The sequence below is a fragment of the Pipistrellus kuhlii genome, unplaced genomic scaffold (assembly GCF_014108245.1).
Source record: "Pipistrellus kuhlii isolate mPipKuh1 unplaced genomic scaffold, mPipKuh1.p scaffold_m20_p_3, whole genome shotgun sequence".
Lineage (NCBI taxonomy): Eukaryota > Metazoa > Chordata > Mammalia > Chiroptera > Vespertilionidae > Pipistrellus > Pipistrellus kuhlii.
The window spans coordinates 57,387,297-57,459,385 of NW_023425529.1; the positions used below are offsets into that span (position 1 = coordinate 57,387,297).

Below are 72,089 nucleotides of genomic sequence, written 5' to 3' on the forward strand. Positions count from 1 at the left end.
TTAATTCCCAAATGAATCAGAGAACTGAATCACAGTAGGACTCAAGTTTAACACTAGAGAGTAGGCAGCGTGGGACTATTTCGAGTAAGACCTAGATTTGATTTACCAGCTATGAGATCTTTTAGCTGTCCAGTCATTTAATCTAAGAGTGTTTTCCCATTTGTAAAATGATGTCTTTTATGTTTAAATCTCATATCATCCCTAAGCAATTTATCATGTTCTTTATCCTTAATTTTCAAAATTATCTTGTAGGTGTTCTTAAGAGTTCAGATTCCCAAAGAGATGCAGAGATGAAAGCAAAAATGAACATGCAGTTTCCATATGCACATATGTGCATTTTTGTCCTAGTTCTCAACCAGGGACACATGGGAATCTCAGCATCTAGGGTGAAGGTCGGGGGATGGAAAAGCAAGGGTGGTAGGTGTGTCCATTTTGGAAAAACTTCCATTGTGATTCTGATGTTCTCTCTCCAGTCCAGTTTATGAAGTATCAATTTTGACAAAAATTATTATCACCACTTTATAATACTGGTTTGGGTTTATATATAGGGAGGGATGAAATTAACTGCTAAAGGAAATGAGGAAACTTTTAGAATACTGTAAATGTAATGTTTCTTGTGTTGATTTCAGATGTATACATTCTTTCCAAACTCAAGCTGTAATTTTTTTTAAATGATTGAAGTTTATTATACATGAAAGAATATCTTAATAAAATGTTAAAACATTGAGTTAGCAATCTTAGCTCCTAAATACCATCAAATCTCATGAACCATTTCTCTAGTAAACTACTTACCCAATTCAAATGCAGGTCCTTTGAATTGATCTTTTAGTTCGAGTGATGGAACAATACTGATCCCTCAACATTGCCCTGAGCCACTCAGTAGTGCTTTGGAGAGGTGGTCAGCAGTACAAGAATGGAGTAAAGACCTCATGAGAATCATACCCTAACCCACCCAACACTCGATAGATCAAGTTCATGTGGATTTATTCCAGTGTGTGAACCCAGACTTTACCATCTATAGCTTAGGTAAGATAGACTGAGCTATGCAGTTCTCTGCAAGATAGCTGTAATTCCTTTCTTTACTGTAAATCAGTGGTCAGCCATTGAAAACTCTGTCCTAGCCAACTAACCATCTCTCAATTCCAAATTTACTTTGCAAATAATATGCCTCAGTAGACCTTTATACAGAATCCAAGATGATTTGTGTTCAAAAATCCACTTATACACTAATTTTTAACTTTTATTTCCATATTTAGTGCCTTTGTAACTTTTTTTTTTATCAACAAACTTATTTTACAAGGCCAGTGAAATGTAAGCAAATAATTGTACGTCCCAGTTCTTTATAACCCCACTAGAGTTCCAGTGCACAAAATTTGTGCATTGGGGGGGGTCCTTCAGCCCAGCCTGCACCCTCTCAGATTGCGCCTAAACCGGCAGTCAGACATCCTTTTCATAATCCAGGACCACCAGCTCCTAACTGCTCACCTGCCTGCCTGCCTGATGCTCTCAACTGCTCCCCTGCTGGCCTGATCACCCCTAACTGCTCTCCCCTGCAGGCCTGATCCCCCTAACTGCTCTCCCCTGCCAGCCTTATCACCCACCCCTAACTGCCTCTGCCTCAGCCCCGCCACTGTGGCTTTGTCTTGAAGGATGGCCAAAACATGTCCGGCCTAATTAGAATATTATCTTTTTTTTTATTAGTATATGACAGTTTATGACTGTTCAGTAAACCATTCGGCCCGCAATTTAGGCTGGATTTTAGATTTTGGCCCCTTCTCTGATTGAGTTCGACACCCCTAGTATAGATGATAATACTCAGATCTTTGACAAACTTACTGTAAATTGATGATTTTTGTATAAGCACTTTTGACCAAAGAAAGCAATTTAGAACAGATTATTTGTTTTCTAACCAATAAGCACAAATAATCGTTTATTTTATCTTCAATACATTTTATGTACTATTATAAAACTTTTACTGTTATAAAAACTCTATTTTAAGAAAATTACATTTATCATGATTTGCAAAGTAAAGACAGAACATGTCCTATGAGTGAAGAAGTATAGTCAAAAAGTTTGTGTTAAATTTTTTAAAAATTATTCTGCCTTGGAAATTCTATATTTTTCTACATTTATACAAAAATATCATGGACTTGGTTTCATTGCATTTGGATTGCTGCAAAAGCACTATTACATTTGACTAACCTTTTATGAGTAAAATGTTCCTAAAATATAACTATTTCTTCCATATACTAATATTTTGGAGAATTATTATGTTAATAATAAACAGGAAATTGAAATACTTGATTTTTATTTTGAAATATCTACAAAGTTTTAGTTTTCCATTATACAAATAATTTTTCAAAATTCAGACATTATTCAAATATAAGCTAGTACTTATACAAATAGAACACACACAAAGATAAAAAATATACATATTTTCTCAGCAAACTTTGTTACATAAATAAGAAAAATATATACAGCTAGTATTTTAAATCTAAAATAAAGTATCTTAACATTATAACCACATACGAAAGTTACTAAAAAATAAACACTACAGAAAAATAAGAGCAAAACATTAATTTTATGACATCTACAATTATAAAGATAATAGAAGCAATATTAGAGAAATATATTCTTCACACTGGGATCTCAATTTTTACTTAACTTAGAATATTTTCTGGATAGGTAAAATTCACAATTCTACCAGCTATCCATAACACTAAAACAAAAGTTAAGACACATGAAGAACTTTATAATCTATATCTTTATAATTTGGAATAAATGTAAAAAGAATTTTTTAAAAGTTAAATTTGTATAAACCTGTGTCAAAATTTCCCAAGTAAATTGAATTGGCTATTGAAAATCAAATAATTCTTCTTAAGTAGGAATTGTTAGGGAAAAATCCAAGTACTTAAAAAGTCTTAACAGAATGGAGCAATAAAGAAAAATTGTGCCAATAGTTCCCTAGATAAAAGCAACTCAAATAGGTGTGTTTAATTATAATTTGCCCCAGAAATTCTCCTTCCTTTTCCGAGCTCGTGCCAGAGTTTGAAAAGCCCGGAGACTAGAAGCTGCAGAGCGAGCAGAAATCTCAGATAATCTGTCTTCATCTGCAATGAAAGAATGATAGTCAGTGCAAAAAATACCTTATAAAATATTGTTTACAACAATAACAGAAAAGAAAAAGCATTAAGCTTTGTAACATCAATATTGACTGATAGAAAAAAGTACTCTATTGAAATATAAGATACTAATATTTTCAGTACAGTTCATAGTAAATTTACCAAGTTTACTATATTCAGAATGAAACATTTAAATGTTAAATGAGCATTCTGTCTCCTTCCTGAAATCCCACAATGTCATCACCTCAACACACAGCTTATGCTTTCAGTATTACCTGGAAACAATTCATCATCAGACTGTTCTGTCCTACTTTAAAAAGTACAGCTATTCTGAGTGAAAAGCTTTTTAAAACTTCTTAAAAACAAAATGCCATCGCTTAGCATGGTATTTACATCACATTGAAAATAATCTTACTTAATGTAGAAATATTATTTGACTTTAATATGCTACCTTTCATTATTACTGAAATTCCTCACTCTGAGTAAGCAAATCTATTATACGATTATTTGTAAATGTTGTTCTTCCATTAAAAAGAAAACAGAACTGGATTCAAATTGTCCAGATATTTGCATTTGAAAACATAATAACTTAATTTCCAGCTCACTAAATTCTGAAAAAAACGTTCCAAACTTGCTAAGGGGAAAAACAACCTTTAATGTACATGAACTTAAAATACATAAAGTATTAATTTAAATTTACTTTCAAACCCAAAATTTACAAATTCAGTAATTTCATATTTCTAAGGATAAATTAAAATTGTCATTTCAGTTGTTCATATCAAGAATTCAAAATTTCTCCTGCCCCTATTAGAAGCAAATGAATTTGTCATTATGAAAACTACACCCAAAAAAAACCTCATATTTCAAAATTATATATTTTTGGAATTAAAAATTGATAAAAATATATCGCATTTGAAAAAATAATGGATATAATGCTAGGCCAAATTCCACCTACATGGGGGAAAACAGAGGGTATGGACTTCAGTGTGGTGTGAGGCTCAATCTTTTGTCACCTGTTTGCTTTAGAAACTATTTACCGGGGCTCTAGGTCTCCGTTTACTCATTTGTAAAACAGAGATAGCTTCACCTCCCTCATAAGATTTCAAGGATCCAATGAAGTAACACCTGGTGGAAGTACTGTGTAAAGTATACAGTGCTGATCAATTGTAAGATGATTATATTATTATCAACTAAATGCCATATAATAAGCTTCATACTTTTATCTTGTGTTATTGACTATGGAAATACCTTCATCAAAGGCATCATGCTGCGGTAACTGGAAATCGTTCTGCCTTGCTTTTCCCACTTAAAAAAAAAATAAGAGGCACAAGAAATTATCTTTCAAAGCTACCCAACAGTATATCTTATTTATAGCAAACCCTTAGTGAAAGTTAGCTATCAAAAATTTTATTAGCCCTAACCAGTTTAGCTCAGTGGATAGAGCATCAGCCTGGTGACTGAAGGATCCCAGGTTCAATTCTGGTCAAGGGCATATGCCTGAGTTGCAGGCTCAATCCCCAGTAGGGGGCATACAGATGCAGCTGATCAATGGTTCTCTCTCATCATTGATGTTTCTATCTCTCTCTCCCCCTTCCTCTCTGAAATCAATAAAAATACATTCTTAAGATATAAGTGGAGGGAAACCATGAAGCAACCATTTTGTTCTCCTAATGGCTTAGCATTTGGGAGTACTGAGTAGCACTGAAAGTTGAAGTGAGAATAGGACTGAACCAGGAGACTGGTTGGATACTAGAAATATTGGGGGAAACCCTGTGTAAAGTGTATGATTGTCTAACCACTATACTGTACACCTGAAACCAATACAAAATATTAAAAATAACTACTTGTAATTAAAAAATAAAAACTTAAAAAAAGACTGCCAGATCCTTCCTTAAATTTGCCCCGGTGGGCAGCTACTCACTCCTCTTTCAAACGAGAAATGGAGGTTTCGTCTCTAAAGGCTTATCAAAGCTACTCTGAGAACATATATATTATTTATCTTATGAAAGAGATAAAACATGTGATCCATAAAATAAAAACAGGATGCTGTATTTAAAAAACGCAGTGTTAAAAAAATTCTTAAAAGTTAAAAATAGAGCCAATTAAAATGTGTAACCCTTTCAAATTAAAATAAAAAGACAGAGATGGCAAATAAGAGAGGTAAGGTAAGAAAATAAGATTATGGTTACTTGGTCAACACCTGAATAATAGGAGTATCAGAAAAAAAGAAAACAGAAAATGGAAGGGAAGAAATTACTTACTAAACAACTCACGAAAATGTCCCAGAAGTGAGGAACTGAAAAGGCCTACTGAGTATCAGCAATATGAATGAAAAAAAGAACTATTGTAAAATTTCATATTAGGTATAAAGAAATGATCGAAAAAAAGCTTCCAGGAATAAAAAGACCCATAGAAAAGATGAAAAATAAAGAGAGCAACAGACTTCTCAATGGTAATGGTATAAACTAAAAGAGAGCAGAGCAATGCCCAATAAACCTAAAGGAAAATAATTCACTGAATTCTATACGTAGGCAACATTTGGCAATGTATGAAGACATTTTTGGTTGTCACACTGAGGAAAGGATGCTATTGGCATCTCGTGTACTGCCTGCATGTGTATGGGAAAGAACTTGAGAGACACCTCATGATTATACAAAAGTAAACTTGGGTACAGTACTATGAACTGTTCCAAAGATTAAACTCCTATTTAAATAAAATACACTAATTAAAAAACTAAGTAACATAATTTATTAATGTTTAGTAGATACTTACAGGCTTTGTACCTATATGTATAAGACTTTCATTTTAAATGAAAAAAATTGAAACCAAAATAATTACCATTATGCTGAAATTCTGAATCTCTCAGAGAGCCATTAATTCGATGAGAGGGATGCCAGTAGGATGAAGGTGGAGAAGGAGACTGCCCAGACCTGTTTGTTAGATATTCTGGAATTTTTGAAACTGGAAGAGTGGATTCTGAAAATTTGGAGATATTGATTTCAGAATCTTCTCTTAAAGGCAAGGGATCAACTGTTTTTATACCAGCAGCTGGAGAAGTCAGGAGGGTTACCACATGACCTTCTTTCTAAATGTTCAAAAAAAAAACACAAAAAAACACACGTGTGTATGTTTGCATATGTGTGTGTATAGTGCACATATATTCACATATATATACGTGTGTGAGTATATATATAAAACATTTAAATACACACAAAAATGTCCTAATAAAAGAGTAATATGCAAATTAACCATCACTCTGCTACACCCACAAGCCACACCCACCAGCCAATCAGGAATGAGTATGAAAATTAACCCAACCAAGATGGCTGTGGCCACAGAGAGAGCAGGAGGCTTGGGTTTCCCTGGCAATGGAGGAAGCCAAGGTTTTCACACACCCTGGCTGCCCCAGGACTCCACTCAAGGCTGCAAAGTTTCAATTATAGAAAATAAATAAATCCCAACAAACATGGCAGCAGTCACAGAGCTGGAGAGAGCAGGAGGCTTGAGTTGCCCCTGGCAATGGAGGAAGCCAAGCTTCTGCAGACATGGCCTGCCTTGGCCTCTGCTAAAGGCTACAAAGTTTCAATTATTGAAGATAAATAAATCCCAGATACTAGGACCTCCGCTTCAGTCACCGGGGGCATAGCCGGCCTGCTAACCACCACAGGCCCCTCGCTCAGGCCACCCCGTGCCCCAAGGGAACCCCCACCCTGATCCAGGACACCCTTCAGAGCAAACCAGCTAGCACCCACCCGTGCACCAGGCCTCCATTCTATCTAATAAAAGAGTAATATGCAAATTGACCATCACTCCAACACACAAGATGGCTGCCCCTATGTGGTCAAAGATCCTGCCCCCATATGGACACTAGATGGCCACCACAAGATGGCCAGCAGGGAAGGGCAGTTGGGAGGGACCAGGCCTGCAAGGGAGGGCAGTTGGGGGTGCTCACGCCAGCAGGGGGACAACTGGGAGGGACTGGGCCAGCAGAGGAGGGAAGTTGGGGGCAACTAGGCAGGGGAAAGCAGTTGGGGGGGATTATAGGGGAAGGAAATTAGGGGCAATCAGGCTGGCAGGGGAGTGGTTAGGGTGTGATCAGGCTGGAAGGCAGAAGCGGTTAGGGCCATCAGGAAGGCAGGCAGGCAAGCAGTTGGGAGCCAACAGACCTGGATTGTGAGAGAAATGTCCTACTAAATGGGCAGTTTAGTAATTTTAAATGAAAATGATTGGAGAGGGTGCAGGCTGCGCTGAAGGGCAATCCCCAGTGCACAAATTTTGTGCACCAGACTTCCAGTCTATAATAATCCTATCTAATAAAAGAGAAGCATGCAAATTGACAGTATCTTCCCTACGCCCCCAAGCCACGCCCACCAGCCAATCAGGGTGAGTATGCAAATTAACCTAACCAAGATGGAAATTACTTTGCATATCCAGGCACAGAGCAAGACTGAAGACAGTGTAGAATGAAGCCAAGCACTGCAGAAGGGAGTGAATCTGCCGAGAAGCAAGCAAGCGGGGCAGTGGAGAAGGGAGGGAAGCAGGTGGGGCTGGGGAGGAGGAAGGGAAGCAGGAGAAGGGAAGGAAGCAGGTGGGGTGGCAGAGACCGCAGCAGGAAGCCCTATTACTGGAATTTTCCTGCAATGGGCCTCAGTAAAATCATAATATGCTAATTAGATCAAATGCCCTTTCTGGATGAAGCCAAGACTGTGAGGGAAGCCCAGGTCCCAGGTGCCTGCCAGCATCCAGAGGAAAACCTGCATCCTGGGTGCCAGAGGAAAGCAGATGCTGGCAGCTGGGAGAATGAAAACCTACACTTGCATGAATTTTGTGCACCAGCCTCTAGGATTATTATAAAAGCAGGAGAAAATATAGGGGAACTTTATGTAATGTCCATATGCAGAAGATTTTATAAGCCTAACAACCAATATAAGCATATTTAGCTATAGAAAAAAAATATATATAAACATTAAAAAAGAAAAGAAAAATCAAATTTGAGGAAAATATGTATTAAACAATTGATGAATTACTATAATTGCTACATAACTGTTTCTTTACATATAGTAAGAAGAGATAAACCTAATTAAAAAGTAGAAAAAGGATATGTATAAGCAATTCATATACAAACAAAATATAAATGTCAAACATATTCACTTCACTTATAATAAAGTATTTCAAAATAAAATCATTGAAGTACTAATTTTTTACCTCCAAAATTACAAAGATTACTTTTTTGAAAAAACAAACTATAGATATAATACCCAGAACTGCCAGTGTTGTTGGAAGCACAATCTTTTGGGGAATTTGGCAAAACATAGCTAAAATCTTAAAATTTTGAATCCTTTCACCACTTAGAAATTTACACAAAAGACAACAGAAATTTAGCTAAAGGATGTATTTCATCCTATTTTTTTCAAAATAGAGAAATTAAGAAATAACAATAGGCATTCACTTTTAAAAATAGATTTCAACAATAAGCATGTGGTTAAAACAATGACTGTATAATACAGACTATATATCATGTTATTAAAAATTATATAGAAATTATATTTAATTACATGGAAATATGTTCATAATACATTACTAAGTGATAAAAAATAGACTATAAAGCCTTATCTACAGTATAATAAAAATATACTATTCCGAAATAATTCAAAATTTTAAAAGTGAATATCCCTGAACAGTAAGTGTACATAATTTATTTGCTTTTTTATTTTGACACAATATTTTTATTTTCTAAAATGATAATATATCATTATCCCAAAAGTCTCTGGGTAGTTTCACTTTTTTAAGAGAATGTAAACCAGTAAAATCAAATACAGCTCTAAACTTTCCTGATTAATCCTTTTAATTGTTGCCTTTAGTTATTTAACTTTGAGTTTATCAATGCAATATTCAAAACAATGCTTTCTGATCTTAGGTATCATTTTCTGCAATTAAAGAGCTTATTGCTTTAAAGTGGACATGGCCTAGGATTATCCAACAAACACATATTTTTTAATCAAGATTAAGATAAAAACCACAAATCTTCTTGCTTCCCTTTTTTAACTAGAAGTATCACTTAGGAAAACTATTCCTTGATATTTTTCATTTCTACACATATAAACAGAATTTGAGGTCTCTGTGAAAATGATTTTGCTGCTGTTAAAAAGACCTGACTGTTTTAAACACGGAGGGTCCCAGTTTAACGACTTTGTGATCCATTTCTGAGCTTAGAGCCTCCTTCTGGCCTCACTGCTTCCACTCTCCCCCAGCACAGTCCACTCTCCACTGAGCAGTGGATGATGCCATTTACCATGCAAACCAGAGATTTATATTTTCTTTGTTGCTTCTAATCCTCCAATGGCTTCCCAGTGGCAGCAGAACAACATTCCCATTCCTTATCCAGCCTCCCTTTTCCAAACTTACTCCCAACTCTCTTCTTCCTTCTCCAGGATCCAATCACACTGGCTTTTTCATTCCTTAAAAACTCTGTTATACACTTGCACTTGCTGCTCTTTCTACCTGGAAAACAATATGTGCCCCAGATCTCTGATTGGGCGCCTCCCCTCATTGGTCGGGTCTTAGATAAAACACCACCTCCTCAGAGATGCCTCGCTTGATGGCCCAAAGTAAAACAGCCTCATCCACACCTTGGAAGTCATTTTTCATTTTATTTCATTCATAGCACTTACTACTACCTTAAATTGTCTTTATAAAATTTGTCTTGTTTCTCCCAATAAAAATGCAGGGCAAGGATTTTGTTCTAAATATCAATTAACCCCCAGGTCCTAGCACAGTGCCTGGCATATATAAGAGCACATTAAATACTGAATCGAGTGAATAAAAATGAAATTCTCAATATTCCCCTCTAAAAGTGGTTCCTGTCCAGAGTTCTCTTCCTCAGTGCACAGTACCCTCCATCAATCCTTTTGGGCAAGCCAGAAAGCCTGATCACCCCCAACTGCACCACCACGCCCCTGCTGGCCTGCTCACTCCAAACTGCCCCTGTCATCCCATCCTGGCCTGATCAATACCCACCCCCGACCCTCCCACTCCCCCATCCCCCTCCCGGCAATCCAAGGTCCCAGTCCCTCCTTTTTCCTTTTTTTTCTTTTTTCTTTTTCTTTTTTTCAGCGCCTCTTTGAGCAGAGGCCAGGGCCAGCTGTAAGCAATTATCTAGGGTTTATTTACCTTCTATAATTGAAACTTTGTAGCCTTGAGCAGAGGCCAGGGCTGGCTAGGATGGGTGGGAAGCTTGGCCTCCTCCATTGCTGGGGCAACCCAAGCCTCCTGCTTGCTCCAGCTCCATGGCCAACCGGCCATCTTCTTGATTAGGTTAATTTGCATACTCACTCCTGATCGGCTGGCGGGCATGGCTTGGCATAGCAGAGTGATAATTAATTTGCATGTTTCTTTTTTATTAGTGTAGCCACTAAAGGCCTGGTGCAAGAAATTCATGCACTGATAGGGTTCCCAAGCCTGCCCAGTGATCAGCACCAATCTGTGGAGCGACTGGCAGGGTGATCAGGGAACCCCCGCTGGCATCTGCGTTGGCCTGCTGAGTGCTGCCCACTCACCAGCCTCACCCTCAGCCACTGCTGCCGCCGCTAGTTACCTCCTTCTGCAGGGCAACTGGCAGGGTGATTTGGGGGTGGGGGCCTGTGGGACTGGAGGCAGCTCCTGTGTTGAGCATCTGCCCCTGGTGGTCAGTGCGTATCTTAGTGACTGATCATTCCAACAGTCATTCAGCTGTTCAGTCAATTTGCATATTAGGCTTTTATTATATAAGATTCTCCCTAATTTCTATAGAAAAAAAATGTAGAATGATATCAATTAATTTATTTATTGAAAAATTAATACATTTTTAAATATTATTAATAATTAGCTTTTCTAAGAAAATAAAGGGGGGAAAATGATTGATGCCTCCCAGCAATCAAGGGGGTAGTGAATGGGAAATAACCAAATCTAGCTCCTGGTACAACCCCTGGTAGAGCTGATGGCAGAAAATTCACATAGAGGGAGTTCTTATAAAGTTAATAAGAAGCCTGCTTATTTTAGAGGAGTTTATAATTAAAATGTTACAACTGTGCTATATAGACGATAAAGAAGATATTAGCATTAAAATGTTAAAGGCCAATATTACTCTATTTGAATTAATTTTATTTTGTTATTCAAAAACTTAATTCCATAATAAATAAAAATAATATATATAAATCCAGCTGCAAATATGGATTAGGGTCACTCGTTTTAGCTGAAGGTAGTCAGCCCTGTGGGCAAAACTAACTAGAAGCTCACACCTTCCACATGACAATCTGGATTCCTGAGGAAGGAGCAGGACAGTCCATGGAGATCAAAGATTCCGAAATCAGATTCCAATCAATACCCCAAATTCCTATTGTCACACTTCCTTTAATAAGCCAGCAGGGTTCTTATTAACCACTTGATAAGAATTCCCTCTATGTGAATTTTCTGTCACCAGCATTACCAGGGGCTGTATCAGGAGCTAGATATGGTTATTTCTCATTATCTATCCCCTTGATTGCTAAGAGGGAGCAATCTTTTTTCTCCTTTGTTTTCTTAAAAAAGCTAATTATCAATAATGTGTGTGATATGTAACAGGGTAAATAACAGGATATAGTTTAGACATTGTCATTCCAGTCATACTCCTTCAACTCAATTTAATGGGTACCAGCTATGAGCAGGTTTGGGGGACTGCTCTGACCCATTCTCTCGCCTCTCCCCAATACCTAATAACTTTCTACTGTGCCCTCTGGAATTTATGAATAGCTTCCAGCAAAATCCCCTAAAGAAATTCACCAATAACCTCCAGGTTGCTAAATCCAATAATCAGTTGTCATACCTTACCTCAGTAGCATTATTAACACTCCCTCCTCCTTCACACCTCCAGGAGGCCACAGTCTTCTGTTTCCCAACACCTCATGGCTGTTTCTCTTCAGTCTCTTTGCTGGTTACTCCTCAACTTCCCTTCTTTGAATGTTCTCTATTTTACTTTAGCCACTTACTCCCATGATCATATGTTAAGCCTTGTCATTACTAGTAACGGCAACCTCTTTATAATCTCAACTTCTGACCACAACCTCCGAACTTTAAAAACTAATTCCCATGGGTACCCGAAGCCAAACAAGTCCTACACATACCTTAACTCCCTTTCTCACTTGGTCTCACTCCCTTGATAAAACACGAACCCCAGTTAAATCCATCTCTGCAGCCAAAAATGCCTGGACAAAAAAACATCTTGACTGGTCTTACACCAAAATGGTGACCACTGACCAAAAATGGTTCCTAACACTGCCCTGCAATATTTTACTTTCCCTGGCCCATCCACTCTCCCGCTATCTGGAAAAAAACAAAACAAAACAAAAAACCTATTTCATGACTTATTCTCTTTCCTCAAACCTCTAAAATTTTCTTCCTCTGCCTCATTTCCATCAAGATCTTGCTTTATATCCCATCAAACACAAAACAGACTTTCCCAAAGCTCCCACATTTTCCTGTATTTCATCAGCAGTGCCCATAAAATTTGTTCTGCCTTCCCTTTTTTAACAATAAAGGAACTGTCACAGTGCCTAAGGCTAACCATTTCACATCTCTGCCAGGTCCTATGTCCTTTCTCCTACTCAAGAACATCTTTCCAACAATTTTACTCTTTCCTGCATCATCTTTCCTCTCTCTTTAAAACAGACACCACAGGGATGAGGGCATCAGTGTGTGTGTGTTTGGAGCGGGGGGGGGGGGGGGGGGGGGGGGGGAATGGGGGGATAAGGACACATATCTAATACCTTAATCAATAAAGAAAAAATATTCAAAACAAAAAACAACTGCTGTTATCAACATACAAATGTGCTCTTATCTCCTCTTTCTTGATCTCACTTCTAACTCCCACTCCCTGACTCTGCTCCCTTTTCATGGGAAGAACTCTTAAAAGAATTGTCTGTGATGCTGTCTCCAATTCCTCTCCTCTCCATTCTCTTGAATTCACATGCATTTTGGCTTTTGTCCCACACTACTACCAAAACTGCCCTCTGTCAAGGTCACCAATAACCTCCAGGTTGCTAAATCCAATAATCAGTTTTCATACCTTACTGACCCATCAGTAGCATTAACACTCCCTCCTCCTTCACACCTCCAGGAGGCCACAGTCTTCTGTTTCCCAACACCTCATGGCTGTTTCTCTTCAGTCTCTTTGCTGGTTACTCCTCAACTTCCCAATATTAAAAGCCTGGGGCTCAGACTTATATATACCTACTCTTCTCTAATATCCACTTCCGAGATGACCTTCACCAGTCTCCAGACCTTACATACCTGTACCACCTATGATAAAGAGCCTTCAAATCCTTCTGCAGCCCAGCCTCTCCTCTACACTTCAATCAACTCCCTACCCAACATGTCTACTTGTATGACGAATAAGCTTCTCAACTTTAACATGTCCAAAACAGAACTCTTGGTCTTCCCTGACAAATCTTTTCCTCATACTGTCATCCCCATCTCAGTTAAAAAGCAATTCCATCTTTATTGCTCAGGTAAAAATCCTGAGTCATCTTTGATTTTTCTATTATTCCCATCCCATATCTTATACATCAGCTAATCTTATCAGCTATACTTTCTATGAATATCCAGAATCAGACTTTATCATATGACCTCCATTACAATCCAAACTACCATCATTCTTGCCTGAATATTTTAACTGACTCCTATCACTCTTCTGCCTCTCCAAAGGCTTCCCATTTCATTCAGAATAAAATTGAAAGTCTTTGCTATGACTTATGAGGCCCATTATGCCTCTGAACTCATCGCCCATACTGCTCTCCTTCTCGTGCTCTCTGTTCCAGTCCACTGACTTCCTTTCTGCCCCTGAAGAAATGAGCTACCTTCTCACCCGCAGGCCTTAGCACTTGCTGTTCTTTTGCCTAGAATGCCTTCCTAAATATGCAACTGGGTCAGTCCTTCAACAGCTTCAGCTTCTGCACCAATGCTACCCTCTCAGTGAGACCTTCCCTGGCCACTTCGTATTCATTTGCCCTGTTTTATTTTTCTTCTTAGTACTTATCACCATCTACCATACTACATATTTTACCTAGTTATCCTGTTTATTGTCTCCTCCACTAGAATGTAAGTTCAATAAGGTTATATCTTTGATGCTAAAATATAGCTGGAACATAATTGCTATACATTAGATATTCAATAAACAGAAGTGTTTTTCTCCTCTTCCTGCTGAGTCATTACTGACAAGATTTGAAAGTATGTAGCAGAAATATAATGTCAAACACCAGGAAAAAAAAAAATATAATTCAATGCCTCTGCCTTACTTAATATAGTTAATAAATTATCTCCATATATGATACAGAAAATTTTCCAAAGTCTGAAATTAGTATTTATTATATGTGATTAGCAAAATCACTTCCTGAAGAGATGTTTTCCCCCAAAATAGAAATAGTTACCTTTCTAAAGTCACTCTTTGAAGTTTCTAAGCCATCCTGCAGAGACATTCTTTTTCTCTGTTCTGGGCCTGGAGGCTTCACTTTAGATGGAGACACTAAAACAGCACCACCTGGAAAAATGCAGATGATGATAAGTTTCAATTAAACTACATTTTCATGTATAATAGATAAGGCAGGTGAAATAAGAGCTGCAAAGTGTTTGCCTATTACCAACAGCTGGAGTGGTAAGATCATGATGAGTCCTTTGAATTCCACCAAGTTCTCTCAGCTTTGGAGTAGGAAGCCTGCCTCCTTTTCCTGAGGATACAGAAGAAGAATCTGACCTACAAATTAAAATAATCTATTATGAAGCATTTCCTCCAGGAAATTTGCTATCATTATGCAATAATAAAATATGAAACTTTTAAGATCATTTTGTTTCTGAAAAAATAAATAAATCCACAGGCAGGCAAGAGTGGCTGAATACTGGAAAAGAGAGAAGATCATTGAAAGTCAGCAGAGAATTCTTTCATTAAATCAGACCCTAAGTCTCATTTTTAACTGCAAAACTCATGAAAAGAACAATAGGGAGCTCAGCCAGCATGGCTCAGAGGTTGCGACTCAACCTATGAACCAGGAGGTCATGGTTCGATTCTGGGTCAGGGAACATATCTGGGTTGTGGCTTTGATCCCTGGTGGGGGACGTGCAGGAGGCAGCTGATCAATGATTCTCTCTCATCACTGATGTTTTTACCTTTCTCTCCCTCTCCCTTCCTCTCTGAAATATATATATATTAAAAGAAATATATATATATATATATATATATATATATATACACACACATATATATATATGTGTGTATATATATATATATATATATATATTTTTTTTTTTTTTTAAAGAATGATGAGTTTTGAACTATAGACAAAAAGCACCAGTACAATGGTAAAGAATCACTTCTCAAAAAAATCTGAATATAAATCAACAGGAATTACCTATCTGCCCAAATCACTTGTTTTAACTTATAAAACACTAGAGGCCCAGTGCACAACATTCGTGCACTGGGGAGGGGGACCCTCAGCTCAGCCTGTGCCCTCTCACAGTCCAGGACCCCTCGGGGGATGTCAGACTGCCAGCTTAGGCTTCTCCTGCTGCACTCGCCAGCCGTGAGCCCAGCTTCTGGCTCAGTGGCACTTTCCCTGTGGGAGCACACTCACTTCACTGAATGTCTGCCCCATGGTGGTCAGTGTGTCATAGCAACTAGTTGTTCTACCATTCAGTCGATTTACATATTAGCCTTTTACTATATAGGATTATCTTTCATTCTTTTTTGGTATAACTATCTGATATTTAAGAATAACCTTTTACAATAACTAGAATTTGGAAACAGCCTAGATGCCCATCAGCAGATGATTGGATCAAAAAACTATGGTACATCCACACAATGGAATACTATGCTGCCGTAAAAAAGAAGGAATTTGCCAAAACCGGTTTGGCTCAGTGGATAGAGCGTCAGTCTGTCTGTGGGCTGAAAAGTCCCAGGTTCGATTCCGGTCAAGGGCATGTACATTGGTTGTGGGCACATCCCCGGTGGGGGGTGTGCAGGAGGCAGCTGGTCGATGTTTCTCTATCATCAATGTTTCTAGCTTTCTATCCCTCTCCCTTCCTCTCTGTAAAAAATCAATAAAAAATATTTTTTAAAAAAAAGAAGGAATTCTTATCATTTGCAGCAACCTGGATGGAATTGGAGAACATCATGCTGAGTGAAATAAGCCAGACAATGAAAGAGAAACACTACATGACCTCACTCATTTATGAATAATAAAGAACATTATAAACTGATGAACAAAAAGATAGATACAAAGACAGTAAAGCAACAAATAGACTGTCAAATTACAGCGGGGAGGATAGGGAGATATGGGGGAGATAAGAGATCAACCGAAGGACTTGTATGCATGCATATAAGCAAAACCAATGGACGAAAAAGTCTGGGGGGGGGAGGGGGGAGACATGTATGGAAGCGGGGGGGGGGGGCGCAATGGAAAGATATGTACACATATAATACCTTAATTTTAAAAAAAGGGGGAAAAAAGAATAACCTTAAATCTAACAGAAAGTCATTCTTCCAGACATATTTACAAATCTGACAAATCATAATTAGCAGGACATAAATGAAAATAACATTCACTACTTCCTCCCCAAATAGCTCAGTATTCAAAGTGTTCAATTACTAAGTTCAGATGACTCAAATAACTGATCAAATAAAATTAAAAGCCATACAGAATGCCTACTTCCTGAGATTAAAATAAAATCTTTATTAATCATAAAACTAAAAGCCCAGTATACTTAATTAGTAACAAAATACATATTAACTCTGTACAATGCTGCTATATATTAATTTAAAACTCTCACCCTTCTTTTATCTTGTCTGCCTTAGATTTTTCATGTACTTCCAACTCTCCCATATAAACCTGCTTGTCCCTTCCTCTGTCCCCTGCACCTTTCTGCATGTCTTCATTGGTGATCTCTGCATCATCCCAGGCTAGGCGCCTTCTGACAGGTACAGTGGAAGCATCTGACACACCCAATTTCTCCGTGGTATTTTTCTGGGGCTGTTCTTCCAAGATAGGCCTTTTTCCTTCTCGTTTTGTAGAATATTTCTTCAAAGTCTTATGGCTTGTAGGATCTCTGCATAACAAAATAAGCTTTATTTTAAACTTGAATAGTTTGAGTTTTCTAGTTATACCAATTTTAATGACACCATCATTCCCTCCCACTATTCACAACTATATATTTCCCACAGATATTAAAGAAGGAAGCCTAATGCCAAAGCCGGTTTGGCTCAGTGGTAGAGCGTCGGTCTGTGGACTGAAAGGTACCGGGTTAGATTCCGGTCAAGGGCATGTACATTGGTTGCGGGCACATCCCCGGTGGGGGGTGTGCAGGAGGCAGCTGGTCGATGTTTCTCTCTCATCAACTTTTCTAGCTCTCTATCTCTCTCCCTTCCTCTCTGCAAAAAAATCAATAAAATATTTTTTTTTTAAAAAGAAGGAAACCTAAGAATTAAAGTTATGATCTATAATTAAATACTCCAAAATAAAATATATTTATCTTCTCTTCTCCTGTCTTCACATATACATGCCTGCACCACTACTGACAAAATCCATGCATATCCCCTAAATTGGCATTATACACATAAACTAGGACCGACCCCGCATGTTCTAACTTGCTCAATTAGAGTTTGTGCACAAACTCGAATATAATTGTGGATCTGGTAAGCTGATTCAAATTTTATACTTTAGATAGATTAATCTTTTCCAGACATTACTAAAGAACAGGTTTTATGAACTTAAAATCAGATGTCACATAATTAGAATTTATAGTTCAATTTGCTATGTGTGACTATATTAATACACTGTCACAACTAAAAACTATTTTATTTGCTACATATCAATGTGTTATTTTTCTTATAAAAAGTTAGATCATTTCACTTTAAAGCCCAACACAGCAGAGAATTCTCCCATAGAAGTAGGACCTACATTCCATAATAACCATAGAAATTTATTAATAAATGATAATGGGTATGTACTAATAGCTTACTTTTAAAGTTCTTTTACATCTGCTATATAATCATCCCTACTATATTTTTAATTATTAAAAAGGAACATTATAAAATCCAGTCTTTCAGATTTACATTATGTATTATTTATACACAAGTGTTTAAAGTGAGTATGTAGAAAGTAAACTAAAAATAATAAAATATAATATATGGCTGACATATCTCCATTTAAGTAGAAATGGATTTTGAGTAGTATGTCATTTACCTATTTAATTCCATGATCTACATAAGCTACAGCATACTTTTTCACTACAAACAAAAAACATCTCACCCAGCAAGATCTAGTGCTCTAATGTTACTGCTAACGGTTCCTTCTGAGCTCGTGGTCGAGGAGACATCCCACCAACTGTTGTTATCAGACAGAACCTGATTCAGATGGTCCCGAGAAAAATGTGTGCCCAGAACGCGTTTCCTATAAAACTCAGCCTTCTCTCGAAGTTCTTTAACCTACACAGGAGAATTAAGACATCATACATTATTGTAAATGCTCCTTTGCAAACACCACCAAGTAGCATATCAAAGACATTGCGCACATACAACCAGAGACCAAAGAGAAAGGAAGGCAGAAATAGCCACATATGTTTATCAAATTATGTGAATTTTTAAGCAGAAATTAAAACAGACAAGCTAAAGCACAATGCAGTTATTTCAAGCCAGCACATAGGGAGAAATCTGTAGCAGCTAAGAAAAATATTGACACCTACTTCTTATTTCAACTGAAATTACACAAGTACTCTAGGCATTATTAGTTTTTTAAAAACTCAAAAGCAACGAACCTCTGCATACCACATGGCATTTAGAGAACCCTAGAGGAGAAATACAGAAACATACTTAATGACAGGTTAATACCATAAATGAATAGTCATGGGAATCAATAAAATACCTATTATTCTTCCTTCTAAATATATATACCAAAATTGTCAACCAAATTTTTTGGTATTTTAGTAATATTTAATTCAGTAACCACCAAGATATGTTAATATAACTTCAAAAACCAACCACATTATTGCATAGCTCAGATGCTGTCTATGACAGGTAACCTAATTAATATTCCTATTTCCTTACTCTGGGACAAATTACTATAATGCCTCAACCCCCTAAGCCTTGTTTTTAATTTTCTAGTTTTATAAATAGTTATTTTCAGTATAGAAGCCCCCAAAGTAGTAATTGTAATATTTTCAACAAAGTGGCAGAATACAAAAAATATTTTGATGAACTATACAGTGATTTGAATTCTCTAATATACAAATATCATATTTGTATATGAAATGGACTCTTACCCTCCTTTGAAACTCTTTCATTGTATATATCATACTGCCACCTACTGGCTTCCATAAATACAAGTCCATAATGTAAAAACATAAATTATTTTAAATCCTATTTAAATTCATCTGTTAAATGTTATAAACAATGTTACCTCAACAAAAATTAAAGTAAAATAAAAAAAATATTTATTCTCAAAATGACCTAATTTTTTTCTATCATAAAGATGAAATGTAAGCATTCCGTCTGGATACTGTCTGATTAAACTGCTTTGCTTTTACTTAAATACAAAAAAAGCAAATACTAAAACTTAGCATAGGAGAAACATATCCTCAACTCCTTACCAAGATACTACAGAATTCAAAGAAAAAATATTACATCTCTAATGAATTAGCCAAAGTCAAAGGACAACATCTGCCTTTACCATTACTAAACCTGAAACATCACTAAAGGATAATTCAAAATGTTGTTTTCTTCACTGCCCAAAAAATTGAGCCATGTTCATTTCTGTCAATGCCTATACTTTGAAGAATGTTACAAGTTTAACAGATCCTTAATTTGGTTTAGTTCAATATTGTTTCATTATACATTGATCAGACGCCACAGGAGTGAAACTCTTTGGTTTATATAATTAGCATACGGTAAAACTGGCTTCATTATATGTAGTTTTGCTTAAAGTCACAGAATCCATCAATGATATTAAGTGAGGACTTTCTGTAGAGGTTTTTGCATTTAACACATGAGTTAAGTCTATTGAATTATTAACCAAGGCATTCTGAATGCACTAAAACCTTGTTATAATGTACCATGATATAATCCAGATTTTATTTCTAATACATACCCCATGTCTCAAATGTTTCATGGCTACTCCTAATTACTCCTATTTCTCTGCCCCTGGATGACTACTAAAATGTCCCAACCCCCTAAGCCCAAGTTTTAATTTAGTTTTATATATAGTTACTATCAGTATAAGCCCCCAATGAGAGTCACAAGGCTTCCCTCTCAAATTCCTCAGAATTCCTTGGAATCAGCAGAACCTCAACTTTTTAAAAATATACTAGTTTTTTAACCCCACAAAATAGTAACTATAATCTGAAATAATAAAAGCTTAATATGCTAAGTTAGGCTTAACCTCATCCATTCAACCAATCAATGTGTAATATGCTAATAATATGCTAAGGATGCTCAACCAGTCACTATGACGTGCACTGACCACCACAAGGCACAGTCGACCAGTTGACCAGTCACTCCAACAGGTAAGTTAGTTTGCTGCTGGTTTCCAGCCGATCATGAGTGAGCGAGACATGCTGCACACACCTTGGAGCCCTTCTGTGGTCCTTCCCCAGCTGTTCAACCTCTCACATCCCTCCCCAGCCCTGATCGTGCACCAGTGGGGTCCGTCTGCCTGGCCTGTGCCCTCTCACAACTCAGGACCCCCTTGGGGGATGTTGAGACCCCGTTTGACCTGATGGAACCAGTTGCTATGACAGCAGAACTGATTGCTATGATGCGCACTGACCACCAGGGAGCAGATGCTCAAAGTAGGAGCTGTCACCTGTGGTCAGTGCACTCCCACAAGGGGAGCACAGCTCAGCCAGGAGCCGGGCGAGCACAGTGGCGGTGCCGAGAGCCTCTCCCACCCCCGCAGCAGCACTAAGGATGTCTGACTGACAGCTTAGGCCTGCTCCCCATGGGAGTCGAACATCCCCCAAGGGCTTCTGGACTACAAGAGGGAGTAGGCCAGGCTGAGGGACCCCTTCTACAAGTGCACAAATTTCATGCGCCAGGCCTCTAGAATGTGATAAAATCTGCTGGCCTTACATTGATTCCTCCTCTGTGTTGTTAAAGCCTTTGGTGCAAATCCCTATTAGTACTTATTTTATCCTACAGGAATTAATTGCTAGTGTCATTCTCTCCCATTAACCTATGAACTCCTTGAGGTAAGGAAGAATGTAGCATTTAAACATTGTTTCCACAGCCTGTCCTGAGTGCGGACTATGTGCTCCATCTTAGCTTAAAAGGCTGGGAGCCAAAGATAAGCAAGCAAGTCCCTGTATTCAATGTGTTCAGTTTGGTAGAGGAGTAAACCTTCTCCTCTATGATAATTTATTATCATAATATTAGTATGGTTTATGCCATAATAACCAAATGAGATATAAGTTGAAAGAGTGGATCAAAAGGGAGAATGTAACTCCTATGTGTGTGTAGGGTGGAGTGGAAAGGTACAGCGAAAAAAGCTGCATCTATTCACACGGGAGGACCTTACTGTTTGATAAATGAGAGGATGGATGAATATGCTCTCCAGGTACACAGTGATCCAGTTTTATTTGACATCAATCTTTTTTAAAAAGGGAGAAGAGATACAGAAATACTGTAAAACTTTGGTTTACTGTTCTATTTGTTACTGACATTCAAAACAATATTTCAAATTTACTTTATCAGCAATCTTTATTAATAATTTAATGTTATGTTTTACAAATACATAATTTTAAACTTCTATAATCCTAAACTAAGATAAAAATTAGGAGATTGAGCCCTGGCCAATGCAGTTCAGCAGTTAGAAGGTTGGCCCCCAACAGCACCTCAATTGCAGGCTCGATCCCCAGCCCAAGATTGGGGCATATGCCGGACGCAACAAATGGATATCTTAACATTGATATTTCTGTATGTGTGTGTGTGTGTGTGTTCCCCTCCCTTCCACTCTCTCTAAAAATCAATGGAAAAATGAACAACAACAATAAAAATTAGGAGGTTTATATCTCCTTAGGCGTTCTACTAGAGTTTGGTGTGTACAAAATATTAAGAACAATCCTTACAGCCAAGAACCCGAAGCACTACAAAGGATATAAGTAAACCATTCCAAACTCAACTGAAACAACACACATATCTTTTTCCAAGTAATGCAATCAGATTACATGATATAATAAACACTATGAGTAGAATGTTTTCATTTCTGAATTTATTTTCCCCAACTAAGAACTTAACTAAATCACTTAAAATCTATATACAGAAAATTCAAACTTAGAAAACTGGGGAGAAAATATAAAAACTCTCTTTTTCCAAAAATCACCTCCCAAAAGTGAGGAGGCATCATCTTTATATGTAGTAGTCCTTACAATGTCTGTCAAATTATAGAATGTGGAACTTTATCTTAAATAAAGTCCTATCTGTGAAAGACATATTAAAAAAAAATTTACCCAGAGAACAAATTGAAGGTCAGGAAATGAGAAGGGGTTGGGTGAAAAAGATGAAAGTGATTAATTGCCAATTATAAAAAGTCACAGGGAAATAAAGTATAGCATTTGGAATATAGTCAGTAATCTATATATATAAAAACCTAAGCAACCATTTGTTTGTTCGACCAGTAGCTATGATGTGTATTGACACTCAACACACAGACATGGAAACAAGGAACAGACTGATGAATCTCAGAGGGAAATGGGGAGGGGAGATGGTGGGAAGAGATTAACCAAAGATCTTATATGCATACTGGAGGCCCAGTGCACCAATTCTTGTACCAGTGGGGTTCCTCTAGTACTATAATAACTACTAGCGACCTGGTGCATGAAAATTCATGTACTGGGGGGGGAGGGTCCCTCAGCCCAGCCTGCCCCCTCTCACAATCCAAGAGCCCTCAGGGGCAGGAAACAACCCGGCGATCACAACTCTGCTGCTGCCCCTGCCAGCAGTGCAAGCCCCTGCCGTCCCTGGTTACCTGAGCCTCAGGCGGCCCCGGGCAGCTGGACAGATGACATCAGAGGCTTATCTGCTCCTTGGACCAGCCCTGGGCAGCTAGGCAGCCACCATCCGAGGCTTACCTGTGCCTCGGCTGGTCCTAGGTGCCTGGCGGGGTGAGGGGACTGAGCGCCACCATCTTTGAGGGCAGTCAATTGGCATATTCCCTCCTATTGGCTGTGGGAGCTGCCATCTTTGTGAGGGAGTGGCAGTCAATTAGCATATTCTCCCTTTATTAGATAGTATGTAGGATCATTTCATAAGGTACTCAAATGTCTCATCATTATGTTGTACACCTGAAACTAATACTGTATGTCAACTGTAAGTATTTAAAATTTTTAAATTATCTTAATGTAATTTGAATTATTAGATTATCTAACAATCAAGAAAAAAGGAAATTTAACATGGATTCAATAGCTATTCTGAGGAAAGGCGCTAACAATTACGATTGCTATTTATTATTAAAGATAATCCTTTAAGTGAGCATTTTACAAAAACAATACTTACATTATGGAGATAAAAAATAAAAATTACACTGGACCAATAAAACCAACTGTACCTTAATGTTATATGACTAGATACTTGGGACTTAGAATACAATATCCAGTGACTAGACTATAAATAGATTTTAAAAGTAATATCTCAAACAACATAGAAGAAAATGAAGATGATATATGGTCTAGAAAATTGTAATATGATTCAAAAAAATAAGTTTACATTCTAAGATAATAAAGTCATTGACGTTAAGTGCATTGATGAGTATCAATAAATTCCTTCATTAAATGTTAGGAGTGGAAAAATAAAGGAGTACTTTATGTTTAGACCCTTACCATTCAGTAAATGCTTTCCAGTAGGAAAAAAAAACAAAACTAAAACTTAAAAAGAGACCGTCGCCACATTAAAGTCTACGGCCTGGTTACAGACTTTTATCACCATTAGTGATCACTGACCTCTTTACTGAAAATTCTTATTCTTTTCTAACTCAATTTACTTTTTTAATTATTTTGCTAATAAAGGTCAAGGCAAACTATACCACTAATTTAAATTGAATTTATCACCATTAATGGCAATTAATGAAACAAACTCCCCTCAAAAGTCACACCAACGTATCATATTAGGAAACCTTGAAAAGACAGTTCTTAAATTAACAACAAAAATATTCTCGTCTATCAGGGCAGCATAAGGACCATCAGACATAAGGATCCCCTTAGTCCATTAAGATCTGATGTTGGTACTAAACTAGCACTTAATAATACCAATTCATCTTCGTAGTTTAAAGAAGTCTCAGAGACTAAGATAATTTTTCCAATACAAGGACTTTCTCATGAACCAACCTGGTGAAACACCTAAAAAACAGGACAGGTGGGCCCTCACTGGTTTGGTTCAGTGCAGAGAGTGTTGGCCTGCGGACGGAAAGGTCCCAGGTTTGATTCCAGTCAAGGGCACATGCCTGGGTTATGGTTTCCATTCCCAGTAGGGGGCATGCAGGAGGCAACTGATCAGTGATTCTCTCTCATCACTGATATTTCTCTCTCTCCCTGGAATGACTGACACCACACAGTCCTCTATGGCCACATTCTGTGTATAATTGTCAGCCATGGTTTTAAGTATGGAATTAAATAAAAGATTCATTCCCCATCCAAATTACTCCTCTCTTTACAATGATAGGGGGAGGAAGTATTTGCTGGTGTATAACCTAAACTAATATGTTTTAATTTAGCTAATTCACACAGAAAAGGAAGAAAACCCTCAAGATGTGGTTTAATAGATGCTAACTATATAACAACCAAAAAAGCTCCAATGTTTATCCTTTGACTATAAGAAGTTAGTACTAAACTAGCACTTACTAATTCAAGGATTACTCTTTCCCTTATACTTCCTTTTAGGATTCTCAACATTTCCCCCGTATGTCAGGGTATCCTGACATCATAACTCAAACCTCTATCAGGCCATTCCTTCCCTGTACTTACAGACTGTAATAGTACATAATGATAGGGCCTACCACTGTCAGACAAACTAATCTAGAAAATTAATTAATCTTCAGTTGCAAAGGCAGGAGTCTGTATGTTATAAAATAATAAAATATATCATACCACAATTCTATAAACTGAATATTGTCTGTAAAAAATATTTTTAACTTTAAAGACTTTATAATAATCAGTTATTATTATCTAAGGAGCTAGTTGGTGTTTTTAAAAAGTAAACATACTGATAAATTATAGCTTACTATGTACAACTTTAAGTTCCTGATACTTTTATTGCTATTATTGTATCATACATCTTTATATTGTCTCTATTACTAAATCTATTACTAATAAAGGCTAAAAGAAAATGTAGGCTTACTGAGCTTATGTAGACTCACCTGATTTGGTATATTTTCCTTCACTTGTGTCCATGCCCCAGCTTTATATAAATACTGGGCTGGGCTCAGAAATTTTGCTCTATATTCAGAATTCACCTTCCTAATAGCAAAGAAATAAGAGTAAATATTTCATCGTCATGCCAATCATCTAAATACTATGGTATTTATCTTATAAAATACATACCCAAGCCTTTGATGTTTCCAAGGAGTGAGCTTCTTTTTAAGCTGGTTTAAGTCTTTTGATTCCATTTCTGCTTCTAATTTTAAAGAATCGTCTGTTTTATTACACTAAAATGAAAAAATTTAAAAGCATAAACATTATAAAGTTTACTTGAATACTGTATTACAATTTTGTTTTTAGAAAAAAAGCTTTAACTACTAAAGATAACATAGAAATCACAAGAAATCAACAAAGAAGTTTTGAAACTAGTATATCTGGTTATTTTTTTGAAGGATAGCTCAGGATATAATTTCACTTTTTAAGAATTAAAATTTTAGCTCCTTCACTAGAAAAAAAAATTTGAATTAACAATAAATACCAAAGTAAATAAACTTTTCATTACTACCTTTTGAGCAGTGATCTAACATTTGCCCTTGATACTCTAAATTTTTAATTAATTATATTATAGTAATCAAATATAAGACCCCAATAATAAGTTACCACATTGTTTTACTTCAAAACTTAATCTCTCTTTTTTTCTCTCCAAGAACAACATAGGCCCCAAAAGTTTTACTTTTAGTCATAAAATTTCTATTTTTAGAATCCAAAAAGCATCAGATATAATATAGGACTTATACCCCATCTATAATAATAAAAGCACAATATGCTAATTAGACCAGACATCCTTCTGGACAACCTTCCTGATGAAGCTGGGGCTGTGAGAGAAGCCCAGGTGCCTGCTGGCAGCTGGAAGGAAACCCGGTTCGAGGAGAGCCAGTGCCAGCAGCCAGGGGAAGGAAGGTTTACTCTTGCACAAATTTCTTGCATTGGGCCTCTAGTTTACTTATAATTTACAATAATTTCAACCTGATACTGCAACTTAAATAGCTATAAATTCACAAAGAAGCAGGTAGTTGTATATCCTGAGGTAAAGTATGTGAATTACACTGACTATAATTTGGCATGCTAGAATTTTGATACATATGTTGAGCCGAAACCAGTTTGGCTCAGTGGCAGAGCATCGGTCTGCGGACTGAAAGGTCCCAGGTTCGATTCCGGTCAAGGGCATGTACATTGGTTTCAGGCACATCCCCGGTAGGGAGTGTGCAAGAGGCAGCTGGTCGATGTTTCTCTCTCATTGACGTTTGTAGCTCTCTATCTCTCTCCCTTCCTCTCTGTAATCAATAAAATATATTTTAAAAAATATATACATATGTTGAGCTGGTGTGGCTCAGTTGGTTTGGCACTGTCCAGTCCACCAAAAGGCTGCTGGTTCAATTCCTGGTGAGAGTACATGCCTGGGTTGTGGGCTCAGTCCCCAATGGAGAGCACGCAGGAGGCAACCGATCAATGTTCCGTTCTCACATCAATGTTTCTCTCCCTCCCTTACCATTCCTCTCTCTTTCTAAAATAAATCAGTAAAAATATTTTTAAAATAAAATAAAATATATGTGTGTTTGTGTGTTTATGTTTTATTTCCATTATTTGATTTAAAGTATGTGTTTCTCTTACTGCTGTGATCTGTGAGGCCCATATCACTGTAAAGTCAATCACTTGATATTAGACATAGCAGACTTACTTGCTGTATTTGTGAAGCATTCATCACTCTGTATTACATTTAGCTATTTTCACTTCTGTCTTCCCAACTTCTTCAGAACTGAGCATAGTTATTGTATTCTCAGTAGCTACCCAGTGCCCAGTTCCTACTAAGTGCTCAATGAGTCTGCCATTTAATGAACAAACAAATTATTTAATGAACTAGCTAATAACAAAAATGCCAAGGAGTGGTAAGTGAAAGAAAAAAATGTGAGTCTAAAATGAGGATTTTGTTTTGTTTAAAGAGTTGATGAATACCTTTTTTTCAGGAGATACTGTTTCAAAATGTCCGTTTTCTTTCAAATCACTTCTTAATTTTGGTTCTTTCACAGGCGACAAACCCTTGAAATTTCTTTTGTATTCACTTTCATGGATTATTGAGTTATCTTTGAATTGTGGAACAAATTTGCTTTTATTGTGGAAAACCTTAAAACAAAAATTAGTTTAGTTTAACTTTTTGTTGTTTAATTATTACAGAAATCAGTTTTTCAATAGCTTAAAATTTTTCATGCACAAAGTTGAAAATAAAAAAGGCAAATTATATATGACTCTGTACTTTCATTTCACATGTCTAAATAAAATCCAAAGGGCAACAAAAGCAGAAATAGAGAAATGAGATTGTATCGAACTAACAGCTTTTATACAGAAAAGAGAAACAACAGAATGAGAGACAATGTACGAAATGGAAGAAAACATTAGAACCTTAGATCTCATAAGGGGTCAATATTCAAAATATATCCAGGAACTCAACACAATAGCAAGAAAACAATCCAATTTAAATATGGGTAAAGAGGCATACAAATAGACAAGTAAGTAAGTGCTGGCAAGGATATGGAAAAAAGGGAACCCTATTGCACTGTTGGTGGGAATGCAGACTGATGCAGCTACTACGGAAAACAGTATGGAGTTTCCTCAAAAAATTAAAAATAGAGCTGTCTTTGACCCAGCAATCCCACTTCTGGGAATATACCTAAATTAGAGGCCTGGTATATGAGATTTGTGCACTCAGGGGGTCCCTCAGGCTGGCCTGTGCCCTCTCTCAATCCGGAAGCCCTTGGGACAATGTCCGACTGATGGCTTAGGCCTGCTCCCCACTTAAGCTGTTAGTCAGACACCCTTAGTGCTGCCTCAGAGGCAGGAAAGGCTCCCACCACCACCACTGCACTCGTCAGCAGTGGGCGGTGAGCCTAGCTTCTGGCTGAGCAGTACTCCCTCTGTGGGAGCCCTCTGACCACCAGGGAGCAGCTCCCGCATTGAGCATCTGCCCCCTGGTGGTCAGTTTACATCATAGCACCAGTCGTTCTGCTGTTCGGTCAATTTGCATATTACCCTTTTATTATATAGGATATCCTGAAATACCAATCAGAAAGACTATATGTTCCCCTATGTTCATAGGAGTGTTATTTATAATAGCCAAGATCTAGAAATAGCCCAAGAATCCATCAGTAGATAAGTGGATAAAAAAAACCTGTGGTACATTTTACACAATGGAATACTATGCAGTTGTACAAATGAAGGAACTCTTAGTCTTTGTGACAGCATAGATGGATCTGGAGATTATTATGCTAAGCGAAATAAACCAGTCAGAGAAAGACAAATACCATGGGATCTTACTCATATGTGGAATCTAATGAACAAAATAAACCGATGAATAAAAGAGAATTGGAGTCATGGATACATGGAACAAACTGACAAATGTCAGAGGGAAGGTGTGAGAGGGTGAGTGGGTGGGAAGAGATCAACCAAAGAACTTGTTGATTGGACAATAAGCAAAATAAGCAAAATGTTTATTTTTAGCTTAAGTGTTCTAAGCCACATACTAGATGTAATAAATGAATTCGGCAATGTAGCAGGATATAAAACTAACACAGAAATAGATGGCATTTACCATTTCAACAAAAAAGTTTATTCCTAAAATAATTAGGAATAAACTTAACCATGGAGGTAAAAAACTTGTACTCAGAAAACAATAGGACATTGAAAAAAGAGAGAGGAAGATATAAACAAGTGAAAAAATATACTGTGTTCATGGATTAGTAGAATTAACATCATTAAAATGTCCATACTACCCAAAGCAATCTATAACACCAATGGCATGTTTTACAGACTTAGAACAAATAATCCAAAAAATGTATATGAAACCAAAAAGACCCTGAATAACCACAGGAATCATGAGAAAGGAGAACACAGTTGGAGGGATCACAATACCAGATATCAAGTTATACTACAAAGCCACTGTAATCAAGAGTCTGGTGCTGGCCAAGAACAGGCACACAGATCAATGGAACAGAACAGAGACCCCTGAAATCAACCCAAGCCGTTATACTCAATTAATTTTGACAAAGGGGGCAAGAACATACAATGGAATAAATACAGTCTCTTTAATAAATAGTGTTGGGAAAATTGGACAGACATAGGCAAAAAAAAACGAAACTAGACCACTAATTTACATTATACACAAGAATAAACTCAAAATGGATAAAAGATTTAAATATAAGTCATGAAACCATAAAAATCCTAGAAGAAACCATCGGCAGAAAAATCTCAGCCATCTCTGATAGCAATATGTTTATGGATACATCTCCTAGGACAAAGGAAACTAAGGAGAACACAAACAAATGGAACTACATCAAAATAAAAAGCTTCTGCACAGCAAAAGAAACCATCAACAAAATAAATAGGAAGCCCATTATATGGGAGAACATATTTGGCAATGATACATCTGATAAAGGGTAATTATCCAAAATATATAATGAGCTTATACAACTTAACAAAAGGAACACAAACAATCCAATTATAAAATGGGCAAAAGACCTAAATAGACACTTCTCCAAAGAGGACATACAGATGGCCAGAAGACATATGAAAAAATGCTCAAACAAAATAAACTGATGAAAAAATAGATCCAGAGACATAGAAGCATGGAACAGACTGTGGAATCTCAGAGGGAAAGTGTGGGTGGATGGGTGGGTGGGAAGAGATCAACCAAGAACTTGTATGCATTTATACATAACCCATAAACACAGATAATAGGCTGGTGAAGGGCAGGGGTGGGGGTGAAGAGCTGAAGTGGGCTAGAAGAGGTCAATGTGGGGGGGAAAAGGAAATGTACGTAATACTTTCAACAATAAAATTTTTTAAAAAAAATCATGAGTATACATCATAGTCTAAAAAAATCCTATTTTCAAAAAATATATAAAAGGTAAAATGTCAAAACACAGCATATCATTAAGTTTAAATAAAAAGGTCAGGATATAGAATTATATGTAAAATATTAGAAATCCAGTGCACAAAATTCATGCACTCAGGAGTGGGGGAGTCCCCTCAACCCAGCCTGCACCCTCTCATAATCCGGGACTGCTGGCTCCTAACCGCTCACCTACCTGCCTGCCTGATTGTCCCAACCACTCTGCCTGCCTGCCTGATCACCCCTAACTGCTCGCCTGCCTGCCTGATCGCCCCTAACTGCTCACCTACCTGCCTGATCACCCCGAACTGCCTCTGCCTGCCTGCCTCATTGCCCCTAACCGCTCGCCTGCCTGATCGCCCCCAACCACCTCTGCCTTGGCCCCAGCTGCCAAGGCTCCAACTGGAAGGACATCTGGAATGATAAGCTTTGATCATTATAGTCTAGAGTAGGGATGTCGAACTCAATCAGAGAAGGGGCCAAAATCTAAAATCCAGCCTAAATCACGGGCCGAATGGTTTACTGAACAGTCATAAACTGTCATTGTGATGGAAACGCAGTGGAGTGCAGTGATGACAGCGTGGTGCAGGCCACATTGCAAGGCCTGGCGGGACGGATTTGGCCCGCAGGCCTTGTGTTTGACACATGTGGTCTAGAGACCCATTACATGATATTTGTGCAAGAATAGGTCTTCCTTCCCCTGGCTTTGCTCCCGGCTACCTGGGAGCCTGCAAGTCCTCACTCCTACAGTTCCTGTAGCTCCCTCCGCTGCCCTTCCTCTCCCTCATAGCAGGCACCCCACCTCCCAGCCTCTCCAAGCTTCCATATGCAAACTAACCCACCATCAGCAGATTAATTTGTATACTCACTCCTGATTGGCTGTGGGTGTGGTGGAGGTACAGTCAATTTAATGTTTGTCTATTATTAGGTAAGATGATCGCATGTATGCATATACATCCTATGTAATAAAAGCCTAATATGCTAAGTGTCCAGTTGTCTGGTCAACCAATCAAAGCGTAATATGCTGATGATATACTAAGGTCACTCAACTTCTCACTATGATGTGCACTGACCACCAGGGGGCAGACGCTCAATGAAGGAGCCAGGATCATGGCTGAAGAGCACAGCAGTGGTGGCAGGCCTAAGCTATCAGTGGGACATCCCCTGAGGGCTCCCCAGACTGTGAAAAGGTGCAGGCCAAGCTGAGGGACTCCCTCCGCCCTGCAAGTGCACAAATTTCATGCACCAGGCCTCTAGTATATATAGCCAGGGGAAGAAAGGCCTATTCTTGCACAATGGGCCTCTAGTCTATATATATATATATATATATATATATATATATATATATATACTAATATATATATATATATTTTTTTTTTTTCAGAACAATGTTAAAAATACATTGAAATATGTACAATGATTATTTCAGTAATCATTTCAGAGGGGTGATTTTAAGTGTTCTTGCTTGTATAGTTTGTTGTCTATTTACATATTCAGGATATTAACCTTTCATAATATTTCTATAATATATTATATTTATGCACTTATGTAAAATTATGTATGTTATGTATATAAATGAAAATTGAATATAACATTTTAAATATTAAAATAATTACAGAGAAGCCCAAATTCTACACAGCCAAGGAAACCATCTGCAACAAAACTTAGGAAACAGGAGGAAATGTTTGGAAGTCACCTATCAATGAGGATGAATACGTAACAATAGGCCAGTCGGTGTGGTTCAGCGGGTTTAGCATCCCCGCGTGCATCGAGGCCACTGGGTCCACTCCGGTTAAAGCACATGTGGGCCCAGTTCCTAGCAGGGGGCCTGCAGGAGGCAGCCAATTTATGTTTTACTCTCGTCGATGTTTCTACCTCTCTCCCTCTCCTTTCTTCTCTCTAAAATCAATAAAAACATCTTAACTAGTAGGTATGTAATACTAATAGAACTCATACAATGCAAAAGAAAAAAAAATTCAATTAAAAATGGGCAGAGAAACTGAATAGACATTTTTTTCAAAAAGGACATACAAATGGTCAATGGGTATACAAGCAGATGATCAACATCATTAATCATCAGGGAAGTGTACATCGAAACCATAATGGGACAATTACCTCACATCTGTTAGAATTGTTATTATCAAAAATACAAAAGATAAATGTTTGCAATGATGTAGAGATCCCTTGAACACTGTTGGTAAGAATATAAATTAGTAGAGCCATTATGAAAAACAGTATGGAGGTTCCTCAAAAAATTAGCAACAGAACTACCATGATTCAGCAATTCCAAAGGAATTGAAATCAGTATCTTGAAGAGATATCTGTACTCTTTTGTTCACTGCAGGATCATTCACAATAGCCAAGATATGGAATGAGCCTAAGTGTCCATCCACAGATGAATAAATAAAGAAAAATAATACAATGGAATATTATTCATCCTTGAAAAGAAATCCTGTCATTTGCAACATGGATGAACCTGGAGAACATGTGCTAAGTGAAATAAGCGAGGCACAGAAAGATGAATACTACATGATTGCACTTATATGTGGAATCTATAAAAGTCAAACTCATTGAAGTAGAGTAGAATGGTGGTTGCCAGGGGCCAGTGGGTGAAGGAAATGGAAATATATTGGTTGAAAAGTCCAAAATTTCAATTGCGCAGGACAAATAATTTCTGCAGCTCTCAAGTATAGCAGGGTGACTGTAGCTAAGAATACTATATTGTATACTTAAAACTTGCTAAGAGGATAGATCTCAGCATAAAAAAAAATATATTCTTATCATAAAAAATGAATAGAGGTGTTAGTTAGACTGTGGTAAACATTTCCTTATATATGTACACATAAATATATCATTTTTTCAATTAAACCTCAATAAAACTGAAAAAAATCCAAAGATCAACTTTCTATATTCATTACTACTATGTTCTGAATAATAGCTATTATAATCAAAATAATGCTTAACCCAAGAAAAATAATGCACCATTTCTTTTCTATCTTTTCTCCCCAAAGTCTCACATCAGTTTGGTAATGGAATTTATAGAATAGACATCTATATATATAAAAGCCTGAGCAACCATTCTACCATTCAACCAGTAGCTATGACACGCACTGACCACAAGGGGGGAAATGCTTAACGCACAGGCATGGAAGCATAGAAGGAGACTGATGAATCTCAGAGGGAAGGGGGGAAATTAACCAAAGATCTTATATGCACAATAGAGGCCCAGTGCATGGATTCATGCACTGGTGGGGTCCCTCAGCCTAGCCTACAGGGACCAGGCCAAAACCAGCAGTCTGACAACTTGCAAGGGTTCCTGAATTGCAAAAAGGCACAGGCCAGGCTGAGGGACTCCCGGTGAATTCATGCACCGGGTCTCTAGTATTTTAATAATATGAACATAGAGATTAGCTTTACAAGGCAATCTATTGTCAGCGCTACCATTTTTCCCCCCTCAATGTGTATTTTTTCCTTCCTGCAATAGAAAATGCTTAACATTTTGAATGTCTGGTATGTTCATTTCTTCAGTTTTTGTTTCTTTGCTTATTTTTAGTTTAAAGAAAGGAAAAAGTCACATAATTATTATGTTCCTATTTTTAAATATTTCCTTTTATCCTTAATACTTCATAATATGTTTCCATTTTATGGTATATTATAAGGAAAGCAAATGAAAAAGATGTAAGCACAAATAATATTATTTCTTTATAACTCTGAATACTACATCTTCATAGAAATTGAATCCAAACAGTGTATCTTTTTAAGATACAATATAATCTCAAGTAATTTTCTGCAAATATTGCTTACTCCTTTTCATATTAATATAAGACATCCTTTCAGAAACCAGAGTCTGATAAAACAGAACTAAACAGCTACTTTGGAGGTTCCCATCAGCAAGCATTTCATTTCTTCAAAGAGCCCTTCAGTCCACAGACCCTGAAACTGATATTCTTTAAAGTATTTGCTTTCCCAAAAAATTATTTGGAAACCTCCTAATAAAAGCAATAAAACTACTATAGTGTTGCTAGTGATTTACATTATACTTCTAATCCTATGAAAAAGAACATTTCTATACAATAGTCTCATTGAAATATGTAACAGTTGTTAATGGGACTTTAATTGGAATCATCTCTATTTTAAAGGTGACATACTCTATAAAAACGAAAGAATTTGTAATTTTTAGGTATTAAGTAATTTTTAGGTACACTTACTATCCAAGAATACTAGTAAGCCAGCAAAAGTACTGATCCTACTTACTAGGTTCATAAAGGGTATATATCATTTTATATTATTTTTACATTCCTAAAATGTTATATAAATTTCAAGTATTTTAAAAACTGAATAACAAGTAAATAAGCCCAAAACTTCCACAATATATAAGTCACTGGTATTATTATCTTAGTGTAAAATTATTTATGTCCTTGCCTAGCTAAATCTAACTGGTGAATGTTGCGTTACAGGAGAAAATGAATGTGAGGATGTGTAGAGAAATGTGTGTGTGTGTGTGTGTGTGTGTGTGTTTATGAAGAAAAACACAAAGATGAGGCGAAACAAAAGTCTGAACTGTCATGAGCCCCTGAAGATATCCTAAATGGCAGTATTTCCCACCTAGGTATAGGAGTACGTTTAAGAAAATAAGAGTTAAGAGCCTAAGAACTGTCTAGAAAATGACAGTAGTAAAACAAGAATATTTATTGGTTATGGTAATCTAATAATAAAATTCTGTAAGGATACAATGAATCTAATATCACATTTAGTCATCATTATAGTTTTTGAATTTTATAAATGTCGTTAACTGTGAATTCCTATTACTGTTCCTTTAATAAAAAGATAAAATTGTATATCTTCTGTTAATATCAAGATATTTTGCATTTATTAAAATAAATATCCAAAGCAGTTATGCCTTTTTCAGAGGACAAAAAACATGTAAATGTATTAGTCAACTAAACACATTTTAGAATAAAACCAAGTTAATTTTTAAATAAATAAAAGAACTCACAGCATGCAAAAACTTATTGAGAAAAAAGTTTTCATTACCCTGTCACATATTTATCATATATGATAGATCTGGCAACAATGATCATCAGTAGCCCAGGACAATATAATATAAATCACAACTAATCAAATAATTTTAGCAAGACTCTCATTTTCACTTCTCTAGAATCTATCTCCAGGCCTACTTAAGTATCTAATTTCTTTTAGCAATTAGTTCTATGTAAATCTACATAACTAGATTAAATGATGATATACAAAAATATATTACATCCATTAAACTACCTGATTGGCTGCAAAAACTGGAGCAGTTTTTTTAGGGGTCTTCCAAACAAACTGCCTTTGATATTCAGAATTCCTCAAGACACTCTGTGAAGGAACAACAGTCAATCCAGCTTTCTTCTGCAGAAATCTATCCAACTGTTAGGAGAAAAACAATCCCACCCAAAGTCATCAAAAAGTTCCATTTAAATTTTTCTTTTTTACTGTGGTTAAAAAAACATAACATGAAATTCACCCTTAACCAATGTTTAAGTCTACAGTACAGCATTATTAATGATATCCATTGTTTCACAATTTTTCTCAACTGATAACCTACCTTTTAAATTGTCAATCTATTTAAAATCCCTTTCTTAATACTATCAAGAAAGTATTATGCATCTCAGAAAAAGATTAAAAAGTCTCAGTTATTAATCCTTCCTACCAATTATTTTTAATTAAATCTATTACTGAGAAATAACAGCCTTTTACTTCACACACACATTGCTTCTGAGACACCACTTCCCCCTGTTAACCAGCTTTACACATCACCTTCCTTGATTCCCCTATGCACCCTGGTTTTCACAAGCCATGGATTCTTCTCCAGCACTTCTATATGCCTCTCTGTGGTTCCAGTCAGCAGTGCACATGCAATGGGGAAGCAGCACAGTGCAATGGAGAAAAACGTGGGAGGCAGTGAGATGCCTGCACAGGTCCCTGCAGCCTCTGCTTATGTGCTCTCGGGGACCTTCTGCAGGCCAGCTATGACATAAGAGAGAACTGCAAGATCTTTGAGATCCAGCCAAAACTCTCCTTTCTTTTGCATCTCATCAACTGAGATTCTGTTTGTTTTTTTCTTCCTGGTATACAATAATAAATTGAAAAGAGCCTAGGTAGAAGTCAGCTCAGCATCTCTGCCAGAGGTAATGACCTACTCCCCTTCTCTGTCTCAACTTGATCTCTCCCTTAGGACTCAGGAACTGATATATGATGAATAAAATCCAGAAGCAAGCTGTCCACGCAATGAAGAAATACCTTAGTAAAACCAGTACAAAGTGACTATTAAGAATAGAGAAGGTAGGGGAGGATGGAGGTGAGGAGTAAGAGGTCAACCAAAGAACTTGTATGCATACATATAAGCATAATCAATGGACACAGACACTAGGGGAGTGAGGGCATGTCCTGGGGGGTGGGAGTGACGAGAAGAGGTCAATGGCGGGAAAAGGAGACCTATGTGATACTTTAAATAAAGAATTAAAGAAAAAAAAAGAATAAAACTAATTCACAATAGGGTCAATAGCCTCCTGTTAACTATGCTATAGGCAGAAAACAAAAAATTTTTAAGCATTAAATAATACTGAAATGATGAAATCTACAAAAAAATTATATGCTTTTGTAAGGAAATACAGTGAATATACTTACCCTATTATCTGTTTTTTCTGAGAGAGGCTTGGTACAACTTTCCTGTTCTACATTTTCATTAGCTGGTATGTGGTTTATCATTGCATCCGTATTATTTTCCACGATATCGGAAGCCCTTTCCGCTGTGGAGTCTGGAGAGTGACACGTGGTTCTCTTGGGAACCATGGTGTCTTCTAGTGCAAGAACTCTTTCTTGATTAACATCTTTTTGTTCTGCCCCTTGTGATTCCAGTGCTTCTGGGGCTTCAGGTTCTGGTGGCACAACCCCACAGTTCTCTGAGGTAGCTCCATTCCACTCAAGAAATTTTGAAATCTGTGGGTCATGGTGAGGGACTCTTCTTTTTGAAATAAAACTTGGCTCTCTTGTGATTCCTACAATATATAGTATACAAAAGTAGCAGATACCAAAGCATAAGGTTACAAAGACAATTTTTAATAACACTTATGAGAGAAGTGAAATATAAAATTCAGTTGAGAATCTAAGCATAGTTTTTCAACATAAAATCTTTAATTTTGCTTTAAAGAAATATTAAAAGTTTGACCATAAAAATACTAAAATTGGGGTCACAATGTTCAAGTTATCCTCACACAAGTCACTAGAACCACAACGTGATGGGCCTGGCAAGTCAAGCAGCACATGCTGCTCCGGTTCTAATTTCTTTCCTGTGCTACTTAACAGAACAATGGGCCCTGGTACTGTCAAAATTTGGAACTATTCACAAAGCTTCTCTTATGCAGAGCAGACCAAGATGAGAAGGGATGAGATGTCATTATGATGGATCTTGGTTCTACATTTGCCTTGATTTCCTGAGAATTAAAGAGAATGAACCCTTTTAACAAGAGCTAAGATACTATTCCTCTATATTTCTGTCTGGCAACAAATGTCCAAAAACTTAACCTGCTGTGAGGTAAGAGGAGCTCAGTGGAATGGCAGACACTAAGATACTGCCCCAGTTTGGTGTCATTCTTTATATAGAAAGAAGATTGTACAGTGAGGAAGAAAGATAGACTGGAAGGGAAGGGAAGGAGAAGGAGGTGGACAGAAAATCCAGCATGAGGTAAAAACAAAACAAAAAAAACACCATAGTTCTTTAGCCTCTATCCTGGATATTCCAACCATTGGCCACATACAGAGGTCTAACTTTTCAATGCAAATAAATGTGATATTCATTTCACTTGATGACCCTCCACACCCGAATTTTAATATAAGATAGGTAGATGGAAAAGTCAGACCTACCCTTTCAAGGCTTCCCTAAACCAGTGGTCTTCAAAATGGATGCATATGTCTGGAGGCATCCTATTAATAAAAGCCTATGTGGTCGTGACACCCTCACACCATAACGAGTGATCACCAGGAGGCTATGTGCACAGCAGGCACGCGCGGGAGAGTGGGGCTGTGTGCACGTGTGGGTGGCGGGTCCCATGGCTCCAGCCTACCTTTTTGGGGCAATCCATTGAGGAGTCCCGGATAGGTGGGCAGGGCCTACCCTATGGGGCGATCAATCACGGGGCTCCTGCACAGATTTCATGCACCAGGCCTCTAGTATATAGATATTCTGCGCGTAGGGGGAGAGGGTAAACAGAAATGGGCAGCTTAAGGAAATCATTTTCCAGATCCTAACTTCCTGACACTGATCTGCCTAAGAGGTGCACCTGCCATCTATACTTTTATTTCCCATCACACCTTTCATAATCATCCTTTTCCCACTTCACAAAAGAAAAACTTCTCAACCAGCCTCAGGAATAAAAATTACCTCATAGGTAGGGAAGGAAAACAAAGGAACAATTCAAGAGAACATAAATCCTGGCAGCAAAGCAAAGAAGGCAGAGATCAGAAATAACAAAGGAGCCATGCCTTACTTCACCCAGCTCCACATCTTTTCCATCTACCTATCTTATATTAAAATTCACGTGTGGAGGGTCATCAAGTGAAATGAATATCACATTTATTTGCATTGAAAAGTTAGACCTCTTTTTTCTCACAGAAAATAATTTTGATTAGTTTTGCCAAGGACTAACTTTACCAATTATATCTATGATCAACATTTACCATAAACTGAATGAGCTAAATTGGAGTAAAATATACCAGAAATCACATTTTTTCAACTTTATCACACTTACGATAAAAATAAATAAATACCAACTTAATAAGCCAGTCAATGAAAGAGAAACACCACATGACATCACTTATTTATGGATGATAAAGAACATTATAAACTGAAGAACCAAATGATAGATATAGAGACAGTAAAGCAACAAGCAGACTGTCAAATTACAGTGGGGAGGTTGGGGAGATCTGGGGGAGATAAGAGATCAACCGAAGGACTTGTATACATGCATATAAGTACAACTAATGGACACAAAAAGGGAGGGCATGTATGGGGGGAGGCAATGGTATATGTATAAAGATAATAATTTAATTTAAAAAATTAAAAATAAATAAATAAAAATAAAATCCCCTCAAAAAAATGTGAAGGAATATAAAAACCTTTTAAGTTCTTTTAGGAGTATGAAAGTTTGAAGTTTGAAGCCCACTAAACTTTTCTCTGCTTTAACACAGACAGGCGCTTCTGGTAGAAGAACAAAATAAAAAATGGGGAAGATTTTCAAGTGGCCTGCCCTTATCTCCCAGCACCAGCAAAAACACACTATGGGGGGAAAATACACTTGTTATCAGAACACTCACCCAGTCCCAGTTAACACTACTGTTGTTCCTGGCAAACCTCCACTTTCCTTTATGAAAATCCTGGAGTTCTCACTCAGGCCTCCCCCTTACCTACTATTCTCCATTAACATGCCTCCCTAGACCATTCCTCCTTTAATAATGTACTAGAGGCCTGGTGTACAACGTTCGTGCACTGGGGGTGGGTCCCTCAGCCCAGCCTGTGCCCTCTGGCAGTCAGAGACTCCTCAGGGGATGTCCGCCAAGAGGTCCTTGGTGCCGAAGCGGAGGTGGGAGAGGCTCCCGCCACCACCCCTGTGCTCCTCAGCTGTGAGCCTCGCTGCTGGCTGAGTGGTGCTCCCCCTGTGGGAGCACACTGACCACCAGGGGGCAGCTCCTGCATTGACCATCTTCCCCCTGGTGATCAGTGCACATCATAGCGATCAGTCATTCCACAGTTTGATCAATTTGCATATTAGCCTTTTATTATATAGGATCATTATCCAAAGTATCATTTCATTACCTCTCAATCCTCAAACATCCTCATCTAAGTTAAAAGGACATAATAGGTAAGGGGGAGGCCTGAGGCAACTATTTGGTTACCCAATTTCTCTCTAGACCCTCTGTGAAGCATCCATACTATAAGAGAGATTTATTTTGGATTCTTATCTAAATAAATTTGTGGGACTTCTGATCATTTGAAGAGGATTATGAGCATCACCCTGCCCAAGAAATAGGGACATCCAGCCTTTGAAGTCAGGCTCTGGGCAATGGATTCTGACACTTCAAAGGATCCCTAAAAGAGCCACCCTTCTATTCAACTCTTCCCTTTATTTCCCAAACCTAATCATGGAAACACTCTCATTTTACTAATTTCCCAGGCCTGGCACCCACTCAAGCCTTTCTTTCTCCTGACTCAAAACATCTAACATTTGAGGAACTTATCTACCACACATCAGGCACTTTCACCTTACACATATGAGGCACCAAGCATTCATCTGTTATGTATGGGTCTGACCCTTAACAGGCAACAGCTCATTTACTCCCTCCCAGCCGGGGAATACTCCTCCCCAGGCTCGTCTGTGCAACGTGCTTCCTAAGTCTCAATTGGTGAAACAGGCCAAATTTTCCCAAGGTCACATAACTAATGTGGATTCAAACTCAGGCTTATTCATTCATTCAGAAATCAGTGTTAATAAGAACTAGAGTGTGTCAGGTACTGCGTGGTAACAAGGCGGTGAAGACAGGCTGTCAGAGAAAGCACTGCTCTGGGATGTTATACTCCAGTGAGGGAGAATTAAGTAAGCCAGTAGAATAGTCAGTCTATTTCGCCCTCTGCCACACTCAGGAAACCTTGGCCCAGGGCTCTGACTTCCTTGGTACAAAGGGAGGAAGCATGTATGATGACAAGAATGTGTCCTCTGAACTCATGGTTTTGAACAGTACAGACGTGATTTCAAATCATGGTCCCATCATTTACTAGCTGTGAACCTTGGGCAACAAAACCGATCTAAGCTTCAATTCCTCAATACCTTGGGAATACTCCTCCCTAGGCTCATCTACTCTGTCTTCATATATCAGCTCAAATAGCCAATCTAAAGTATATTTCCTCCACTCCATCCCTCCCCAAACTTATCTATCATGCTCGCCTACAATTAAAAAAAAAAAAAACACCTGATGCCGAGACCGGTTTGGCTCAATGGATAGAGCGTCGGCTTGGGGACTGAAAGGTCCCGGGTTCGATTCCGGTCAAGGGCATGTACCTTGGTTGCGGGCATATCCCCAGTAGGGAGTGTGCAAGAAGCAGCCAATCGATGACTCTCTCTCATCGATGTTTCTAACTCTCTATCTCTCTCCCTTCCTCTCTGTGCAAAATCAATAAAATATATATTTAAAAAAAAAAAAAAAAAACACCTGAAATCCCCTAGCTTACTTAAATAATTTACTTGTTCTGCTCTTCCCTAAACTTAAGGGTCTTTGTCTAGTTTGAGACTATTTCCCTAGAAGCTAGGAGTGGTCCTGGCCTATAGTAAATCCTTAAAAAATATATATTTGTTATATAAACGAATGCATAAGTCAACCAGGCAAACTGATCCAATTTTCACAATGTTTTAATCATTTTTGCAAACTTACCCCAAGGCTTATTCAAGGAATAATGACTATTAATTTCCCCAACTTACCTATTTGATCTGACCTAAGTCCAGCCCATGGGTGCCTTCGACCCACTGAGCCATTGCAGGCCTCTGATAAGTAGGACTTTTTCCACAGAAAGTTCCTCTGGTATTCACTCAGCCCCTGTAAGGCAAAGTACAATTTGAGTACAATGTTAATTAATGAGCGTTGTTTTAAAGAAGGCATCGGTAAAAATCATTTCTGAATCTCTAAAAGGTTTGCAAGACTTAAGGTGGACGGTTAAACAAAGAAGAGCTCCTTAACAATGGCTAATATTTACCGGGCCCTGTGCTAAGCAGTTCACACGCCTTCTATCCTTTAATCCTCACAACCACTTGAGGCAGACGCCAGCAGGAATCTGAGACTCCGGTCCCAAAGCCTGAGCTCTTCCCTAAAAACAGTGACAATCGGAAGCCTCACCACCATAATTATCCTAAGGAAGGTCTCGAGGAGTACGCGATATTATGTGTCATGCCTAGTACCTTTGAAAATGTTGTCAAGTAAGTCAATTGAAGAAAGACAAATCCCCCTCCCCATCTAGATACAAATCCTTAAGACACAAAGCTAAGGCGGTCAGGGTTGGTGGGAAAGCTTGGCCAAGCGTCCCGGTGAAGGATGCCGGACCCTGTCAGCTAGCTACCTAGAAATGTGAACGAACCAAATGCACGACGACGCATAATGTGAATTTCTCACACTCCCATCTTTATCCTGTCCAGGTCCCAATGTCTCAAAGCCTTTAAAAGACATACGCACTGTAAAGCGTATGTCTTTTAAAGGCTTTGAGACATGAGACCTGGACAGGATAAGGGGGAGGGGCGTTACATGCTACACTGGGAGGTGGGCCACAAGAGTCCCGATCTGAAGCCCATTCTCTCCCTCCATCTCCACGGAGCCTCCCAAACCCATCTCAACACCATCCGACTGGACCACATGGTACGTCGGGAGTGAGTGCGAGCGGAGAGGGAGCGGGTAAGAGGAGACGAGCATCCTCCTGAGCTGTGGCTGGCAGGCAGGCTCTGAGGCTGGCAGGTTCCGCGGGTGCCGAGAGGCGCGGCGCAGAGCCAGCGAGGCCGCCACGGCCCCCCCCTCCCCCGCCCCCCATCAGCCTTCGGGCCCGCGGACCCCGGCCTCACCTTGAAGCGCACCGGCATGTCGCCCGGCCCTGCAGCCCCCCGCACCCCGACAGTTAACGGGACCAAAAGCCCCGAGGGGGCGGGGCAATAACAGTCGGTTTCCTAGCAAAACCCTCGGCCCGGCGTCCCCGACTACGCGCCGGCGCATTCCGCGCTTCCCTCCTTGAGCCCCGTAGCTCTGCCTTTCCCCGCCCACTCGGAGGCCTCAGAACCAATAGGAATTTGGGAAACTGCTTGCCGTCATTAAGATTTCACCAATCGATGCGCGGGAGGGGGACTCCCGCCTCCCGTGACAAACCCCGAGGGCGAATAGACACGGCGGGCGCAGGGCCGGCCAATGAGGTTCCCGGAACCGCGGTGGGCGGGGCCCCGCGGGAGCTTTGTCTGGAAAACAGCTCCCGGGGCTGCGGGTACCGCGGTTCCCGCGTCACAATAGGGGTCGGTGCTGGTGAAGTCCGGGAGTCGCAGGCCTCGCGGGGCCAGGTTCCTGACGTCATAAGGCGTAAAGGTGTGTTCTGAGTTCTAAAATGTATGACGGAACCGAATGTTTGTTTTTCTGAAATGAAAGTGATCAGGTCTTTTCCCATGTTAGACTACTTACTGCCACACCGAAAGGGACAGGCCAAAAAAATAAATACAACTTAGGCAGGGTAAAAAAAAAAAAAAATTTTTTATTAAATCTTGGAAGACAAACTGCTGATTTCCAGTGGTGTTCTTGCTTCCGCCAATGCCCCCTAAAAAAAAAAAACAAAACAAAAAAATGTACATAAAACTCCATCATTAGAAAACGTTAATTAATGATGCTTGTGAGTCTCACTGTCCCTCCCCCCCAACCCTTTTTTAAAAATTCAATTTCATTTTAATAGACTTTAATATATTCTACGATTGACAGAACACCGTGCAGACCCTGAGAATGGGAAAGAAAGAAATCGTGTAGATAGTTCTCTAATATACTTGAGGAGTATTAACAAATATTCATTAAATAAAAGTATAATGCATCATGTGGTAAATTTCCAAGTGACTGGTATAAGTGATAAGGGCTATCAGAATTGGAGGAGGGAGTCGCCCCAATGGCGGAGATGATTAGAAAATGGCTCAAGGAGAAATATTTGGACTCAGCCTTGAAGATCAGAAGGGCTGAAATAAGAAAAGAGGGAAGTGCTACAAACAAAGGGCAGATGGCTGATGGCACGGAGGCAAGGCCTATTCCAGGAGCAATGAATGCAGCGTCTTTTACTTTTGTCATTTGTTGACTGAAGGAAACTTTCAAATATTAATACCAATCCTTGATGCTTTTTTTAAAGCATGTTCTGCAAAGGCTTGTCCTCCTGAATCCTGACTGATGTCTCTGTTCTTCTTCATCACTGAGATCCTGAAAAATTCATTTGAAGGATCCAGCTGATGTATCTGGAAGCAAAGAGAATATTAAATTAGTTCCAATGTGCCATGCCTGCAGGGGGGCCCTTGAAAAATGTTAATTGGTGATGATAGCATCTCTACCATGTAAATTAAGAATGGCACAAACAAGACACTGTGGAACTTAAAACAAAAGGCAGCACAGATCTCACAGAGGAGGGAAAACAGAGCTCTGGTTGAACACAGCTTTGTGACCCAGTGATGCCATGGTGAAATCAGTAAAAGCAAGCCTGAGGGTGTAGCCCGTTTACTAAACAAGAGCAATAACTTCAGTAGTAGAGCTCTACAGAACAGGGAATAAACGACCAGAAAAATCTAACAGCAGATGGTAAAAATAACTTAGTCACTTGCCAAAACCGGTTTGGCTCAGTGGATAGAGCGTCGGCCTGCGGACTGAAGGGTCCCGGGTTTGATTCTGTTCAAGGGAATGTGCCTTGGTTGCAGGCACATCCCCAGTAGGGGGTGTGCAGGAGGCAGCTGATCAATGATTCTCTCTCATCGATGTTTCTAACTCTCTATCCCTCTCTTCCTCTCTGTAAAAAGTCAATAAAATATATTAACTAAAAAAAAAAATGATAACTTAGTCACAACCTGAATTTGCTAACATGTCTTATAGGGAGAAGACTATTTTACTTTATTTTTAAATGAAAGTCTACCCCATTTTTTGAGACAAAGATGTAGAAATGAGGAAAAGGAACAACCTAAGCAAATGAGAGTTTGTAGGCTGTTTTGCCTGCTCTTAAATTCGCCAATACTATAGGAAATAGACCCAGTACACTAGCAAGTTCCACCCCAAGTGCCTCATCTGTGCTTATAGCTACCACATAAACTGTACCCAGCAGCACTGCCAATAGCTGTGCTATTCCCATAGCCACACATCTGAGATGTCATTCTTGCTGCTGTCCACCACAGCCACACTTACTAGGTACTAAGTCTCCCTGTGCACAGCATGAAACCTCTTCAGACAGCTCAACCCTGTTGGTGATCTGAGGCAAGTCTCTCTCCCTTTTTTGTGTTACCTTCTATAAAGGAGTACCAAAGTATTGAAAATAACTTTTTCCAATTGTATTTTTCCTCCCTTCTCTCCAAAGGGGAGTCCATGGAGTCTAAGCCAGAAAGTAATTCCTCAAATGATAGATCTCCTTCTGTACTTAGGTGAGCTCTCTTCCACCAGTTAAGGTCCTCTTACTGGGACAAGCGTGCCTGCTATACCTGGCTCCCTCATCCATGTGTTAACTTCTCTCTTTCTCAGACAAATTTGTTTATTGCCTTCAAGAGACTTGATTGGTACAACCTCTATAAAGAGGAATTGGGGGAAAAGCAAAAACAAACAAAAAGCAAAAGCAAGAGTAACTGGGCAATCCTTTTAATTCAGCAATTCTACTTTTGTAACTTTATCTTAGAGATATTCTTGCCCAAATGTAAAAAAAAAAAAATCCTTATTTGAGATTATTTGCTGCATTGTTTACAGTAACAAAAGTTTAAAACAACATATTTTAAATACCCATCTGCAGGGGACTAGTTAAATACATTATGGTTTCTTTAGGATCTAGATAAGAATGGGCTCTATAACAGGTCCCCATGCCAGTGCAGGCTGCTCTGCTCCTTCAGATCTTCTGACCCTGCAGATTCAGGGATGGACCCCTGTGGAGTTGGACCCCCTTCAGGTCTTAAGTACCATATTCATCAGGAACCAGCCAGAAAAACAGAAACTGCCAGAAGCATTTCAACAAATAAAACGTAATGTAAGCTATTGGTTACTTAATTACTGGAGAACTTCAAAAAGCTAAAAGGAGAAAGAAAACATAGTAATTCCAGGAAGCTGCTCACTCCCCTGAGGCTGGAAGAACAGAAGGAAAATGTTGAAATTAGTTGAACACCGAGGTTTGCTGGAGAGTTCTCATGAAGTTGGTCTGCTCTGAGAAGGGGTCACTGCTTAGCTGGTGCTGGTGCCTCTGAAGGGACAAAAGGAGGCTGCCTTTGGGAAGATCAAAAAAAAAAGGGGGGGGTGGGGGTGGAGAACTGTCCACCCTGGAGTAAAACGTTATTGAGAAGGTGTTACTGAGATTTAAAAAAAAAACACACTTTTTTCAGTCACTAGTTAGTGTCTCTTCTTAGCAAACCTAACAGGGTGGGATCTAAAAAAAAAAAAAAAAAAAAAGCAATGTTGAAGAGTGTAATACTAAACCATAAGTTGAGGTAAAAGAAAGTGACATTATCCACAGATACCTTTCCCCCTCACTCATGAGTCTAACACCATTAGCAGTAGCTATAAAGATGAAAAACATTTTATTCAACTTATAACTATATGGAAACTTGAAGATATTGGTAACTATCATTAGTGGCTATCCTCTTTACATAACTCCTTCCATTAAGCCTTTTCTAAATTTGCTTTCATTTATATATATCACAGTAAGGCTATTCCTTCTTTAAGAAAAATACATATCAAAGTCCTTTAAAGCAATTTTTATTTGCACTTAAAATATAAATCATTCTATTAATAACATGAAGTCAATCACATCACAAATCTAATAATATCTTTTTATTCTCTCAAAGCAATTGAAACATTGGATAATATGTATTTGCCTCTAACTATATATTTCATTTTATTTATCAAACAAAAATGTATTATATATAAGCAAAAACATTGTCAGACAACAAGGGTTGAAAGAAAATATACAAAGATGAGTTGAGACACAGCCCCTGCCTTCAGATCTGATTGCAGTCGTTTTAGGGGGACAGACACAAAGGCCCCAGGAAATGCATAGAAAGAAGGAAGCAAGGAAGGGGCTAATGTGAGCACCCTCCTATTCTGAAGATGCTTTTAAATCCAGTGCCAGAAAGTTCGATCTAAGACAGGACTCAAAAGCAGACAGGATAAGGGAGCTGCTTTTCAATTCCACCCTGGGAAACACCTGATCTAGAGGACCTTTCACTTTCTCTTTTGTTCTGCCCTCGATAGCTGAATCCAGGCCAGATGATCCTGGGGAAGATTTAACTAACTTTTTCTCAATATTGGTTCCCAGCAAGGCAAATTACGTACTGTCTGTTGTCTCTCTTCTATTTCCTTATTGTTTCAGAATAAAGCAGCTTTAGAAACTACAGTTTTCTTAACATTTCAGCCTGTATTTGCATGCATATGATTTTCTCTGAGATACCTTATAAGGTAACTTGAAAATTCAATCTTCAGGCTTGGGAAAGCTCTTGAGCTCTTCTAGGCTCACACTTAACTGGAGTTTCCTTGGTAAATCCTAAACTCAGCTGGATTGCCAAAAAGCAATCAATCTGAGCACATTTTCTTTGGTTTTTCCATAGGCATTAACTTCTTTCTCCTCCTTTGAATGGATTTGTGATTGCACAATTTAAGGAAAAAAAGAAAGACGCCGAAACTGGTTTGGCTCAGTGGATAGAGCGTCAGCCTGCAGACTGAAGGGTCCCGGGTTCGATTCCGGTCAAGGTCATGTACCGTGGTTGCAGGCACATCCCCAGTAGGAGGTGTGCAAGAGGCAGCTGATCGATGATTCTCTCATCGATGTTTCTAGCTCTCTGTCTCTCTCTTTCCTCTCTGTAAAAAATCAATAAAAAAAATTTTTAAAGAAAAAAAAAGACAAAATCAACAGATTGTTTTTCAGAAGCAAAATTGCTGATATTGTATATTAATGTCGGTAAGAATAAACAGAGTCTGTGATTAAGACTTACCACTGAGCCCAGTGCAATTTGCCACCACACCTATAGCTATGGATTGCCTTTGTTGACAAAGAAGTGTCTGCACTTTAAATTCATAAGGTACCTTTTAGAAAGACTCTAGGTTCTCTCAGACAGCTTAGATATGTGTGTGGTGTGTGTGTGTGTGTGTGTGTGTGTGTGTGCACGCGCGCATGCCTGAGGGACTGCTATCCTTATAAGGCTGTGGTTGACTATAGTAATTCTCAGTAAGGTATAAACCACTGCAGGCCACCATAATAATATAGTGGAATCTGCTCAACAAGACACAGGGAACCAAATCCAGCCTCATAACATTTCTTTCACTTAACATCTTCACTGCTGATGATTCTGTTATCTAAGAATTGCCTTCCTTTTCTTTACTAATTATTCATTGTCTTAAATCACCATCACTACAAAGGCACCTACCAGGACACAGATTTTTCTGGAATTGCCAACTCTACAGATTTGGAAGCATTCATTCTCTGACCACTTAAAACCAGGTGTCATGGTCAGATCAAAGGATGCTACCTACCTGCCTTCCTTAGAATCTTGGCCCTAGAGTCTAACTCATCTCTCTCAATAATGTAAACTACTTGTATCATCATCTGTTGCTACAATAATGCTGTATAAAAAGCATCCCAAATACAGCAGCTTAAAACAGTAATCATTTATTATTGCTCATTCATCCGTGGGTCAGTTGGCCGATTCTACTGGTCTAGCTTGAGCTTCACTGACCTGACTGAGCTTGCTCATGTATTTGTGGTCAGCTGATGGTTAGCTAGGGCTGACTGGTCTCATATCATCACTGCAGTTCTCAGAGTCTTAGTCCCCAAACTTTCATTGGTGAAGGAGAGTACCTATTGGTGCCCTTGCTCTGGCTCAAAACTCCAGACAAAACACTGGACCTGTGTTTTGCTGTTCCCTCTCCCCTCTGTAGGTACGGTATTATGCTTGGACCTGTGGCAGACCATCCACAACCTTGTGCTTCCAGAGCTGCTGGTGGTGTTGGTGTCATTTAAAGCAATTAGAAAAGCCAGATGCAGGGGCTAATAAGACATGAATTCCAAGCAAAGGAAGGATGGGAATGGCGCCGAGATGAGCACAAGAACCCCAACCCTAGAAGGGAGCAGGGGAAAGGAACTGGACCTGAGGAGCTGAGCCCAGGACTTGTAGGCATATAAAACACAGAATTAAGAAAAATTGTATCAGTGAACCAAGAAGAAAAAATAATATTGACTCTCTATTATTGTAATAAATCTGCCTCAGCACAGATATCTATTGCAGTATAGTAAGGAGTGTACATGTCATAAAGTGCATTTTATAAATTGAGTAGAAATCTAAACCTGTGCTATATGGAGAGGTGTTAGGATTTGTTACTTATTCCTTATAATCCAAGGATCCATAACACTAGAGGGCACATGAGCCAGAGGACAATGTCATTCTCTCCTGATGAGAGAAAACTCTGTGAAACAAATCTATGTTTCTAATAAATGTTCTCTGTACAATATAAGCCAGTTTCCTATTATAGTTGAATTGTGATACTCTCTTGATCATGGATTTTTATTAAGAAAGTAGTGTCTATTTCCAAATATACTTCATCTTACCCAAATGTACTACTAAAATATGTGCAGAAGCTTCATGAATTGAAAAATGTTATAGAAATGTGAGCGCATTGGGTATTAGTATTAAGAATAGTCTGCTTTTATACCACTCATCTTTGCCATTCTTAAACAGTGGAATTCACATAGTTTAACATTATTTATCTCTCAGGCTCAAATTTATTTTTATTCTCTAGTGTTTATTGAGTGCTTGCTACATGTCTTAAGAATACGCTGTATTAGAATGCTTCCACCAGGAAAACAGCCACTGCATGTGGATTTATTCCTGTATAGAAATGACAGCTTACATGGTTGAGAAAGGAGCTGTGGGAGTAAAGGTCTCAAACAGGATTGGGTACCATTTTTCTACCAAGGGACGTTTGGATATTTTTTTACATCATTTGTGGGTCATATAAAATTATCAACTTAAAAACTAGCCTGCTATATTTGTTCAAACAATTAATTTACTCATTCCTAACGGCTTGACAGGGCCAGACCAAATGACTTCATAGGCCTTATATGGCGTGCAGAACACACATTCCCCACCCCTGGTCTAGAAGGTGGCAGCCAGATGAGTGGGAAAAGAGTCACTGATGTCTTCAGTCTGAAGTCCTGGAGTGTGGGTGGAGAAACTCAGCTCCTGAAGGAGGGGAAGGAGGAAGTTGTCCAATAATTCTGCCATAGCTTAATGAGAACTAATGGAAGAGGCTGTGAGCCCATGTCTGGTGAAGCCCCGATGAACCTTAGCAACCTTTATCTCAAAAACAATGGTTTCTTTTCACTTCTGCCTTCCAACTCTTGCACAAGTCAATTCAGTCTCATACACAAACTCTATCCCAGAACCACATAGGAAGGGGGATTCTGGGAAAGATAGTTCCCAGCCTTAGACAGAAGTAATGTTGATAGGGCCAAGTTACCAACAGGCAAGGCAGCAACCAGACAACTCTAATATCGAGGATGTAAGTGCAATCATTAACATGTTTTGGCAGTTAAAATTCTGAGGTGTTCAATAACTTGCCTGAGGTTACACACTAATAGGTGGCTGAGCTAAAACTCAAGCCCAGGTCTGTCAGATGCCTATGATCATCTTTAACAAGTATTCTCTAATGGCCCTTAAAAATCTTTATAAATACTGATTATCTGTCATAACATTTCTCTTAATATTATTTTCTGTCTCTGTGGGTACCAGAGGCATATATTTTGACTATTCTAAAGCACTGTGGGTAAGAGATACAGATCTCAAAATTAAAAGTGATATGTCAGGGACATTTCTGCTGCCCGTGGTATCAGGTGAATTGTTAGGCAGCTAACTGGCTGGGGAGAAATTAATGTCTGTGCTCCTCTCCTCCCCAGTCTTTCCACCTACTGTGCCCTACACAATGCTACATTGAACCCTCCTTTTGGATAAAGGTAAGGGTATGCTTTCCATTATCTCAAGCTGAATTAGAAGAGTTTCAAGGAAAAATTGGAGCGCTTGACACATGTTCCCGAGACTTTGTGAAACAGAAAGGCTATTGTCTATTTCCTACCTGGTAGGGAAACACAATGGTAAAGGATTACAGCTAGAGTTGCCGGTGTAATGGCAGAATGAACAAAGTGAAAGAAACAAACTGCACTTATGCCCACAGTAGGACAAGAATGTCTGAGTTGCCTTGTGGGTTAAGTTAAATAGGAGGGAGCCAATTTGGGATCATGTTCACTCCTACCTAAGAGAGTAAATGTGACACGCTTTGCCTAGAGAGTAAATGTGACCCGCTGGTGGGTTGCTACAGTCCAGGTACCAAGGATGGGATCATGGTGGCTCTGGCGGTGCAACCCCACCCACACCAAGGGAGCTGCAGTCAGAAGTCTTAGTGGGCACACCTCCAAAACGTCCCTCTAGGGAAAGAGCAATCGTGCACCTGCCACCTCAGAGGAAATCATCAGATTACAGACAGCACTAGCCACAAAAGGTATTTTTCATTAATCCCCTCTCCTTCTGAGTCTGGCCCTGGAAATGTCAGAAATGGCACCTAGAAAGAAGGGAGAAATTGAAGAACAGGGAACACAAGGAAGCAGAGAAATCAATTATGCATCTGTCCCCAACCAGGCACAATTTGGGGCTTGGAGAGGGATGGCAAAAGGAAAGGAAAAAGGAACTGGATCATAGTTTTATTCTACATGGGAACTTTTTAAACCACCAATAGAAGGCTATTCTTGTGGCTAGACATGACCAAGCCTTTTTCTTTTCCTAAGAGTGACTGAAAAGTTTGGGAGTTAACTGAGATTACATCCAGTAATGGGATTTAACAGGGAGAAATGGGAAAGAACCAAGTCAATTTCTGCTTTATCCTTTGCAGTCCATCTTGTAGGTAAGATTACCCTGTTTCCCCGAAAATAAGACATTGTCTTATATTAATTTTTTCTCCCAAAGTTGCCCTAGGTCTTATTTTCGGGGGAGAATGACTATACCAATAGTATAATAGGAACAATGGGAGAACATAAAAGAACTCTTGGCAACTAAAAACATAAAACAATCTTAAACTGTCATATAAGAGTTAGAAAATACAGTTCAGGGCACCTTCTAGAAGTTAGGTCAAAAAGAAAAATCCATAAAAATAAATAAAAGACAATGCAAATCAACAGTCATTGAGGAGGTTCAAATTCTGACATTATAATAGGAGTTGAGGAAGAGAAAACAGGAACAAAATATAAAAATAAATTACAAAAAAATGCAAGAAATCATCCCAGAATTAAAAAAAAAAAATGAGTGTCCAACTTAAAAGTGCTCACCAAGCATTTGTCTTAATTCTTTTAGCAAATATTTAAAAGCACCCTCTTCTAGAACTACAGCAAAGGAAAACATAAGATAAAGTCGGGGGATAAAGTCCCTGCCAAGGAGTTTGCATCCTACTGGAAGGAGACAAGTGATGTGATGTGTCAGATGGTAATAGGTGTTATTAAGGAAAATAAATCAGGATAAAGGAATATGGAATAATGGGATGGCTATTGTAGGTCATGTGGTCAGGGAAGTCTCTCTGATAAGGTGACAGTTGAACAGAGGGAACAAGAGTTGCAGACATACTGTAAATATAAGCACAGCGGGGACAAAGTTCTTTATCCACCTTGTATACTGTTATATCCCAACTACCTGTGCCTAACACATAGTAGGCACTCAAGAAACATTTATTGAATGAGTAACTCAAGGCATAGGAAACAGCATGTGCAAAGGTCCTGACATAAGAACTTCCTGGGCTTGTTCAAGAATGCCAGTGCAGCCGAAACCGGTTTGGCTCAGTGGTAGAGCGTCGGTCTGCGGACTGAAGGGTCCCGGGTTCGATTACGGTTGAGGGCATGTACTTTAATTGCGGGCATATCCCCGGTAGGGGGTGTGCAAGAGGCAGCTGGTCGATGTTTCTCTCTCATCGACGTTTCTAGCTCTCTAGCTCTCTCTCTTCCTCTCTGTAAAAAATCAATAAAATATATTAAAAAAAAAAAAAAAAAAAAGAATGCCAGTGCATGTGGAGTAGAGGAAGCTTGGGGAGAAATGGTAGGCAATGACCTCTTATAGACAGACCATGGCAAGGACTCTGGATTTTATTCTGAGATAGATGAAGATCCACTGCAGAGTTCTGGACATCAAAGTGTCAAGATACGATTGACATTGCTACAGAACTACCCTTGCTTCCGTGAGGCAAATAGTAAGGGACTAGTGTGGGAAGAGAAGACCACACTAGTCCAGGCAAACATTATCAGTGGCTTAGGGTAGGACAGTGATTTTCAACCTTTTTCATCTCATGACACACATAAACTAATTTCTAAAATTCTGCACACACTAAAAATATATTTTTTGCCAATCTGATAAAAAAAAAGATAGGTATGATTTTCATTGATTTATACAAATAAAGATAGTAATAGTAATTACCTATACTTTTAGCTCCAAAGTGACTTTTTAAAAAATCTTTTGCCTAAATTTGTATATCAGGATTTCTGGTACCAAGAATTAACCAATCAGATACAACCTTATTATGTGATGTGAACAATACTATATGACCTACTGGTATATATTCATGGTTTAAGACAGGGCATTCACACTGGATGGCTATTGTTGTGTTGTCTGTTGTCATTATACTATATAATAAAAAACTAATACACAAATAGACAAAACAGCCCAACAACTGGAACAACTGAACAACCAGTTGCTATAATGTTCACTGACCACCAGGGGACATGTGTGGAACATGGCAGGCATCGGTTGCAGCAGGATGGTGGAGCAGGTGAGCTGGGGCACCAGACCAAGGCAATATGCTGGTTGCTGTCTTCAGGGTGAGCCTCTGATGGTTACTGAAAATTCTTTGCTTCTGCATGAGCTGTGGTCCCACCCAGTGCTTGCACCTGCTGCCAGCGCCAGAGCCACCACTCACACCCACTGCTGGTGCCTGGCGCTGGTCCCAATCACTCAGCACCATCAGCAGGTGCCAGGCACAGCTGCTGGTCCTTATTGCCCCTGAGGGCTTCTCCACCTCCCCTGCTCCCGAGGGGCAATTGGGGCAGTGGCTGCTGCTCACAACCACTGATTGTGCAAGCCCCACTCACACCTCCTGCTGGCACCAGCCCAAATCGCTCTGTGCCTTCAGCAGGTGCGAGTGGGGCTGGCACTGTCAGCACATGGGAGTGGCAGTGGTGGGAGCGGGGCTGCCAGCAGACAGGACCGAGGGCCATGGCAGGAGGGACTGAGTGGGAGCACAGAGGATGGGCCGAGACCCACCCCTATGCCTACCACAGCCTCGTGGCCCACAGTTTTTTTCAAGGTGCATGAATTTATGTTCTGGGCCCCTAGTTTTATTTGAAAATTTAAGGGAAAAGAGGCTGGTGCCCCAATAGGTATTTAGCATAATACTCTGCAGGCCCACCCATGTTGTTGCAAATGGTAAGAGTTCTTTCTTTTTTTTATTGCTGCAGAGCATTCCATTGTGTAAATGTACCATAGCTTTTTTTATCCACTCATCTGCTTATGGGCACTTAGCTATTGTAAATTGTGCTGCTATGAACATAGGAGTGGATGCATTATTTCTGATGAGTGCTTCGGATTTCCTAGGATATATTCCTAGAAGTTGGATCTCTGAGTCAGATGGCAGTTCCATATTTAATTTTTTGAGGAAACTCCATACTGTTTTGACAGTGGCTGCACCAGTCTGCATTCCCACCAGCAGTGTACTATGGTTCCCTTTTCTCCACATCCTCACCAACCCTTGTCATTTGTTCATTTGTTGATGGTAGCCATTCTGACAGGTGTGAGGTGATACCTCATTGTCACTTTAATTTGCATCTATCAGATGATTATTGACTTTGAGCATTTTTTCATATGTCTTTTGGCCATCTGTATGTCTGCTTTGGAGAAAGGTCTATTTAGGTCCTTTGCCCATTTTTTAATTGGATTGTTTGTCTTCCTTTGTTAAGTTGTATGAGTTCCTTATATATTTTAGAGATTAACCCTTTATTGGATGTATCATTGGCAAATATTGACATATTTGCCTATGTAGTCGGCTCTCTTGCTATTTTCTTGATGGCTTCTTTTGCAATGCAGGAGCTTTTTATTTTAATCAGTCAGAGAAAGATAAGTGTCACATGATCTCACTTACATGTGGAGTCTAATGAGAAAAAACAAAAAATAGACCCAGAGACATAGAAGCATGAACAGAGTGTTGAACCTCAGAGGGAAGGCAAGGGAGGGTGGGTAGGAAGAGGTCAAAACAATGAACTTGTATGCATATTTGCATAACCCTTGGACATGGGCAATGGGGTGGTTATGGCAAGGGTGGAGAGGAAATGGGGGCAGGCTGGAAGAAGTTAATGGGAGGAAAAGGAGGACCTATGTAATACTTTCAACAATAATTTTTTTAAAAAAATAAAATAGCCAGGTATTGCATATTTTAAAAATTCTTGCAGCACAGTAGTTGAAGATCACTGGAATAGGGTAAATTTCAGTGGAGATAATGAGAAGTGATTGGATTATCAATAAATCTCAAGACAGATGGACAAGACTTACTGATGATTTGATGTCATATGTGAGAGAAATAGAAAAGTTAAGGATGAAGCCAAGGTTTGTAGCCCAAACAGCTAGAAGGCTGGAGGAGAAAACTGTTAAATTTAGGGTGAGAAATTAGGGGTTATTTTGGATTTACTAATTTTGAGATGCCTAAGAGATATACAAGATATACAATTTGAAATGTCACATGTATTTCTTTGCTAAATAAATAAATTTAGTATATGTGTGGGGGCTGGGGTGCATATTCAAGTTTATCCTCCTCAACGTAGTGCATCTATCTCAAGGGCCAGACAGGTGACCAGATTTTAGGGCCCATTTCCAACCCCAAGACTTGGCATTTTAGTAGTCCTCGAAGCCAGAGTAGAAGTTATTGATTCTCCCTTTTATGATGCCTACAAGATCTTTCTTCCCCGCATGTATTCACTTCCGCCCTCTTTCCTCTAGTTTCTTGAGTTATAGGTCTCTCTTATTTTTGGTTAAAAAAAAAAAAAAGAAGAAGAAAGAAAAACCTTTCTTTATTCTTCATTTTCCTGACAAAACTTACCCCTTCAGTCTGTGATGAAGTTTGCTCTCCTTAATTCTAATTTCTGCCTCCAGGCCCCTCCCCAAACCAGTCCTCTCAGGGAGAGGGCTGCAGCCTATTCTCTGATCTCTTCACCCTAACAAGCTGGGGATCTGCAGGCTGGGGCTCTGCACCATTCCCCCTGGTTAACTTCTCAGTATGGACCTCCCCCAGCATTCATCCTTGGCCATCTGCTCTCCTTTCTGCATGCTTTCTCCCTCAGAAAGCTCATCCATTCCCATAACTGCAATTAACACCTTTTTGCTGATGACTCCCAACTGCTATTTTATTTCTTCACTTCTTTTCAAAAAAGATTTCCTGAAAGTCACTGTGGTGATCTAGTATAAGCAATAAAATCAGACGGCTTGTATTTAAATCTCAGCTTAACTATTTAAAATCAGGGTTATATTTAACCTCTCATCCTCCAAAATATGTGAATAATAATAATAATCATACCACTTACAAACAGTTTCTATGAGGGTGAAATGAGTTTACCTGTATAAAACACAGTACCAGGCACATAGTAAATAAATGTTAGCTATCTTTATTGGAGATCACACTGTCACTGTGAACTCAATTTATACATCACCAAACTCCTTATTTGCTTCTTTTCTCCTTTAATCAGTTCTCAAGTTTTTGTTTTTTGTGTTGTTGTTTTTTTATATCTCTATCAGACACACAGATTTGAACATTTGTAATAACCTTTGATTTATTCTCTACTTCAATTCCTTTATCCAATCAGTTAACAGTCTTGTTTACTTTTCTACTAATTTTTCCCTGAAATGTTACTCAGTTTTTCTCTTTCCTCTTCACCCTCTCCTATGCTCCAAACCAGCACCATCTCCTCATACTAACACAACCAGAGCAACCACTTCCTCACTGGTCTTCATGGACTCAGCTTCCAACCTCCAAACCATGGAGATTTTAGCTAAGACCTCATTATTGTTCTATCCTTCACTCAGAAACTTCCAGCTCCCCCTATTTCCATTCCCATCAGGTGAAGAATCCTCTGAGTAGAGAGAACTTTCTAGAACTTACATAATATAGCTCCATTCTATTCAACTCATTTCCTTTCACTCACCTGCTTTGCCACTCTGTTTCCCCACTGCCCCAAGATCATCTCATGTTCTTTCTAGCCTCTCTGCTTTCTTGCATGTTCTCACCTGGAGTGCCCCCTCACTTTTCTCCACCTGTCTCAGCCCTACCTGTTCTTTAGCCCAGTTCAATCTCCCTGTGGTATATAATCCCATTTGATCTCATTCTTTCTATTATTACCACACCTGAAGTCAGCATTTGACCCTAATTATATATTGTAGCATTTTATTCCATATAGTTTCCAATATGTCATTTTTTGCATGTATTATAAGATCCTAGAAGATTGTAGTGTTTCCTAAAATTCAATATCTCTGCTCCACTACTTCCCTACCCTGCACCTAGGAAAGCCATAAGTAAATGGTAAAGACCCTGAAAACCTTGATTATCGTGTCTAATAAAGAGGGAATATGTTAATTTACCCTCACGCCATTGCAAAGATGGCAGCATCCACAGCCAATAAGGAGGGAATATGCTAATTGACTGCCCCAACCTCAAAGATGGTGGCAGCCACAGCCACAAGATGGCAGTGCCGAGTCCCCTCAGCCCCACATGGACAGCAGGCACAGAGTGTGCCTGTTTCTGGAGTCCCCAAATCCCCTCGGCGCCCCAGCCACCCAGGGTCAGCCTGAGGCACAGGCAAGCCTTGGATGCCAGCTGCCCAGCTACCCAAGGCCAGCCCAAGGCACAGGCAAGCCTTGGATGGTGGCTACCCAGCCACCCAGGGCTGCTGGACATGCAAGTAACCAGGGCTGGCCAAAGCTCCTTCACCTGATCACCAGGTCACCTTCCACCCCTGAGGGCTCCCAGACTGTGAGAGGGGACAGGCCGGGGTGAGGAACCCCTCTTCAGTGCATGAATTTTCATGCACCAGGCCTCTAGTCTATAATAATAAAAAAGGTATAATATGCTAATTAGACTTGACAGCCGAATGATCTTCCAGAGAAAGCCAGGGCTGCAAGGGCCAAGGCAAACCACTGCGGTTGTGAGGACCAAGCCCCTTGTACAAATTTCGTGCATTGGGCATCTGGTAATATAATAATAATAGCGATACACACTACACTATATACCAAGTACTCATCTAAGGAGCTTTACCTATACCAAATTGTTTAATCCTCACAATAATTCTATATAGTATAAGTATTACTATTATTGTTTTACAGCTAAGGAAACTAAGACACAGAGATGTTAAGTAATTGCCCATGATTGATAACTGATACAGAGTAATCTTCACATGTAGAGGTATTTTATTTTTTTAAATTAAAAACACATTGATGACTCAAGGGAAGTAAATCCCTAGACTCGCCCTGACTTCAGTGATACAAAATGTTTTCCTGGGTTGTGAAGGAATAGGAATAAGTAAGAATCATGTTTCTTTTAAAAATAAAGATGGAATATGTCTTTTTGTTCTGATTTTAAATGAATCACAGAAAAGACCTAAAAATAATCTGGCCCCACTCCTACATACCCACTCCCATTTTATAGATGAAGTCACTAGAATTGCTTTGACAACCAGCCATTCATTTTGAAATAAGCATCCTTATAAATTAGTAATTACCATGCCCTAGGACAGTGGTCAGCAAGCTCATTAGTCAACAGCACCAAATATCAACAGTACAACGATTGAAATTTCTTTTTTGAAAGCCAAATCTTTTAAACTTAAACTTCTTCTAATGCCACTTCTTCAAAATAGACTCCCCCCAGGCCGTGGCATTTTGTGGAAGAGCCACACTCAAGGGGCCAAAGAGCCGCATGTGGCTCACGATCCGAGATTTGCCGACCTCTGCCCTAGGATACACAGGAGACATAGTATGTTCTGAAAGTCACATGCCTCTCTACTTTCCTTGTCACAGGGAACAATTTTGGAAATGCACAAATAATGAGGTACTGAACTAACTTGTATCTGATTGAAAATCAGTTAAGTATTTCCCACACGTACCAGCTAGTCCACACCTACCTGAACTCTAGGTCTTCATTCATGAGAAATAAGTGCCACAGGGCTCACTGATCCCTTGATGGCTGGCTGAACAGGCTGCACTCTAACACCGAAAGCCAGAGCCTGAAAAGCTGGCCTCTCCCCTCCAACACTCATCACCTCTCATGTGTGAAGGAAAGGATGCCTTGACTCCAGTCCATGATGAATGTGGTAAGTTGAAGAATCAAACAAATCTTTTTCCTGCGGCCTGTGTAGGAATTTGTACCTGTTGGCTTTTTCTTGGAGTAGGAGAGGGAAACAGTAGCTTGCTCAGAAAACTCTGCCCAGTGAAAGGCTGGCCCTTCAGAGTACCTGCCCTGGTTGCCACACAGAGTTTTTGCGAACCTGGTTTAAAAGTTCTCAAAATAGTAATCTTTTCTTATAGTTAAAAAAAAAAAAAAATTAAATGGGGACTAAGAAAACTTGCAATACAATTCATTGTTTTTACCAACTCCCTGGTATTCAAATATGTTTTTTCTAAGCTTGGATGATTTCCATATGGGTGAAAGACTTTAGGTTTAATTTTATTAAAGACAATGAGCATCACTTTGAAACAGTAGTTATCTATATGTCATTCTACCTCCAGCAGTATACTATGTGTGTGTGAAGATGTTTTTATTGCCACACACTGGCATTCGGGTGGACTATTGGCTGTCTTGTCCTTGTATCTAAATCTGCCTTAATGGAAACGTCTTAATCTTTTGAGCCTTGAGTGTCTTCAGCTCAAAAGAGTTTGCATGCCAAAGTGGCACATTTTGGGGAGACTTGTGCTGAACCCCTTCATTTTCTATCCTCCAGCACTACTGAAAGTGGCTTAAGGTACTCAGAGACCAACAGCAGCCTGTCAGATGAAGCAGAAAAGCTGCAGGAAGCAGACACTGTGAGAGAAAAGTGAATGCAGATCCCCTGAGGTAGGTGTGCGTTAACGTAACCATGGTTTTTAATCTCCTCAGATACTCTCTGTGTGACTATACATGCTTTCTATAATGTGTTCAAAAGAAACATGATAATGGCTAACAGCTGGACTCTTTCTAGCACTTTCTTATCACGACTTTCTAGTTTGCAGCTTCCCAAAGCAAACTGTCTCCAATGCTTGAGCCCAGAAGCTTGATTTATAATTTAGTGTGATGAACCCTATAAAACTTTTATTATCAATTGGTTTGTATGATAATATGTGTATGGAGCAGCTATTGTATATACATAAAGATGACTTATTTTAATACATTAGGACTTTCCATTTAACTTTCTCTTAGCCCTGAGAATTAGAATGTCTCCTTTGTTTTTATGTAGATAGTTGCCATTTAGCCAGCTGCCATAAGATAGCCATCTCCATCTGATTTCTTTGGAGCTACAATTCACATATTAAACTGGAATCCATATATTTTATCCACGTAGGGTGGTGAACAGAGAAGATCCTGTCCACAGTGGGTCTAACACCTGTGTGTTCTCTCTCATAAAAGCCAATTCCACGTTAAATCTTAGACGATGTGTAATCATTACAGCCCTTCTGGAACTCCCAAATGCCAAGGCATTTGTTCCACAAGACAGCCTGGAACCAAGATGTAATCAAGCCTTTCACTGGTCCCACTGGACCGGTCTATGAATCATCTCCCTTTCTTCCCCAACTGGCACAGATAAATAGCAACTGAACAGCATTTTGTCTTCCGAAGAGTATAATGTCCTTAAATTACCATACGGTGCTAGTTGCTGTATTCACCGGCAGCTTTTATAAAAAACCAGACATAGGAAGTCCAAACTAATCTCAGGAAGCAGCCCACGTGTGGCGAAATCCCATTGCAGTGTTCAAAACCTCTTAAGGAGATGGAGCAAGCAGAATCGTCCTCAGGATCACCTGCCCGGGAAACCTGAGCCGATGGGACCTGCAGCTCCAAGCAATGACACCCTATTTTGTTCTCAGGTTCGTTTCACTGCTTAAATCCTTCTGTCACCTGCCTCTTCCCTGGGGACTGAGCTAATAGAAGATTGTTATATCTATCAGCAAGTCCATCTGGCTCACTGAAATTTATCTCAAGAATAGCAGCTAGTCAAAAGATGGGAAGAGTTGCACAAATTGGTCTAATTTCTGTGAGTCCCCCCGCTAACTTTGGGGGGAGAGGGGGAGGAGCACTAGTTTCCCCTTCATTGCAGGAGCAACCTGTAAGGAAATGGATCCTTTCAGAGCATTCAGATATGGCCTAAATTGGGGCTCTTTATCTGGCTTGTTCTTGGTATTTTATTCAGGTTAAAACTGCAGTGCTTCATTCTTCCACTAAAAATTTCTTTCTTAATCTTCAGAACCTAGAGGGAGTACCTGTCATTTAGGGATATACAAAAGGTAATGATGCCTAGGCAATATAAACAAAGAGCAGAGTAATTTGTTACTTTTGCCCATAGATTCCTGGTGAATGTTTTAAGAGTCAGTGAGAGTTGTGATACTTATTTATGTTTTATCCCTGGGTCACATTTGCAGCACTCTCCTCCTCTAGCCTGTGGCTAGAACACAGTTTCCCAAACTATGTACTGTATAGTGATAAAGCCACTTTAGTTCACTAGTGTATGATTTCAGGCAAATTTCTCAATCTCTACATGCCTCAGTTTCCTCATTTGAAACATGGAGCTAATAGTGCCTACAGTAAGGATTCATTTAGTTACTATAGGTGAAATATTTAAATAGTGACTAATGTAAGTGCTAGATATTATTATCCTAACATAAAAACCCAGGATCCCTAGCAACTGACCGAAAGCTCAACTGAACACTGGGAGTCAGTCCTGCACTCAGTGCAGGGTTGTTGTGGCGACCCAGCACTGACTGTCGCTGGTGTTGGCATGGCAACCCAGCACTGACTGCAGAGGGGGCTGTGGATAAGGCCTGGAGACAAGCCTGAAGAGAGAGTCAGGGTCTGATCCTCAGCCTCTGTGGCAGTTGCTGAACAGCCATTGCTTCTCTCATTTTCTCCAGGTTTTGCCAGCACCCATGCCTATGTTTCTCTCTGGGCCATTTCAGGGGCTGCTGATCAGCCCTGCCTCTCTGATCAGGCCCAGAGATAGGCCCAGAGATGCTGACTGGTATAGAAATAGACCAATCAGAACCAAATCTGGTGAACTGTGAGGAGCCAGTGGCTGCCTAAGAGGCAGAGCTTTTGACGATGACTGGCATAGGAACTGAACAATCAGAACCAAATCGGCCAGCAGGGGAGGGCAGTTGGGGGCAATATCAGACCAGCCGGGGAGGGAAGTTGGGGGTGATCAAGCAGGCAGAGGCAGTTAGGGGCAATCAGGCTGACAGGGGTGATAAGTTGGGGGCATAATCAGGCTGGTAGGGGTAGGCCATTGGGGGCAACCAGGCTGGCAGGGAAGGGCAATTGGGGGCAAGATTAGGCTGGCAGAGGAGGGCAGTTAGGGGTGATCAGGCAGGCAGAGGAGAGCAGTTAAGAGTGAGATCAGGCTGGCAGGGGAGGGAAGTTGGGGGTGAGATCAGGCCATGGTAAGGGCAGTTGGGGGTGAGATCAGGCTGGCAGGGGAGGGCAATTGGCGGCAACAAGGCCAGCAGTTGGGGGGCATGACCAGGCTGGAAGGAGAGGGCAATTAGGGGTGATCAGGCAAGCAGAGGCAGTTGGGGTCAAGATCAGGCAGGCAGGCAGAGAGGTTACGGGCTATCAGGAAAGCAAGCAGAGAGGTTAGAGGTGATCAGGCAGGCAGACAGGTGAGTGATTGGAGCCAGTAGTTCCAGATTGTGAGAGGGACATCCCCCAAGGGAACCCTGATTGGAGAAGGTGCAGGCTGGGCTGAGGGAACCCCCCTTCGTGCATGAATTTATATACTGGAGACACGATGCACAAAATTTGTATAAGAGTAGGCCTTCTTTCCCCTGGCTGCCAGCACTGGCTTCCTTCCAGCACCCAGGACTCAGGCTTTCCTCGCAGCCCAGCTTTGTCCAGAAGGTCATCCAAAAGGCTGTTTAGTCTAATTAGCATATTTTGCTTTTATTATTATAGATTCCACAGAGCACTAGTTCCAAAAGATGTTCCTGGGGAAACCAGAGTCTGTAATCAAATAAGATTGGAAATGCTTCACACTAACATATTTCTCCAAATCTACAGTTATTGCCCTGGCCAGTGTGGCTTAGTTGGTTGAGCATTGTTCTATGCACCAACAAGTCACTGGTTCAATTCCCTGGTCAGGGCACAATTCCCTGGATTGCAGGCTCAATCCCCAATTGATGCTTCTCGCCTCAATATTTCTTTCTCCCTTCTTCTCTCTCTAAAATCAATAAGAACATTTTTTAAAAATCTACAAAGCTCTCTACTAGGTACCATTAAGAAAGAAAAAGCAATGCCAAGTAAACTAGGACACAGCTTTTTCCCAAAGATTTGGCAGTTGTGATTTCAGTCACATTGCTCCCTTGGCATATGGTAGGCAATCCTTTTGCACCACCTCAGTAACAAAATATAGCCTCAACTAAGAACATAAGAATTTTCTTAAGTTCTGTCAAGCACTTGTTATTGCTTTGCAAGAAAATGTGGAATTGTTTTTAACCCTGTATTAATGAGATTTTGCTGCTCTAACATCATTCATACACCCCAATGATCTGTTTCAATTATGGCCTAAATTTTGTATATATAGTAGCTTTCTTTTCAATTCCAGTGGTGTGATATTTATGAAGATGTTTTAAAGAGCAATTAAATATCATATATGTTCTAAGAATGTACTTAACTCAATTGACATGATACAACAGGAATAGCTCTGACCAAGTTCCTACGTGTCCAGGCAACGGCCAACCATCAGGACACAGCTGCTGATTTGCCAACAGCAGCTGTTAAGATGTCATTGTCCTTAAAAAACTATTCTAGTTTCAGAAATGATAAATTGTGGGAGGAAAATACTGCTTAGAATTGATGAAACCCTTATGTCCCCCTTTAAAGAGATTCCCAATACACATCAGCATATTTAAGGTGGGAGGAAGCCCTGCAGTAAAGAAACCATCTTTCCTGAATTAAACCAATGAATTGGACACGGCCCTCTTTACAAGCTACAATATGTTGGGGTGTGCTGAAATAGAACCTAGCAATTCTGAGCATTACAGGTTAATCTCAGAAGGGATTTTTCCAGCCACTTTATAATCAAGCATCAGCAAAGAAAAGAAAGACTGGCCATGATAGGGTTCAGGACATGCTTTCAGAAAATATGGCAACTTGGCATTTTGAATATCTTAAGCTGAAGGAGTTTGAGAAAATGGCAGAAGCAGGAAGGTCACTCTGACCTTTTCTCCCCCATTCACCTTTCTCCTCTTGAATAGGTCAAGCCCTCATGTAAGAGGTGGCTTCTTTATCACCGAAAACAAAAGAAGAATCCTAACAGGTATTGCTAAGTTTTTCCAGTTTTCTCCTTAACATGTCATATTTTTACACAACTGCCCACTCTTCACCTTCAGTTTTTCAGTTCCATATGAAGGCTCTTGTATCACATAAAACTTATATTCAATAAATTTATATGCTTCTCTCCTGTTAACCTGACTTCGGCTTAATTTTCAGGCCTAGCCTAAGAGGTTCAGGGAAAACTTTTCCTTCCCTACAACCCTGCTGTGGTGTTGGTGGAGCTAGGAATGGCACCCAGTATTAGAACGGTGGGGTCAGGCTGGGCCTGGTTCTGCAACCTCGATACTTTAGTTCGGATAGGAAAGAATTCTGAACCAAGACCCAAACTATAAGAGAACATTTATTTAGGAAATCACAGAGGTGAAAGAAATGAGTGGTAGAAGAGATGGTCTCAGGAAACAAGTTATAGAGGCAAAACAAGGGCCCTTGGAGCTTGGGAGAAAGAAGGTAAGAGAAAAACGTGCCTAGGGTTTTAGAGGTTGTGGGGAGGAGGAGAGGAAGGGGAAAGGCTCAGGAGTGCTCCTAGGAGGGAGAGCATGATCGGTCCTCCATCCTAAGGGCCTTAAGGGTGGAGATTTTAGGGGAGGTCCCAGGACAAACTCTCAATAGAATGTTCAGCAACTTTCCAAGTGTGTCCTTTCAGAATTGGGGTCTGCACTGATAATTGGTCAGGGAATTATTATTTAATACAGCTGGTCCTGGGATCAACCTTGGCATCACTTGCCTGGCTTTGCTGCTTTTCTGGGCCTGGAGCTGAAACACAATTAAGGCCTCTAGGGAGGAACAGTCAGGGGATCTAAACTGAATGACCGGTGATAAGCTTAAGGAGGAAAGGTCACCGTGGGGTGGAGATCCCATCCTCCCATTGTCTGCTGTCAGGCACCTGGGCTTTCCACCCTGGTAACTGTACCTAGCCCATCTTCCTTGCTCTGCTCGTGTCTGTCTAACTGCCTACCATAATGGAATCAAAGACATAAAAGGAAGCCTCAGAAAATTCCTAGAGACTAATAGAAAGGAGTCCATATCTCCATTCTCTTAAGGAAAACACTTGCCTTGATTCCCCGACCAGCATTTCTATCATGATGGGACTAATTCCTTATAACTGCTCAAATTCCAATTTATTAAGAAATATTATTGAGCCTTCAATACGTATCAAACCCTGAACCCAGCATCAGAGCTACAAAGTAATTGTGGAAACTCTATTTCACCATCTGTAAAATACAGTAATGATAATAGTGTTATTATACACTAGAGGCCCGGTGCACGAATTCATGCACCAGTGGAGTCCCTCGGCCTGTCCTGTGAGATCAGGCCAAAACTGACTCTCCAACATAAGGGGTCCTGGGTTGTGAGAGGGTGCAGGCCAGGCTGAGGGACCCCACCAGTGCACAATCAGGGCTGGGGAGGGGCACAGGAGGTTGGCCAGATGGGGAGGGACCGCAGGAGGGCTCCATGGCATGTCCAGCCCATCTCACTCAGTCTGGATCAGCCAAACCCCAGCAGCAAGCTAACCTACTGGTTGGAGCGTCTGCCCCCTGGTGGTCAGTGCATGCCATAGCAAGCAGTTGAGAAACCTTAGCATATCATTAGCATGTTATTTGACTAGTTGAATAGCTGACTGGTTGACTGGTTACTTAGCATATTAGGCTTTTACTATATAGGATATGCAATAAAGGAATGTACATAAAGCACTTAATACAGTCCCTTGCACATGTATTGCAGGGTTCATTCCAATAAGGGAGGTAGAAGGGAATTGCTGAAGGAGCATGGACCACAGTGAGCCATGAGGGCCACTGCCACCCACTCCCCTGTCTCTTGTTCTAAAAGGGCCTATTATCATAGAGGCCACTGAGCAAATGGCTTACTTCCTCTGGTTTAGTTTAACTTTAGGTTCAACTCATTCTAGTTCCTTTGTGCCTGCAAAGCCACAAGAACTAAATGAAGCTTCAGTCTGCTTAGCATTTGGTTATCTGCCCCCTTCAAATGCTGGCATATGGCAGAGCAAAGCAATGCCTTTGTTCCTTCAGCTTGACATTTGGGATGAGAACCAGCAATGAGAAGATCATTTTGCAGGGGGAAGCGAAAAGGTGCAATACAGGCATGAGGAGGTAAGGCAGAGATAAAATTCAACTCAAGGTTTTCACTTCTAGCCCCAGAATGGCAAGCTACTAGTAAGTAAAAGCAAGCACCTTAAATGCTGTCTCTGAACTGAGCACCATGGAGAACTTTGTGAGACATGTAGGCCCATTTTCACTGGAGTCAGAACCAGAGTAGGTACAGAGATTTTAAAGACAAGGGCACTGTGCTCAGGGCACCAACTTACAGCCAAGCTTTCAGTTATTTCTCCCTGTTAAAGAGGGTCAGCCAGCCACTGGTACATTTTTTTGTTGTACCTCTCTGCAGCAAGATGTCAAACATTTAGCTGCTTAGTCTCCTGCTGGGAAAGAGAACCTGAAGTGAAAGGGGAGTGTTTTACAGGAGATTATTTGGATGGGGAAACTGTATTAGTATACTTTTCCCTGTTTTTAAGAGACTCAAAAGGAGGGGAGGAAAACAGAGGGACAATTCAACACTGAAAGATGACAACTGGCAGAAAGTTGGGAGAGAACTGGTTCTGAATGTTCTCTTTAAAGTGAGATACTGGTTTTTTCTTCCTGGGGTCAGGTCACACTGGATTAGTTTGGTAACTGACAGATACTTGGTAACTCAGAACAACTTATTAAAAATATTCACTAGGGAATTCATATGCTTCGTCTCGATTAAGTGAAATAAGGATATCCTGTCTTCATGTGCCAAATATCTCTCAAGAGAACAAAGGACATCAGATTTTCAAAAATCTAATTGAAGTTATTTATAAAATGTTAACTAATACAGACAACCTGGTATAATATTCATCTGATACTGTTATCGGTGGGGAGAGTTCCTTGCAGTGGAAGTAGGTTTCTTGTGATATCCTGAGAAAAGGAGTTCTCTGAAACTCGCACACGAGGATGAGATATAGTAGAAAGCTTCATTTCTGTGGACTTAAACTCCTGAGTTGTCAAAGTCCTGTTTCCCTTTGCCCAGCCATAGAAGAAATGTAGCTGTGGCTGCAGCAGAGCTAGAGTCAGCCTCAGTGTTCGCTCCATGTTGGAGCAGGGTCAGTCCAGCATCAGGCTAATTTAATTTGTGTTGTAGTCCGTCAGTTCATTGCATGTGGGGTCTGCATGGCCACATGGTCATAGAGAGAACACTGGTGAATGCAGTGAATAGGAACAAGAGAGTTCCACAAGCCAAGAGCCAAGAGAAAGAACTCCTTGGTTTGGGAGATTACATATTCCCAAGTTTTCATGGGCTTACAATAGCCCTGCTTACTCTAGCCACTCCATGGTTCCTCAGGCTTGACTGACAGGCACTTTCCCTGCGTCACCCCAACTCACCGGGCATGGACCCACTTTGCCCTTTGTCCAGTCCCTTCTAGTGGCCTGCAGGGAATGAGCCAGTGGTTCCCTGTAAAGTTGCAGCTTCCTTGTGAAGCTGCCCAGATGGCATGCCTATAATGCCTGGCCTCCCTTTTGCTCCTTTCCCATTATTAATACCTAGCAAATTATAATGATATCAATATCCTGTAGGTAACTAGTGTTATGGATTTGATTCTGCTCAACTTCAAGTAGAGCCATCTGTATAGGGCAACTTCTTAATAATTAAAGCAAAACGCCACACAGACTAAAACTTCAGTAAATGGCAGCCATGACAAACTTTAATCAACTTTAAGTTGGCTTGGCTTCTCCATGCAGACATCAGTAAGGATATGGAACAACTTGTTGAATCAACAAAGCTTGTTCCCTCAAGCAAGGAGGAAAGGAAGAATGAGGGAAAAGATAACAAAGGAATAGGAAAATGTAATGCCCAGAATCACAGCAATGGGAATGAGCGGAAGATAATACCAGAGAGGAAAGATGTAGGTGGATGTACACAGATGCATTCAAGGAAAAGTTGAATAGGGAAGGTGTTTGCAAACCAGTGATGGTAAGAAAGGGGAGTTAATCTTATTTTTGCGGCAGCCTCTGGTACTGCCTGGAGGATGGAGAGAGCCCCCAGAGAAAAAGATGGCATATATCATTGGTTTCCATGGTGATAACTATTGATGTCACCATTATGACTTCAGAATGGGAATGAAGATACAAAAAACAGCATGTGCTGTACTGATATATCCCTTTTCAATTCCTCTCCTAGCTTTTAGTATTTATTTGTTAACTTTCATAATACCTATGAAGTAAGGGGTATTATCCATTTTATTTCAGAGATTAAGAACCAAAATAGGAGCAGTCTAAATGGACACTGTGTCTGAAAGGGTATATTGCTGCTAATCTTTTACCCTACATTATAATCTTGTGAATAATATATTAAAGGCTCTTTTGTTATTTGATGGTAAATAACGTGAGTATGTTGAGCTAATCATTTTTGGAAAATGTTCTAAGCATTGCATGGAGGAAAAATCATTTCTTTTTTTTTTTTTAAATCCTCACCCAAGAACATGCTTAGAGAGAAGAAGGGAGAGAGAGAGAGAGAAAAAGAGAGAGAGAAATATCAATCAGTTGCCCCCACCAAGGATTGAACCGGCAACCCAGGTATGTGCCCTGAACACAAATCAAGCTGTCAACCTTTCCATACACAGGGCAATGCTCAACCAACTGAGCCACTCCAACCAGATGGAAAAAAACATTTCTAACAGATGTTCTTATGATTTTCCTTTGCTTACCAAACCAAAAAAAATCAGACATTTCAACCTTTTTCTTTTATATATCCTATCTAATAAAGACAGAATGTGCTAATTGACCACCACACTATAACAAGGTGGCTGTGCCCACAGCAGAGGCAGGGATCCCATAACACAAGATGGCTGCACCTACAACAGAGGCTGAGTTCCTGTAAGGAGCCTTAACGAGCAATCAGCAGGGACTTGAGGGTGTGTGGCACTAGGCTGGGGCAGGGAACCTGAGGCTGTGCCCCCCACTTGGGTGTCAGGCCGTGGGACCTCAGGCCATGCCCCTTGCCCGGCAGGGCTTGACAGGGGACTTCAGGGCACACTCCCCACCCAGTGGGGCTTGATGGGGGATCCCCCTCCCCAGCACCAGGCAAGGCAATCTGAGGCTGTGCCTCCCACCTGGTGAAGCTTGACGGGGGTGAGGCCAACTGGGTCAGGATCTAGCCCAATGGGGGTGGGGCTGGCTTGGTCTGGGTCTCACACAATTTTTAAAATTTTTTTTTTTTTATTGATTAAGGTATTACATATGTATTCATATTCCCCTCTTACCCCTCCACCCCACTCCTATACATTCCCTCACCCCCCTGCTGTTTGTTCATTGGTTATGGTTATATGCATGCATACAAGTCTTTTGGTTGATCTTTCCCCTTACCCCACCTTCCCCTACCTTCCCTCTGAGGTTTGAGCATCTGATCGATGCTTCTCTGTCTCTAGATCTGTTTTTGTTCATCAGTTTATGTTGTTCATTATAATCCACAAATGAGTGAGATTATGTGATATTTATCTTTCTCTGACTGACTTATTTCACTTAGCATAATGCTCTCCAGCTTTATCCATGCTGTTGCAAATGGTAGGAGTTCCTTCCTATTTACAGCAGTGTAGTATTCCATTGTATAGATGTACCACAGTTTTATAATTCACTCATATGCTGATGGGCACTTAGGCTGTTTCCAAATCTTATCTATTGTAAATTATGCTTCTATGAATATAGGGGTGCATATATCCTTTCTGATTGGTGTTTCTAGTTTCTTGGGATATAGTCCTAGGAAGTTGGATCACTGGGTCAAAAAAAGGAATTCCATTTTTAGTTTTTTAGGAAACTTCCTACTGTTCTTCACAGTGGCTGCACCAGTCTGCATTCCCACCAGCAGTGTATGAGGGCTCCTTTTTCTCCACATACTCGCCAGCACTTGTCATTTGTTGATTTGTCGATGATAGCCATTCTGACAGGTGTGAGATGGTACCTCATTGTCATTTTTATTTGCATCTCTTGGATGATTAGTGACTTTGAACATGTTTTCACATGTCTCTTGGCCTTCTTTATGTCCTCTTTCAAAAAGTATTTAGGTCCATTGCCCGTTTTTTTTTTTGTTTGTTTGTTTTGTTTTGTTTTGTTTTTTATTGAGTTGTTTATCTTTCTTTTGTTAAGTTGTATGAGTTCCCTGTAAATGTTGGAGATTAAGCCCTTATCGGTGATAAAATTGGCAAATATGTTCTCCCATGCAGTGGGCTTTCTTGTTGTTTTGTTGATGGTTTCTTTTGGTGTGCAGAAGCTTTTTATTTTGATGTAGTCCCATTTGTTTATTTTCATTTTAGTTTCTATTGCCCTAGGAGTTGTATCGGTGAAGATATTGCCTTGGCATATGTCTGAGATTTTGCTGCCTGTGGATTCCTCTAATATTTTTATGGTTTTACATCTTATGTTTAAGTCTTTTATCCATTTTGAGTTCATTTTTGTGTATGGTGTAAGTTGGTGGTCTAGTTTTATTTTTATTTTTTGCACTTATCTGTCCAATTTTCCCAACACCATTATTGAAGAGACTGTCTTGACTCCATTGTATGCTCTTGCCTCCTTTGTTAAATATTAATTGAGCATGGTAGTTTGGGTCAGTATCTGGGTTCTCTATTCTATTCCATTGATCCATATATCTGTTCTTAAGCCAGTACCAAGTGGTTTTGAGAACAGTGGCTTTGTAATACAGCATGATATCTGGTATTGAAATCCCAGCTACTTTGTTCTTCTTTCTCAGAATTGCTGCAGCCATTTGAGACTCTTTTTATTCCAGATGAATATTTGGAGAGTTCGTTCTAGATATGTGAAATATGCCATTGGTATTTTAATGGTGAGTGCATTGAATCTATAGATTTCTTTGGGTAGTATAGACATTTTAATGTTGATTCTACCAATCCATGAACATGATATGCTCTTCAATCTATTTATGTCTTTCTCTTTCTATTTTCAATGTCCTGTAGTTTTCAGAGTACAGGTCCTTTACCTCCTTAGTTAAGTTTATTCCTAGGTATCTTTTTTTTTTGGTGTGATGGTAAATGGGATTGTTTTCTTAGTCTCTCTTTCTGTAAGTTCACTGTTGGTGTATAGAAATGCCATAGGTTTCTTGGCATTAATTTTACATCCTGCTACATTGCAAAATTCATTTATTAAGTAATAATTTTTATGGAGTCTTTACGGTTTTCTATGTACAGTATCATGTCA

The 72,089-nt window shown here is 39.6% G+C and overlaps 1 protein-coding gene across 4 annotated transcripts; it reads right to left on the reverse strand.

The window, feature by feature from the left end:
• Window positions 1-1,797: 1,797 nt before the first annotated feature.
• On the reverse strand, window positions 1,798-43,265 carry MDM1 (Mdm1 nuclear protein). 4 transcript variants are annotated; one of them, XM_036456639.2, is made up of 15 exons: window positions 43,098-43,256; window positions 41,973-42,087; window positions 37,132-37,502; window positions 35,737-35,871; window positions 27,534-27,701; window positions 25,704-25,807; window positions 25,520-25,619; window positions 18,936-18,965; window positions 18,431-18,606; window positions 16,953-17,228; window positions 14,771-14,883; window positions 14,561-14,670; window positions 5,961-6,207; window positions 4,371-4,427; window positions 1,798-3,110 (listed from the first exon to the last, which is right to left on the reverse strand). In XM_036456639.2, the coding sequence occupies exons 1-15, from the start codon at window positions 43,113-43,115 to the stop codon at window positions 2,998-3,000; spliced, it is 2,133 nt and encodes a 710-aa protein (XP_036312532.1). In that variant the 5' UTR covers window positions 43,116-43,256; the 3' UTR covers window positions 1,798-2,997. The 4 variants fall into 4 exon arrangements, with proteins under 4 accessions (XP_036312532.1, XP_036312534.1, XP_045444184.1 ...); XM_036456641.2 differs by lacking the exon at window positions 18,936-18,965; XM_045588228.1 differs by lacking the exon at window positions 4,371-4,427.
• Between the last annotated feature and the right edge of the window lie 28,824 nt (window positions 43,266-72,089).

Coding starts and splice junctions, on each gene's coding strand:
- MDM1 (XM_036456639.2), bottom strand. Junction 35,872..37,131: donor CAGAAAAAACAGATAATAGG/GTAAGTATATTC, acceptor TTCTCCTAACAG/TTGGATAGATTTCTGCAGAA. Junction 4,428..5,960: donor TTCAGAATTTCAGCATAATG/GTAATTATTTTG, acceptor TTTTTTTTTAAG/TGGGAAAAGCAAGGCAGAAC.